The following is a 70210-nucleotide window of genomic DNA, read 5'->3' as shown; positions in this document are numbered from 1 at the left end:
ATGGGGAAACTGAGGCAGAGGGCAGCCATGGTTTATGGTTTTAACCAGTTTAGGGTTTTAACCGCTTTATGGTTTTAACCAGTTTAGGGTTTTAACCAGTTTAGGGTTTTAACCGCTTTATGGTTTTAACCAGTTTAGGGTTTTAACTAGTTTAGGATTTTAACCAGTTTACAGTTTTAACCAGTTTAGGGTTTTAACCAGTTTAGGAGGGTTTTAACCAGTTTCTGGTTTTAACCAGTTTAGGATTTTAACCAGTTTACGGTTTTAACTAGTTTAGGGTTTTAACCAGTTTAGGAGGGTTTTAACCAGTTTAGGTTTTTAACCTCTTTATGGTTTTAACCAGTTTAGGGTTTTACCCAGTTTAGGGTTTTAACCAGTTTAGGAGGGTTTTACCCAGTTTATGGTTTTAACCAGTTTAGGTTTGTAACCTCTTTATGGTTTTAACCAGTTTAGGGTTTTAACTAGTTTAGGGGTTTAACCAGTTTCTGGTTTTAACCAGTTTAGGGTTTTAACCGCTTTATGCTTTTAATCGGTTTGTGGTTTTAACCAATTTATGGTTCCAGGAGGAGCCCCTGGTGCCCCAGCTCCTTGGCAGAGGGCTCAGACCCTGTCCCAGCTCTCCCTTGCCCCCCTCCCCAGCCCAGCCTGGCAGGGTGGCAGCTGTCACCCCCCCTGTCACTTCCATCCCGTGCCCCCCTCCCTGCTGCATCCGGCCCACGGTGCCTCTGCATGATTGACTGCGAGAGGAGCAGGCAAAACAACCAAAGGGCACCTGAGGAACGGCAGTGCCAGCTCCTGACAGCTGCCACAGCCTCCCCCCAGCTCCCAGCACGCACAGCTCCCCCCGTGTGACACTTGTCTGTCTCTGGCAGCTGGCAGCAGTCACCCTGCAGGTCCCCACGGGAGGGGACGGATGCAGCCAGGCTGGGGCACCCCAGGAGTGTGGGAGAGACGGGGGTAGGACAGTGGGGATGGGTGGAGAGATCTCTCAGGCCCACCTGTATCATAACTGTCTATAAAAAGTGTGTGGTTTTTAATAAAATTGCATTTGCCTTCTGAAGCCCTTGGAGTCTGTGTGTCCTTTGTTCACCCATGCTCAGCACAATAGTGACAGAGACGGGCCAGGGGTGGGGGGAAACTTCTGCAGGGACAGGGAAGATCCTGAGCTAGTGAGGGACAGCCCTGCCCATGGCAGGGGCTGGAATTAGATGATCTTTGAGGTCACTGCTCTGTGATTCCATGACCTGCACCTGCTTTCTGCAGAGACAAGGCCTGGCTTTGCCTGCAGGTTCTTCTGGGTGATCATCCCTGGCCAGGATGGGGCTCCATGGGTGTCTTGTTTGGAAAGCCAGGAGTCTGTTGAGGAAGGCAGGAGCCTCCCCTGAAATGGAGAATGTAAACCCTCCCCACCCCTCTGAATTGCTGTAAATTTTAAATTAAGCGGGTCTCAGGCAAAAATATGGGAGCAGGAAATAACAGTTCTTTAATAGGGAAGGAAAAAAAATAAAAGGATAAAATGAACAATGCAGTGAACTAAAGCAACAGTGCCAGAGTCAGAACCCAGCCTGACACCCTGTGGGTCAGGCTGGTGGCAGCAGAACCATTGGAATTGTGGCTCAGCCCTCCTGCAGTGCCAGGGCTGGTTCTGCTGGAGCAGGGATCCTGGAGAAAGGTGCAGTCTCTGCCTCTGCAGATCCAGGGCAAGAGGCAGCTGCTGTTCCTCTGGGCAATCCAGTGCAGAAGCCGTGCTGGTGTTCCAGAATCTCCAGATTCTATCCGGGTAGGAATGCTTGGCTCCTCCCTCTGGGCTCCCATCTGCCAATGGCATGCTGTAGTTCTTATCAGCCATGCAGGGACATTCCATAGCTGTTATCAGCAGGTGTCCCCCCCCCGAGGGAGGAGTGATTGTGGTCACTCAGAGAGAGAGATAAGGCAAACTGCCCACTTGACAAAAGATAATCTGCCATGGAGATGGTAATAGAAAACATCTTGCATTGCAATCTTCAACAGTGGGCAGAGGTTTGCTCTTGTCTCAAGGCCTTGCAGGACAAACTGTAGAAATAATGGTAGAGAATTACAGTGAGGAGGCACCTGCCAAGACCTGCCAGGACCTGAGTGCTCTGTTTGCAGCCTCAAAGAGAAACAGGCCAAGGAAAGCACAGCTGCACTCAGTGGTTTCAAAGGAGTCTGGATGTGTTGGAGCAAGGTCAACAGCTTCTGTCAGTGATTTTTGAGGTCCCTTCCAACCCAAACTTCTTCTGTGCATTGTCAAGGACCGAGAGACTGCCTGGATCAGGAATGGTGTGGCCAGCAGGAGCAGGGAGGTCATTCTGCCCATGCACTGTGGAGGGCAAACCCTGAGTGCTGTGTCCAGTTCTGGCCCCTCTGTTTGGGAAGGATCTTCAGACACTTGAGAGCATCCAGAGGGGCAACGAGGCTGGGAACACAAACCCTGTGAGTGCAAACCCCTGAGGGAGCTGGGGGTGCTCAGCCTGGAGTAAAGGAGACTCAGGGCTGCCCCCATCGCTCTCTGCAGCTCCTGAAAGGTGCCTGTGCTCAGCTGGGGCTGGGCTCTTTCTCCAGAACTGACAGAACCAGAGCACACAGCCTCGAGCTGCCCCAAGGGAAATACAGGGTGGATAGCAGGAAAAGGATTTTACAGAAAGGTGATAAAGTTCTGGAATGTTCTGCCCAGGGAGGTGGTGGAGTCCCCATCCCTGGGGGTGTTTAACAAAGCCTGGATGTGGCACTGGGTGCCAGGGTTGAGTTGAGGGGTTGGGGCTGGGTTGGACTCGATGAGCTTGAAGGTCTCTTCCAACCCAGTGATTCTGTGGACTCTCTGAAGTCTGTGAGACACTTGGGACCCACCATCTTTGGCTCCCTCTGGAAAAGCAGCACAAGAACAAACCCATGGAGAACCAGGAGCCACCTGGCAAGAGGGGACAGGCCTTGCTGGGGTGCCCAAAAATCTCCTCCATCAGATTTCTGTGTGGGAAACTCTTGGCAGATCAGCTGGAGTCTCCAGGAGGTTGGGGAGGTTTTAGTGATGGGGAACTGCAGGAGCACAAACCAGAGCCACACCTGCTCAGGATGGGCTCCTCATCCATGGAAAAGGAGCATGGAAGCAGCCTCTGGATCCCTGCTCCACACATCCGTGTCCTGGTCCTGCTTCTCCTCCCTCTGTGAATGCCTGAGCTTGGAGCAAGAGCCAGAGGAACACCTGGAGGAGGGGGAACAGCCAGGGCTGTGGGAGGAGGCATTTCTGAGCTGCTCTGGCACAGGTGAGGCTGGGAACACCCTCAGGGGCTGGGTGGCTTCATCTCCAGGGAGGTTAGTGCTCTGTGTGTGAGCATGAAGCAAATGTCACTGCAAGCAGGCATTCCAAGATAAAATTGGTGTTAATAATAATGATTATGATAATGCTGCCACCAAGAATAACTGCAGGGCGAGGGCAGGGATGGCCTGGATTCTGACAAATGTCTGTGCTTGGAGAGCTGCAGCCAGATTGGGCTTGGGAGCTGGGCAGGGGCTCAGCCTGGAGCAAAGGAGGCTCAGGTGGCCCTTGTGGCTCTGCACAGCTCCTGCCAGGAGGGCACAGCCGGGAACAGGGACAGGAGCAGAGGAAACGGCCTCAGGCTGGATATTAAGCAGAATTTCTTGACTGAAAGGGTGGTCAGGCTTTGGAAGGGGCCTCAATCACCATCCCTGGAGAAGAAATTACTTGACATGGCACTCAGTGCCGGTGACAAGGTGAGCAATGGTCACAGGTTGGACTCAATGGTCTCTGAGGCTGTTCCAGCCTCAGGGACTCTGTGATTCTGTGATTCTCTTTGGGCTGGGCAGGTCTGCCTGGGCTCTGGCTCTGCTGCCCAGCAGCTGCAGCCCTGGGGCTTACTGAGGCACTTTTCACAGCACTTATGCAGCTCTGGAAACAGCCAGAAAATGCTCTGGCACCTCTGGAAACCTCGGGGATTGATTTCAGGGAATTGTCACAAAGGCAGGAGCTGTGCTCGGTCACATAAGGGGCTGATTTTGGGGTCTTTGTAGGAACCCATGATGGAAAAAGGGGCTGGGGCTGTTTCTTCTTCCAGACCCCTCTGCCTCATCCTCCCCACCACAGGTGATCACCCTGCAGTTTGCTCAGAGAATCCTGGAATCCCAGAAAGGTTTAGATTGGAGGGTTAAAGTTCAGCTCAAAGGATCCTGGAATCCCAGAATGGTTTAGATTGGAGGGTTAAAGCTCAGCTCAGAGAATGCTAGATTCCAGAAAGGTTTAGGTTGGAAGTTAAATCTCATCTCAGAGAATCCTGGAATCCCAGAAGGGTTTGGGTTGGAGGGTTAAATCTCATCTCAGAGAATCCTGGATCCCAGAGTGGTTTGAGCTGGAGGGTTAAAGCTCATCCTAGAGAATCCTGGAATCCCAGACAGGTTTGGGCTGGAGGGTTAAAGCTCAGCTCAGAGAATCCTGGATCCCAGACAGGTTTGGGTTGGACAATTAAAGCTCAGCTCAGAGAATCCTGGATCCCAGAGTGGTTTGAGCTGAAGGGTTAAAGCTCATCCTAGAGAATCCTGGAATCCCAGACAGGTTTGGGCTGGAGGGTTAAAGCTCAGCTCAGAGAATCCTGGATCCCAGACAGGTTTGGGTTGGACAATTAAAGCTCAGCTCAGAGAATCCTGGGTCCCAGACAGGTTTGGGTTGGAGGGTTGAAGCTCATCCCACCCCCCTTCCACAGGCAGGGACACCTTCCACCATCCCAGGCTGCTTTCACCCAGCCTGCCCTTGAACACTTCCAGGGCTGGGGGGCTGCAATTCCCTCTCATTACTACGCAGTGCAGGAGCAGGAGGATTTTTGCCATTGCCTCGGAGCAACTGTGCTCTTAAGTTTCTTCCAAGACTCACACCAGGGCCGCTTCTCTGCATGTGTGGTCTCTTGGACTGCGTAGAGCTCATAAATAAATAAGGAGAAAAGTTCTTAATCTTCATTCGAAAGCTCCTGGTATCACAATGCTGCTGCACAAAAGCCATCTTATTAGCCCCAAGTGCAAAATGCTGCCTTTTCTTGCAGAAGCTCATTAATTGCAGGTCACCATTCAACAAGAAAGATGAGGCACTTGAGTTCTTCAGGCTCTCATTAGCCACCGAGCTGAACAGTATGTGTGAAATTAACAGTCACCTGAGTACCTCTATAATTTCATAATTATTAGGCCTAATGGGTTAGTCTCTGCCAAATGGTTTTAACTCCTTCCTAGCCAGAGCAGGGAATCACATGAGATGCCAAGGTTGGCGCATTTCACGAGTTTTAGAACCATTTAACAGCTTTTCTTGTGGAAATAATAATAAGGAGAGGAAGTTTCCAGGATCATGTACTGTTTGCATTTTTTAACATATGTTTAGCTTTTAATTATTCATATCCAGCGCGCCAAGGAAGCAGATAGCCTGTATCCCAGAGAGTGGGTGAAAGAGCTTTCTCTGCAAAGGGATTTTAATTGGTTTTAAAATGTGTTCTGCGTGTGTGTTTATATTTGCGTGTGCGTGTGAGAGCCGAGCCTTTGGTTTCTCTTCTCCTTGATGATTACATTACATTATTTCCCGTCTCTTACATTTTTATTTATCTTAGGCTTAAAAAGCAGAATCAGAGCTGAGATTTCTGTCTCTGCTTTTGAACTCGAGAAGCTTGGAAATGGCACTGCCTTTTAATGGGGATTTTCTCCTACTTGAATCCAGCCTGGAGGGGAAGGCTGCCTCTCACCTCCATCACTAATTGTTTTTCTTGTGGTTTGTCTCACAGTCCGCAGCGTGGGCGTCTCATTCCAGGTGGGAATAAACACAGCAAAACCCCCCCAAATTTGGGGTGAGCTGGTGGGGGGCTCTGACCCCGTGGCCATCTCATTGCACCCACTGGGCCCCCACTCTATGGAAAACCAGCCCCTTCCCTCCCTGCATCCATTAGAGCTGGACACAGGCACAAGGCACAGCTAAATCTCCCCAAATTTGGGGTGAGCTGGTGGGGGGCTGTGACCCCGTGGCCATCTCATTGCACCCCTGGCCCCCACCCCATAGAAAACCAGCCCCTTCCCTCCCTGCATCCATTCAATCTGGACACAGGGCAGGTATTCCAGCCTGTCCCAAACACTCAGATTTGATAGCTGGGACTTAAATTCGCTTTTAAAATCATATTGCACCTTAAATCACCATACCCACTGCAGAATGGGTTATACTGGGAATGCCGAGCTCTCCTCCAGGATATAAATCCCTTTCCCACTGCAGAATGGGTTATACTGGGAATGCCGAGCTCTCCTCTGGGATTTAAATCCCTTTCCCACTGCAGAATGGGTTATACTGGGAATGCCGAGCTCTCCTCTGGGATTTAAATCCCTTTCCCACTGCAGAATGGGTTATACTGGGAATGCCGAGCTCTCCTCTGGGATATAAATCCCTTTCCCACTGCAGAATGGGTTATACTGGGAATGCTGAGCTCTCCTCCGGGATTTAAATCCCTTTCCCACTGCAGAATGGGTTATACTGGGAATGCTGAGCTCTCCTCTGGGATATAAATCCCTTTCCCACTGCTTTCAGCCTTGATGAGGCCCTCAGCAGCGATGAGAGGACACAGACGTGACAGCAGCAGGCCCAGGAAAGAACTTAATGCTTGGACTGATGATCTTGGAGGGCTTTTCCATCCCTGATGACTCTGTGAGCTGCCTGAAGTCCCCTCAGAGCCCTGTTTGCAGGAGGGGATGGTCCCTGGAGGCATTTCCCATCCTGTGCTGGGGCTGGGGGCAGGAACAGGCAGCAAGGAGCACTTTGGCTGCCCTGGACTGCCCGGCTGAGCTCAGGTGGGACCTGCTCTCACCTGGAGCAGCACAGCACAGCCCTGAGAGTGACAAACACAGCCTTGCTTGGTGACAAAAGGTGGCCTTGTGATGGTGCAGCTGCTGCTGCAGCCCTCAGCTGTGCCAGCCTCAGCCCACAGCCCCTCTGCTCTTCAGCATCTGCAGGTTTGGGGTGGCTGTGGCTGCCCACCCAGCCCATCCCAGTGCCCTCCCAGTGCCCTCCCCTGTGCCAGCCTCAGCCCACAGCCCCTCTGCTCTTCAATTCAGCATCTGCAGGTTTGGGGTGGCTGTGGCTGCCCACCCAGCCCATCCCAGTGCCCTCCCCTGTGCCAGCCTCAGCCCACAGCCCCTCTGCTCTTCAATTCAGCATCTGCAGGTTTGGGGTGGCTGCCCACCCAGCCCATCCCACTGCCCTCCCCTGTGCCAGCCTCAGCCCACAGCCCCTCTGCTCTTCCATTCAGCATCTGCGGGTTTGGGGCATTGGATTTTTGGCTGATGCTGTCCTGGGATTTGTTCTCATTGAGCACGAGCTTAGGAAGGGGGGCTTGGGGTCTGAGTGAGGGGAGCAGGGACCTCCCAAGGGCTGTGGCACAGCAAGGCCATGCCCTGATGGCCAGGACAGGAGCTTCTGTGGCAGCAGCAGGAACCCAAGGTTCCTCTGCAGTGACACCAGGGATGGGCTCCTCAGGAGAGCAGGGATGGGCTCCCCAGGAACAGCAGGGATGGGCACAAGAGAGCAGGGATGGGCTCCCCAGGAACAGCAGGGATGGGCACAAGAGAGCAGGGATGGGCTCCTCAGGAGAGCAGGGATGGGCACAGGACAGCAGGGATGGGCTCCTCAGGAGAGCAGGGATGGGCACAGGACAGCAGGGATGGGCTCCTCAGGAGGGCAGGGATGGGCTCCCCAGGAGGGCAGGGATGGGCTCCCCAGGAACAGCAGGGATGGGCTCCCCAGGAACAGCAGGGATGGGCTCCCCAGGAACAGCAGGGATGGGCACAAGAGAGCAGGGATGGGCTCCTCAGGAGAGCAGGGATGGGCTCCCCAGGAACAGCAGGGATGGGCTCCCCAGGAACAGCAGGGATGGGCTCCCCAGGAACAGCAGGGATGGGCTCCCCAGGAACAGCAGCCAGCTGGGAGATCTGGAGGCCACCAGAAAAGACCAAGGCCAGGTCAGCAGCTTGGCTGGAGCCCAGAGTCAGCCCCATGAGCGAATCCCACTGCCAGCTCTGCCTGTGCTGGCAGATCAAGGCTGCGAGGAGGGAGGGTCTTCCTTCACTTGAGGTGCTGGAGAAACGTCTCCTTCGATGATATTTCACCTTACCTCTCCTTGCCACATCTGTCAACTTCTGCTAATTACCGAGTTTGCTATCACCCTCTGCACTGATGTGAAGGGTAGGGAAAACAGAAAAAGGAGGTTAAGGGATTCTACAATTATAAATGATGTCTGGCAGGCTAAGGTACCATATAATGCATTATAAGCACTTAAAAAGCTAACCCATTCTGTCTTCTTTCTTTGGCATAAATAATGGCTTTTTTATGAATAAATCATGCAGCCAAGGTCTCTGAAAATAGCAGGAACCTGGAGCAGAATGTCTCCATCCTCATTTTTGCTAGGACAGCAGAGAAGTCAGCAATCCACTCCATCACCACTGATAAACTGGGGCGAGTGCAACTCCCAGTAATGAAATAGGGAGATAAAGTTTGGGGAGGGTGAGCAGGGCACTGGGATATTTCTGCCAAAGCACCGACTGCACCCGGGTTCCAAATGAAACATAATGGACTCAAGGAGATAAGCATTTTTTTCCTGCCCCATGAATAAAGCAAGACCTCATAACTCACAGACAGGCAAAGCTGCCAGCAACTTAAAAGTGCTTCCTTCTGCTTCTGGTTTGTGTTTCCTTTTAATGAAGCTGCTCCAAAGCCGAGGGGGAGCTCAGAAGTGGGGCTGGAAGCAAAGCCTGCCTTTGCTTGTGTGGAGCCCGGCCGGCTGCCGAGGGCTGGGTGGGCTGGGAGGGAGGTGTGGTGGGCTGGGTGGGTGGTGGGGTGGGCTGGGGAGGGATGGGAGGGATGGCTGGGTGGTGGGGAAGGCTAGGAGGGCGCTGGGAGGGCACTGGGATGGGCTGGGAGGGAGCTGGGGAAGACTGGGTGGGTGGTGGGGAAGGCTGGGAGGGCACTGGGATGAGCTGGGAGGGCGCTGGGATGGGCTGGGAGGGCACTGGGATGGGCTGGGAGGGCACTGGGATGGGCTGGGAGGGCACTGGGATGGGCTGGGAGGGCACTGGGATGGGCTGGGAGGGCAGCCACAGCCACCCAGCCCTTGCACCAAGATCTCACTTGCAGCTGCCTGGGCAGGGAGAGAGGTCCTGGAGGTCCTGAAGGTCCTCCTGCCCTGCCAGGATAGGAGATCCTGGAGGTCCTGGAGGTTTTGCTGCCCTGGCAGGGTAGGAGGTCCTGGAGGTCCTGCCAGGATAGGAGGTCCTGGAGGTCCTGGAGGTCCTGGGGTTCTGGAGGTCCTGGAGGTCCTGGAGGTTGTGCTGCCCTGGCAGAGTAGGAGGTCCTGGAGGTTCTCCCAGGGTATGAGGTCCTGCAGGTCTTGAAGGTCCTGCTGCCCCACCAGGGTGGAAGGTCCTGGAGGTCCTTCCAAGGTAGGTGGTCCATGCAGGTCCTCCTGCCCTGGCAGGGTTGGAAGTCCTGGAGCTCCTGCCAGGATGGGATGTCCTGGACATCCTGGAGGTCCTGCAGCCCTGCCCAGGGAGGGAGATCCTGGAGTCCTGCCAGGACCTGGGTGGAAGGTCCTGGAGGTTGTGCTGCCCTGCCAGGGTAAGGAGGTCCTGGCCTGTCAGGGTGGGCACCCTGCCTGTGCTCTGTGCTGAGGAGTTCCTGGGGACACAGGGGCTCTGCTCAGCCCTGGCTGTGTCTGCTCTTGGCTGTTTCCCCCTCCAAAGGGTCTCTTCTCTTCAGGCAGGTGGGCACCCACCCATTCCTCTTCCCACCTCCCTGCTGCGGCTGGGACCAGCCAGAGGGACCCACATCAAGGCAGGGCTGCAGTTTGGAGCTGCCTTGCTCGGGATCAGGGTCAGGCTCCCTGTGCTCCCCACAGCACAGCACAGCCCAGCCCAGCCCAGCCCAGCCCAGCCCCCTTCCCCCGGGCACTGCCCACCCTCCTCTTCCTGGAAGATCAGTGAGGAAAAGCTCATCCCCTAAAAAACACATCCCGTGTGGGTGTGGGGCAGGGGAACCTCCCTCCTCCTCCTGCAGCACGTGGGGATGGGACTCACACCCACCCTGGCACCTGGTGCATCTCCTGCAGGTGCAGAGCAGGGCTGGGGGCCCCAGCACACTCCTGTGCATGAGCCAAGCCTGTCAGAACCTTGGAGGGACCTCGGGGCTGGGCAGAGTTCCCACAGCACCCCCTGAGCTGCAGCAGCAGCTGCCAGAGCCTGCACTGACCATGAGGACAGAGGGACTCCAGCCCTGCTCCTGGCCCTGGCTGGAGAAACCCACACAGGGGGAGTGGGGACAGCCCTGAGAACACTGGGTGGGATGGGGACACTGGTGTCACCCCCTCAGCTCTGAGCAGCCCTTGTTCCTGCTGGGACACACAACTTCCCTGCAGCCTTCACCTTGCAGGACCTGCAGCCTTCACCTTGCAGGACCAAGGGCTGTGTTTGGCATTGAGTCCTTTGTGCACAGGGCAGGGAGAGCCAGGAACACCCAGGAGAGCCAAGAACATCCAGGAGAGGAGCTCCTCAGCAGGGAGGGGGCTCTGGGTTCCCAGCAGGGGCTGAGCACCTGCCAGGTGTGTCTGCAGCAGGGCCCAGCCTGGCACATCACCTGGCACCAAGGTGTCTGCTGGCACAGGCCTCTGCCTTGCCCACCTGGCTGTGGCCCCACAGGTCCTGCCAGGGAAGGATTTTTGAGGGTCCACCTTGGTGCTGATGGCTTGGGGAGGAGGACTCAGAGAGCATCACCTGGAGTGCTCAGCACAGGCCCAGCCTGGCAGAGCTTCCTGCAGCATCCCAGAAAAGCTGAAACCCACAGAATCCCCCAGAATCCCCCAGAATCCCACAGAATCCCACAGAATCCCACAGAATCATGGACTTAATCAGCAGCCAGAGTCCCTGCCCTGGGGCTGGGATTAAATCCTGGATTCCCCAGGAGCTGCTGCTGGGGCTGGGGCTGGGCAAGGGGAGGGAAGGACAAAGCTCCAGCCTGTCCTTGGAAGGGGATGAAGGGCAGATGGAGGGGGAATGAGCAGGGAAAAAGGCACTTGGAAGGGACTTCAGACAAGGAGCTGAGTGACAGCACATCCCAGTGCCACAGGGCAGGGTTAGGTGGGATATTCAGCTGTGGCTGCCCCTGGAGCCCTGGCAGTGCCCCAGGCCAGGCTGGGCATTGGGGCTGGCAGCACCTGGCACAGTGGGAGGGGTCCCTGCCATGGCAGGGGTGGGATGGGATGATCTGGAAGGTCCCTCCCAACCCAGACCATTCCCCTGTTCAGTGATTGGGGCTGTCCTGAGCAAGGCCAAACACAGGGACACCTTTGCCCAGGTGTCCCCAGTGCCTTGGAGGGAGGCAGCACCTGGCCCTCCACCCCTGGGCACACCTGGCACTCTGCTCTGTCAGGACCTGTTCTCTGGGGACATCCTGCCAACCTCCCCGAGGAGGGAATGACCCCCCCAGGGACCCTCTGCCCGATTACTGGGGGGGACAAGCTCAGAGAGAGCTCAGCAGAGATGGGCACAGCCCAGAGCCCCCTGTGCCCACCCCTGCAGCTGTGGCACCGCTCAGTCTCCAGCACCTGCTGCCAGGGGCTCCAGCTGGAGCTGCACTCCCTGTGAGCTCCTCCTGAGCTGGCAGCTCACCAAGGCCTCGGGGCTGGGAGGAGCAGCCGAGAGATCTGAAATCACCCGCGGGGTGTGCGGGGCAGGATCTGCCACACCTGGGCAGAGCACACACACACACAGAGGCACCTCCCTCTGGGGACAGCGGGCTGGGCACAGCCCTGGCACAGCCCTGGCACAGCCATGGCACACCCAGGTGCTCACAGGCTGGGGAGGGAGGGTCTTTGCACTTCCCCAAGGTCTCCACACTTCTCCAGCACACCCTTTTCTCTCTTTTTGCTGGGGACAGGAAACCTTGTGTGTGCAGAACACTGGGCTGGGCACAGCCCTGGCACAGCCCTGGCACAGCCCTGGCACACCCAGGGCTGCAGTGCTGCTCTCACAGGCTGGGCATGGAGAATCTCTGCACTTCCCCAAGCTCTCCAGGCTTCCCCAGCAGACCCTTCCCTCTCTTTTTCCTGCAGGGAAGTGAAGGTTTCCTGGGTACAGGAAACCTTGTGTGTGCAGAACACACACACACACAGAGCCACCTCCAGGGACACTGGGCTGGGCACAGCCCTGGCACACCCCTGGCACACCCTTGGCACACCCAGGTGCTCACAGGCTGGGGATGGAGGATCTCTGCACTTCCCCAAGGTCTCCATGCTTGCCCTGCACACCCTTTTCTCCCTTTTCCTGCAGGGCAGTGAAGGTTTCCTGGGCACAGCCCCTCCTGCCCAGCCTGCTCTCGCTGTGTCAGCCCTGCAGCCCATGCCCAGGGGTGCCAGGGAGGATGAGGAGCATCCTCCAGCAGCTCTGCCTGCCCTGGTTCTGCCTCCTCCTGGCAGCCCCAGGCCAGGTGGCTGGGTTGCTTCCTTGGGCTTCGTTCAGCACGAGCAGCTTGTGCTGTTTCTCCTCCTCCCTGGGGTGGGCTGCTCATTTTTGCCCCATAAGACAATGCCCTTTTTCAAAAACAAAGAAATTATAAAGTACATATGAACATATGGTAACATATATTGCAGGCTGCCTATGTGGCCAATTCTCTGTATGTTACCATATGGTGCCAAGTATTTAGCAAAAATATAACTTGACTGTTTCTCTTTCCATATGGGGATTCTTTTGCCTTAATTAATAACATTGAGCAAAAACTCTTTCTAAGGTTTCCAAGATTTCTGCAAGGGACTATCTTACGACAGACACGTGCTCCTGAAGGCTTTCCTCCTGATTTGTCTGCACCCTTCTGTGCCTGTCCCCTTCCTCATGCTCCAGGGGCAGCTGTGGGGACATCTGCCCATGGGGTTATTGGGAGGGGGATGCTGCACCCTGCCTTGGCTCCTGCCCCTGATGCCTCAGGTTTTAGTTTTTATATTTTTCAGATTCTGCTTTAGTGTGTGGGTCTGGGCTCAGATCACCCATCTGGGATGGTGAGCACAGCTCCAGCCCTTCCCTGTGTCCTGCTCCCACAGTGAAGCTCCAAACTCCAGTTCAACATTCCATGAACAGCACAGCCCCAGCTCTGCCCTGTGTCCTGCCACCCTCAGGATTTAGGGACCTGAGTGGGGTCACGCCCATCCCCAGGGTCAAACCAACCCCCCCAGACCCCAGAGGTCTTGGCTGGCACTGATGCCTCAGGTTTGGCTTTTCTGTTTTCCAGGTTCTGTGCTGCTTTAGTGTGTGGGTCTGGGTTCACATTATGGGATGCTGAGCTCTGTGCACAGAGCAGGGACACAAAACAATTCCTGCTCCAGCTGGGCACCAAGGACAAATGATCCAAATCTCAGCCCAGGAGCACAAACCCCATGGGCTGGAGAGAGAAAAACAAGCAGGGTGGGACTGCAGGGGCTGAAGCTGGAATGGGACAATGAACTGCAAGATGCAAATGGAGCAGAACTGATCCAATGCACGTGCCCGGCCGTGCATTTTGGGGCCATTTTGGTTCATCTTGGGTGCAGCCCTGGCTGGGCTCTGGTGCTGCCCAAGGTGCATCCATGGAGGAGATCCTTTGAATAAATCCCAGCTTTATTCTTTAGCTCAGTCTGGTCTCTGCTCTAGGGCAGCCTTCCCAAGGCATCATCCCCTCTGGGCCCGGCTGCAGCTGGGGGATAACTCAGTGCCTGTGGGCTGCATCCCTCTGGCTCATCCCAGAGCCAATGGAACCAAGGGGATGTGCAGAGTGAGCTGGTGCAGCACAGAGGGCATTGGTGGCCACACAGGGGCTGCTGTCTCCAAAGGGGCAGAAATCTGCACACTCTGCAGTTAAACCTCTCAAGTGTTATCTCCCAGAACAGAGAAATGTGTCAGGCAGCACTGGCAGAACCAGAGCACACAGCCTCGAGCTGCACCAAAGAAAATACAGGTTGGATATCAGGAAAAGAGTGATAAAGTTCTGGAATGTTCTGCCCGGGGAGGTGGTGGAGTCCCCATCCCTGGGGGTGTTTAACAAAGCCTGGATGTGGCACTGGGTGCCAGGGTTGAGTTGAGGGGTTGGGGCTGGGTTGGACTCGATGAGCTTGAAGGTCTCTTCGAACCCAGTGATTCTGGGAATTCTGGGAATTCTGTGTGATGCTCTCAGGACAAGCCCACAGCCCCTGGGATGAGCCAGCTGTGTCCCTGTGAGATGGGGTGTGAAGGGTCAGTGGCACAGCCCCAGCTGGCAATGAAGACAAATCTCCAGATGTGTCCCCTGTCCCTCAGGGATGTTCCTGCTGTGCAGGCAGAGTGGAGCTGGCACGGGGCAGGAGAGATACAAATCCTACAGCATTTCCATACAGCCTATAAGAATCATTCCATTACCACACTGGGTTACATTTTAAACCCTACAAACTCCTCTTTGGGCCCCTTCTGCCAAGCTGGCAGGGTCTGCTCTGAGCCTTGGGCCTGTCTGCAAGCAGAGGGGATTGTTTGATCAAAAGGGGATCACCTTCAGCTGGCCATGCCATTGTTTTCCAGTTGTTCAGGAACTGAGGGATCTCAGAGCTTGCTTTCATTTCAATCTCACTTAGAGTTTCCATATTCTCAGAATCTTTTGCCAGGCAATCATATTTATAAGGCTTTCCTGTTTCATCTTCCCCAACAGCTCAGCCCAGCCCAGCCTCTGACCTCTCCTGCCCAACCTCTGGCACAAATCAGATCCCACCCTCACAGCAGGCTGCCAGCTGGGTTCCCATGGGGGCTGTGGGCTGCTGGTGACGTGGTGGCATTCAGAGATGGCTCTGGGAGAAGGTCAGAGCGTGCAGAGCAGGCACAGGCTGTCAGCACTGCTGAGCCTCTGCATGGGGACAGCCATGGATGCAGGAATGGGGCTGTGCTGGGGATGCCTGGGGGTGCCCAGCACAGGGGGGCTGCAGTGCAGGGAGGAGAGCCAGGAGAGCCAGGAGATCATCCTGGAGTGCTGTGTCCAGCTCTGGCCCCTCAGTTTGGGAAGGACCTTGAGATGCTCAAGGGCATCCAGAGGAGGCAACGAGGCTGGAGAGGAGCTGGGAACACAAACCCTGTGAGTGAGGAACCCCTGAGGGAGCTGGGGGTGCTCAGCCTGGAGAAAAGGAGACTCAGGGCTGCCCCCATCGCTCTCTGCAGCTCCTGAAAGGTGCCTGTGCTCAGCTGGGGCTGGGCTCTTTCTCCAGAACTGACACAACCAGAGCACACAGCCTCGAGCTGCCCCACGGGAAATACAGGGTGGATATTGGGAAGAAGTTTTTTACAGAAAGGTGATAAAGTTCTGGAATGGCTGCCCAGAATTCACAGAATTACCAGTTTGGAAAAGACCTTCAAGCTCATTGAGTCCAACCCAGCCCCAACCCCTCAACTCAACCCTGGCACCCAGTGCCACATCCAGGCTTTGTTAAACACCCCCAGGGATGGGGACTCCACCACCTCCCCGGGCAGAACATTCCAGAACTTTATCACCTTTCTGTAAAATCCTTTTCCTGATGTCCAACCTGTATTTCCCTTGGGGCAGCTTGAGGCTGTGTGCTCTGGTTCTGTCAGTTCCTGGAGAAAGAGCCCAGCCCCAGCTGAGCACAGGCACCTTTCAGGAGCTGCAGAGAGCGATGAGGGCAGCCCTGAGTCTCCTTTTCTCTGATGATTCTGTGGTTCTATGACCTCCACAGCCCAACCACCCCCATGCTCTGTTTCATGCAAGCTCAGTTTCACCAAAATCCCATCTCCTCCTTGGTCACTCTCCCATGTTCCCCAGCTTCCCTGGAGGCACCATTCCCCCTCTCATCCCAGACCCACAAGCACTGACAGCAGCAGCAGCCCCACCTTGTAATATTTAAAACAATTTTATTCATGAAAATATGCTGTACAATGCACTATACACAGTTCTTTACATTGCCACATACACAAACTCTAATAGCACAACCAAGAAAGTTACCATTGCCTACAATAAATGTGTGTGAGAGATGAGACCCTCCCCCCAGTCTGTACAGTTATAAATACGAGGGAAACGGACCCAAAACCGCCAGGGGAAGCAAACTGGGGGGTCCTGGGTGTCCCCCCACACTGGCTCCAGGCAGGGCAGGGTGGGAGCAGGGAGGGAGCTCCTGGTCCCAGAGGGGGAATGGCAGATGGAGAGGGGAGGATGGAGCTCACTGAGGTGGGATGTGGGGTGGCCTCGCTGATTGCAGAGAGGGAACCCAGAGCCTCAGGCAGTGCCACAAAGCCCTGCTGGGTGTCCCCTTCCCCACAGTGACAGTCACAGGGGGGGCACAGCCACACCAGCCACCCCCAACTCCCCCAGTCCCTCAGCACCACCCACCTGGACACCACAGCCCACCTGCCCTGGTGCTCCGGTCCCCTGGCAGGGCCAGCAGTGCCACCCAGCCCTGCAGCCACCCTGTCCCCAGCCCTGCAGCCTCCCTGTCCCCCCGTGGCCGCCCCCGTGGCCGCCCCTCGCCCCGCAGGGCACTGAACACACGACTGACTGACGTTACCAACACCACTGCACCGCACACACGACAACCCCACGGTCACGAACCACGACACAGCTTGGCCAGGGGCCGTGCCCACGCAGCGGGGCAGGGGCACGGGGCGGCACGGCGGGCACGGGGACACCTCCCTCTAGTGCTGGGGACAGGGGGACTCTGCCCTCCTGCTGTTGGGGACACGGGGACACCTCCCTCCTGTGCTGGGGACACAGGGACACTGCCCTCCTGTGCTGGGGACACTGCCCTCCTGTGCTGGGGACACGGGGACACCTCCCTTCTGTGCTGGGGACACAGGGACACTGCTCTCCTGTGCTGGGGACACTTCTTTCCTGTGCTGGGGACACTCCCCTCCTGCTGCTGGGGACGTGGGGACACTTTCCTCCTGTGCTGGGATATGGGGACACCTCCCTCCTGCTGCTGGGGACAAGGGGATGTTGTATTGCACTAAGGGGACATTTCCCTCCTGTGCTGGGGACACAGGGACTCCTCCCTCCTGTGCTGGGGACACGGGGACACCTCCCTCCTGCTGTTGGGGACACAGGGACACTTCTCTCCTGTGCTGGGGACACTCCCCTCCTGCTGTTGGGGACAAGGGGATGTTGTATTGCACTAAGGGGACACCTCCCTCCTGTGCTGGGGACAGGGGACACTTTCCTCCACGGCTGGGGACACTCCCCTCCTGCTGTTGGGGACAAGGGGACACTTCCCTCCTGCTCTGGAGTAGTTCCCCCATCACATTGATGGCCAGCCAGTGTCTGTGACACTGAAGGGGGCTCGGGGACCCCAGCGTGGGAGAATCCCACCTCCAACTGCCCCACTGCTGCCCGGCATGCTGGTGTGCTGCTGGATCTGTGCCTGGAGGGCAGATGCCTGGAGGAGCCAGGAATCCTTCCCTTTCTCCCATTCCTGGAGGTGAAATGCCTGGAGGAACCAGGAATCCTTCCCTGTCTCCCATTCCTGGAGGTGAGATGCCTGGAGGAACCAGGACTCTTCCCTTTCTCCCATTCCTGAGGCCCCCATTTGCTCCAGGGCAGCCAGAGCTGCCCTCTCCTCCTCTCTGGGTCCCTCACACCACGTGCTGAACTGGGGGTTCAGGGGTTAAAGAGCCATTTGCAATCGGTTTCCAAGGATTTGAAAGATGCCTGCAAGGAGAGGTGGTGTACAAAAGGAATGCGGTAATGATCCTGACCAAAGAATAATCCTTTTTAAAAAAGCATTCAAGAAAGATTATATATAATAGAATATATTAAATTCTGTACATGATCAAATAATGTAAACATAATTAATTAACTTGTAAGGATGTCTTTAGAGACCGTGCCTGCCGTGTGCCCCGGGTGAAGGTGAGCAGTGGCACACAGGGCTCCTCTGTCACAGCCTTGTGGGTCAGGAGAGGAGCAGGAGGTGCCACCCATGGGTCCCCCTGCCCTGACCTGTGGCTGGGACCCAGCTCCATGGCAGAGGAGCTGGGGCAGGAAGAGCTGGGCTGGGAAAATGTGCTGGTTCTGTGCACTGACCCCACTGCAAGCCAGGGGCTGGGGGTCACACAGAGCCTGTGGTGCCCAGGAGGAAGAAAGGCTGAGCAGAGACCCCCCAGGACACAGCAGCAGCTCCCAGCTCCTCCTCCCAGCCCCTCCATCCTCTGCAGACCAGCTGCTCCTGCTGGCCACCAGCCTGACCCCCTCCAAACCCTGCTGCTCCTGGCAGCTGTGTGGAATGGCTGGGACATCCCTGGCCCTCTCCTGCCCCACAGAGTGGGGTCACTTCGGGGTCCTGACACACAGCAGGACCACGTGTGAATCGTGGTCCCCACCCCCACGGAGCCCCAGCCCCTGGCAGGTGGGTGCACCCCTCTTGCTGACAGCTCCTGGCACCCCAGGAGTGGGCAGTGAGACACTGGGACAGCCATGGTGGCACTGACCCCCCAGGAACCCCACAGCCCTGGCTGGGGCCCCCGTGGCACCTCCCTGAGCAATGTGGGTCACCCAAGCTTGGAGCAGGATGGACCCCACGCTGCGTCCAGAGGCCTGGGCCACCACATCCCTCCCTCCTCACACACACAGAGCCCCTCCTGGAGGGTGGCCCACATCACAGCCCCCAGCTTTCACCCCAACTTCCAACACCCCATGGCCAAGCCAAGATGAGCCATGTGATGGGACACATCACCCATGGCCTCTCTCTCTCCTCTCCCTAAGCTCGACCCTTTCTTCCTTCCAATGCAAAAACTCAATGGCAAAAGAGTGCATGAAATCAAATAAATACTTCCCCCTCCCCGCCCCTGCGAGCTGCCCCTGAGCCTCCAGCCCAGGGGTCCCTCACTGCCAGCAGGACCCCCCAGGAGCGTGCCCAGCCTGCTCCAGGCAGGGGCTGCAGCTTCTCCTGCACCCCAGGGCTGCCAGATGCTGCTCCAGGGCCGCTGGCTGCACACCATCACCACCCCCTGCCCACTGCTCAGCAAGGAACCCTGCCTGGAGCCACCAGGACACCCAGCAGAGCTGGCCTGGGGGTGTGGGCTCAGCAGAGCCCCCATCTCCACCAGGACTGAGGGGCCACAAGCCCCCCCTTGCCCTGGGGCAGGGTCCCCACTCCTGACACTTCTGCCCAGAGGATTCATTTCCCAAGGTGGCTCAGAGAAGAGTTGTTCCCCAGGGGGGATGCCCATGCTGGGGGTGTCCCACAGCACCAGCCATCACCACTCTGTCCCCCAGCCCAAGGGCAAATCCAACTGGCACCATTACCACGGGGCACTGGGCCTGTCTAGAAAGGCTTTCCCTTCCTGCTACGCCCTGGATCTGCCTGGCTCCGGCTGCCTCTCCCACCCACCTGCCCTGTGTCCTCCAGAGGATGCTGGCAGGACCTGCAGACTGGGCACACCTGGGGCTGGGCGTCCTCCCCCATCTCAACATTTGACCCTCTGGTTTGTGTTTCGTGTTCGACCTTAAGCTCAGACCGATGGCTCTCGCCTATCTTAACAAACAAAGGCAGAAGAGAAAGGAAAAAAAAACAGTTAGTCTCAATGTTCCCCTGGTGGCTCCCCGGTGGCAAGCCCAAGCAGGGGCAGGGGTCACCCGGGCACCCAGCTCTGGTTCGTGGGCTGTGGCCCCCCGGGCAGCGCGGGCACGTTGAGCCCGTTCTGCGGCGGGAGCGCCGAGTCGAAGTTGAAATCCATCTCATCACTGTCCATAAAGTCATTGAGGATGATGGACTCCACGTCGCACTCCAGGCTCCCGTTGAACATGTCCAGGTCCAGGTCTGCTGGGAACCTGTCTTGGCCCAACACAGGGGGGTGGACGGCCCCCGGGTAGGGGCCCTGCAGCGAATCCAGCAGGCTCATGTGTGCCCCTTGGCTATTGGCGTAGGGATGCAGGTGCCCGTGGTGGTGCGGCACGGCCGTCATGCTGCACGACTCACTGGGCAGGCTCATAAGGCTGACAGGATTGGCTAAGGCACTGGTGCTGACCGCAGGGTGGTGGCCGGCTGGTGACGGGTGGTACAGGGCGTTGCTCTTCATCAGAGAGCCCGGGTGGGGCGGGTAGGAGGACAAGGCCTGCTCTCCAGCCCCACACAGCAGCGGGTTGTGTCTGTGGCCACGGGCCGGCACCATGGGGCTGGCCTGCGGCAGGGGGGGCAGCTCCCCCGGGACCATGCTCTCCTTGTGCGCGTAGGAGATGGAGGAGAGCAGGTCCTGCAGCGAGGCGTTCCTGTAGGAGCTGGCGGGCGAGAAGGTGGCCTGCTTGTTCTCCTGGATGGTCTGCATGGGCAGGCGGCGCATGAGGCCCATGGCCGGCTGGCTGTAGATGGTCCCGCAGTAGGTGTTGGAGGCGGCCCCCATGCTGGAGCACTTGGAGTTGAAGGTGAAGCTGGAGCTCCTCTGCCGCAGGGCGGCCGGGGGGAGCTGCTGCGAGGGGCTCATGCTGTAGCCATCCTGCAGGTCCTCCAGCATGCTCTCCCCCAGGCTCTCGTTCAGGCTGATGGTGCCGGTCAGGTCGGTCAGCCGGGGCAGCTCCACGGAGCAGCGGGCGCTGAGGGAAGGAGACATGGTGCTGGAAGGGCTGGGGTACATCAGCGGCGACGAGGGGGTGCCATCATCCTCCTCCAGCTCGTCCGGCTCGTGGTTGGCCATGATGGGCGAGAGGCGCCCGCTCAGCGTGCTGGCCGTGGAGCTGGCCCGCGTCCTGAAGTCCGCCCAGGCGTCGTACTCATCGCTGGCGTGGGACGCGGGGCTCTCCGACCACTTGGGCTGCTGGGAGGACGGGCTGTCCTCGCCGCGCTCCTGCGTCACCTGCAGCTGCTTCTTCTTGCTGGCCTTGCCCTTGATGCGCAGGAACTTGCTGTTGTTGTCCATGGACACGGCGCGCCGCCGCGGCGTCTTGCCCGTCTTGCCGCCCTCGGGGTTCAGCATCCACCAGGAGCTCTTGCCCGTGCCCTCGTTCTGCACGCGGATGAAGCGCGTGTGCAGGGACAGGTTGTGCCGGATGGAGTTCTGCGGGGACAGCAAGGACAGGGCAGGGTCAGCAGCAGGGAGGGCACCCCCGAAGGAAAGGGAGGCCCACGGGGCTGGGGGGAACATGGGGCACTGCAAGGCACCGTGGGATACCTGGGCTGAGGGTTTGGGGCTGGGAGGGCTGGGCTGGCAGGTCCCTCCCACATCCCACGGGTCACAGCCCCTTGCTGCGCCTCCCAGCTCTGGCTGGGGCACAATTCCTGCCATGACAGGTCCCAGGGACCCGCAGCAGCCAGGGGAGCACCCTGGGGACCTTCCTTCCCTGACAGGAGCCTGCAGAGGGACAAATGCAGTGACAGGGTCAGGACCATGCACAGGCCCAGGGCTTCTCCATCCATCCCTCCCTCCCAGCTCTGTCTGGGGCACAATTCCTGTCATGGCAGGTCCCAGGGACCCATCCTGTGCTCCATCCCCCAGAGCTGAGGGTTTGGGGCTGGGAGAACTGGGCTGGCAGGTCCCTCCCACATCCCACGGGTCACAGCCCCTTGCTGCGCCTCCCAGCTCTGTCTGGGGCACAATTCCTGCCATGGCAGGTCCCAGGGACCCACAGCAACCAGGGCAGCTCCCAGGGGACCTTCCTTCCCTGACAGGAGCCTGCAGAGGGGTGAAAAGGCAGCAAATGCAGTGATGGGGTCAGGACCATGCACAGGCCCAGGTGTCCATCCCTCCCTCCCAGCCCAAGGCCAGCACGTAGCCAACTCATCCCACAGGATGCTGCCAGCACAGCCAGCACCTCTGTGGAGATCCCAGCCTGCTCCCCACCAGCCCCACAGGAGAGGGGATCCCTTTGGAGGGGACTCCAAGCCCCTTCCCCTGCCTGGCACCACTCGGGATGTGCTCCTCTCCACCCTTAGCACCAACACATGCCCTGTGCAGGGCACATCAGCACCACCACAGCCCTAAACAACGTGTTGGCACCATGTGGGACCTTGTCCCCAAACGCTTGTCAGGCCAGCAGGGCAAGGAGGGGATTCCTCCCCTTGGCTCTAGTGAGACCCCATCTGCAGAGCTGCCTCCAGCCCTGCAATCCCCAGCAGAGCAAGAACATGGAGCTGTTAAAGCTGCTCCAGAGGAGAGGAGAAGGCTCCAGGGAGAGCTCAGAGCCCTTGCAGGGCCTGAAGGGGCTCCAGGAGAGCTGCAGAGGGACTGGGGCCAAGGATGGAGGGACAGGAGGCAGGGAATGGCTGCCAGTGGCAGAGGGCAGGGCTGGATGGGATCTTGGCAATTGGGAATTGTTCCCTGGCAGGGTGGGCAGGGGCTGGGCTGGAATTGCCAGAGCAGCTGTGGCTGCCCCTGGAGCCCTGGCAGTGCCCAAGGCCAGGCTGGACATTGGGGCTGGCAGCACCTGGCACAGTGGGAGGGGGCCCTGGGCTGCAATGAGCTGGCATTGAAGATCCCTTCCCACCCAAACCACTCTGGCATTCCCATTCCTCAATCCAGGATGGAAACCAGCACCAAAAACCATTGCAGCAAATGGAGAAAGGAAAGGAAAGAATGATTTCCTGGATGGTTCCAGGTGCCCCCAGTGCCATTTGCCACAGGGGGTTTGTAGCCTGGCAAGGCCTGGTTCGAGAGGTTTGGGCTCTGCCAGGGTGCCCAGAGCAGCTGTGGCTGCCCCTGGAGCCCTGGCAGTGCCCAAGGCCAGGCTGGAGCCACCTGGGACAGTGGGAGGTGTCCCTGCCATGGCAGGGGTGGGATGGGATGGGATGGGATGGGATGGGATGGGATGGGATGGGATGGGATGGGATGGGATGGGATGGGATGGGATGGATGGGATGGGAGGGGATGGGATGGGAGGGGATGGGATGAGCTTTGAGGTCCCTCCCAACCCAAAGCATCCTGGGGTTCTCTGTCACCTGCCTCTCCCTGCTGACATGCAGCTCAAGGGATGCCAGCCCAGCTCCCTGTGCCTCAGTTTCCCCAGAGGACAAAGGCAAGATGCAGAGCCCAGGGAAGAGTCTGCAGCACAGAGACCCTTCCCCACGTCTGCCCAAAGGCTCAGGGCTGGCCAGGGGCTCCTGGAGAGGGGAGGCCCCTCCCCAGCCCCTTCCCAGCTGCAGGAGGGGCAGAAGGACGAGGAGGGGGAGGAACCCACGGCAGAGGGGAGAAAGTTTGGTGCTGTTGTGGTGTACAGTGGAATACTAATGAAGAGGCAAGTGAGCTCCAGCCTCATCTATCATATTATGTAATGGCTTACTTCTCTGCACTTCATTTATTTGGAGATTGCTCCCAGGCTGGCTCCTCGCCAGCAGCCACCAAATCCAAGTCTACAGAAATCAATCTCGCACTGACTGATTAAGCCGTGTTTAGAACTAATTGCTCCTTCGTGTGTGGGGAGAATAAATTACGGGCTTTAATTTCACATCTTTAAAATGCAACTGCAGGTATGGGCCAGCCATTAACCCCTTCCTGCACGGCTGGGGAGGGGGCTCAGGGGGTGGTTGGGACACAGCTGCCCAAACAGGGCTCACCACCTGCCAGCAGAGCAGGTCAAGCCCTGGCCTTGACACCCCCTGACCCTTCCAGCAGCTCTCCTTAAGCCACAGGATGATCCAAGCTCCCATCCCATCCAGGACCAAACTGCCATCCCGTCCATCATTGGACAGGATCATCCAAGCTCCCATCCAGGACCCAGCCACTGTCCAAGCAGCCGGGACAGAAGCACAGCAGTGGTTGTCACTGCCTGGCAGGGCCAGGGCCACCAGCCAGCTCAGCCCCATGGCGCTGCCCTGCACCCACAGACCATGGGGAGCTGGGGATGCCAAACTGGGCTTGCAGGAGCGATGCTCAGTCACTGCTGGGCCCTGGCAGGAGCGGGGACCCTGCCACAGCCACAGTCCCTCCCTGCCAGCACTGCCAGCCTGCCCAGAACAGGAGGCAGGAGATGCTGCAGCAGGGCTGGAGCTGCCATGCAGAGCACGGGGACAGGGGATGGGCTCTGGGCATGTCACAGCTGCACGGGGGTGACATTCAGCATCCTCTGCTACAGCCCCCTCCCACCCCAGAGGGAGCACAGGGCACCCCAGAGCCCCGAGGCAGGGCACAGGGCTGGCAGGGTCAGCCTGCCCGAGGCAGAGGAGACGAGGAGAGGCTGCTGCTTCTCCCGCAGCCGAGCTTCATTAAGAGCCAGAAGCCAGCAGCAATTAAGTGCAAGGTGCAGCACACCCGGCTCTCTCCTCATTAGCACCCCGGCACGCTCGCTGCCCGCGGCTCAGGGCGCAGGGAGCAGGGCTGGGGTGGGCAGGAGCTGATTATCAGCAGGACCTGCCTCACCCGGGCAGCCCCAGGCACCCAGCGTCCCACAGCACCCTGGCAGTGTCCTCCTGACACACAGGGGACAGCAGCTGCCTTGGCAGGGGGTGGTCTGGGGTCAGGAGAGGATGGTGCCAGCCCCAGGGCACCCACGGCGCCTTTGGCACCACTCCCTGCCCTGCACCGTTTCTTGCAGGGCTGGCCGTGCTCTGTGCCCATGCTGTGCCCCCATGCCCCCTGTCCCCCTGTCACCCCTGCCTGTCCCCATGGCTCAGCCCCTCACTGCTAACCCAGCCCCACAGCCCCGCTGCCCAAACCCCAAACAGCACCGGGCAAGGGCATTGGTCAGGGCTCAGAGCCAGCCCTGCTGGGGGTGACACACAGCCTGTGACACCAGTGACACACAGCCCCTGACACCAGTGACACACAGCCCGTGCTAGGCATGGCACACAGCCCCTGACACCAGTGACACCCAGCCCGTGCTAGGCATGACACACAGCCTGTGACAGGGGTGACACACAGCCTGTGCTAGAGGTGACACACAGCCGGTGACAGGGGTGACACTCAGCCTGTGACACTCAGCCCATGCTGGGGGTGACACACAGCCCGTGCTGGGGGTGACACACAGCCCATGACAGAGGTGACAGCCAGCCTGTGCTAGGGGTGACACCCAGCCCATGTCAAGGTGACACCCAGCCCTGCCAGGGGTGACACCCAGCCTGTGCTAGGGGTGACACACAGCCCATGACAGGGATGACACCCAGCCTGTGACACCAGTGACACCCAGCCTGTGCCGGGGGTGACACCCAGCCCATGCCAGGGTGACACCCAGCCCATGACAGCAGTGACACCCAGCCTGTGCTAGGGGTGACACACAGCCCATGACAGCAGTGACACCCAGCCCATGACAGCAGTGACACCCAGCCTGTGCTGGGAGTGACATACAACCCCTGCCAGAGGTGACACCTGCACCATGGACCCCGCCCGCCCCCGCAGCTCAGCCGAGGGGACCGGGATGCTCTGGGGAGCACAAGGGCGGGCTGGAGGTGGCACCAGGGCTGCAGGTGCCCCGGACCCCCTGCCCAGCCTGGCTGGCACCAGGGCAGGACGAGGCTGAGCCCGTGCCAGCCCATGCCAGCTGCCGGAGGCTTTGCCAGGCTGGAACACCGCGGTGCCAGGGCAGTGCCCGTCTGCGGGGGCCGGTCCTGCTGCGGGGCCGGAGGGGGGGCTGCGGGCACCCACAGAGCCCCTCACCCCCCCAGGAGCCCTCCTCCGGCGAGCCTCATTGTCAGGGGAGCCGGCAGTGTGAAATCGGTCTGATTAGCAATTAGTGCCATTGTAACGGGATTAGCCGGACCCATTGTTCGGGAGAGTGCCTCGACTGTCAATGGGCAGCTGGCAGCGACGGTGAGGATGACAACGATGCTGCGGGAGAGCCTCACCCCCCGAGGGAGGACGCCTGAAATGAGCATCGAGCCCCGAGATGAACCTCGGACCCCAAAATGAGCATCGAGCCCTGAGATGAACGCCAGGCCCTGAAATGAGCATCGAGCCCTGAGATGAACCCCAGGCCCTGAAATGAGCATCGAGCCCTGAGATAAAACTCAGACCCCAAAATGAGCATTGACCCCCAAGATGAACCTCAGACCCTGAAATGAGCATTGAGCCCTGAGATGAACCCCAGGCCCCAAAATGAGCATCGAGCCCTGAGATGAACCTCAGACCCCAAAAGGAGCATTGAGCCCTGAGATGAACCCCGGGCTCCAAAATGAGCATCAAGCCCTGAGATGAACCTCAGACCCCAAAATGAGCCACCCACATGGGTACTGAGCCCAGGACTCAGACCCATGCCCAGAGCAGCAGGTGCCAGGGTGCCACCCCAGCCTGGGAGTGGGGCTGAGCTCTCCCCTGTGTGCCCTGAGGGGAGCAGGGGGGCAAAAGGAGTGGCAAGAGCAGGAGCAGGCCCTGGGCAGAGCGGGGAGAGCAAACCAGGCTGGGCTCTGGGGCCCTCCCCGTCCCTGGCACATCCCTGCACCCTCTGCTGTGCCCCCCGAGCTGCCACCCCTCCCCTCTGCCCAGCACCAAGTGTTTTCAAGCAAAACCCAACCCCAGCTGCTCCCCACACCTGCTGTCAGAGGTCAGTCTGTCTGTCTGTCTGTCTGTCTGTCTGTCTGTCCAGGCTGCTGGGCCACCCAGCCAGGAGCCCATTGGTTGTTACCTGGTGTGGGCTCAGCACCGATGGCAGGAGGAAGCAGGGACAGGGACAGGGACAAGGAAAGGGACAGGGACACAGGGACAGGGGCAAGGAAAGGGACAGGGACACAGGGACACAGGGACACAGGGACAGGGACACAGGAACAGGGGCAAGGAAAGGGACAGGGACACAGGGACACAGGGACACAGGGACACAGGGACAGGGACACAGGAACAGGGGCAAGGAAAGGGACAGGGGCAGAGGCAGGGATGGGGTCAGGGACAGAGAAAGGGGCAGGGGTAGGGACAGGGATGGGGATGGGGACAGGGAAAGGGACAGGGGCAGGGGATGGGGACAGGGGGACAGGAACAGGGATAGGGACAGAGGCAGGGACAGGGACAGGGACAGGGACAGGGATAGGGACAGAGGCAGGGACAGGGACAAGGAAGGGGACAGGGACACAGGGACAGGGACAGGGAAAGGGACAGGGACAAGGAAAGGGACAGGGAAAGGGGGATAGGGATAGGGACAGGGAGAGGGATGGGGACAGGGACATTAACAAGAGCTCTGCCAGCAGCACAAGGACGGCTCCAGGGGTTAATTGATCCTTATTCACTCCTTGCACAACAAAATTGCCACTGCTGGAGGAAATATTGCAGAGGGCAGAGGCTGCCAACCCCCTCAGTGGGGCTTCATCCCTGGGGGTGATGTACAGGGAGGGTGGTGGCATGGGACACTCAACGGTGACACCGCCAAAAACATCATATTCACCCCAAAAATGGCTCAGGCACCTGCTGGCACCATGCCCTGGGCACGGACAGCCCTGCTCCCTGCATTGGTGTCACCAGTGGCTGAGCTCAGCCCCCAGCCCTGGCACGGCCACCCCGAGCAGTGCCCAGGCCTGTCAGGTAAGCAGGTGGCAGCTGGCACACGTGGCAGGGCTGCCCACAGCGGGCATGGCAGGCACCCCGTGCCAGGGATGGATGGCCCATGAGGGCAGGAGGGGACCCTGTGCTGGGCCACAGGCAGGCAGCTGCAGAGAGCCACCAGCCCCTGTGCCTGCAGGGGCACCCCATATCAGGGCACCCCACATCAGGGCACGCCATATCAGCAGACCCCATATCAGCTCAATCCACACCCTCCTGACCCACATTAGTCCACCCACATCAGCACACTCCAAATCAGCCCACCCCACATCAGAAGACCCCACATCAGCCCACCCCACATCAGTACACTCCAAATCAGCCCACCCCACATCAGCACAACCCATATCAGGGCACCCCATATCAGCATCCCCATACCAGCCCAATCTACACCTTCCTGACCCCATCAGCCCACCCCACATCAGCCTAATCCACAGCATCCTGACCTACATGAACCCCACACTGTTCCCACCCACACCAGCCCCACACCAGCCCCACGCCATCCTGGACCACACCAGCTCTCCCTGGGTGGGTGAACCCAGCAAGGGGAAGCCCGTGGAGCCAGGCAGGGGGAGGCAGGAACAGGGACAGGAACAGGGACAGGGACAGGAATAGGGACAGGAATAGGGACAGGGCAGGGACAGGGGCAGGGGCAGGGACAGGGACAGGGATAGGGACAGAAGGGAGAGGCAAATGGAGGCAGGGGCAGGGATAGGGGCAGGGGAAGGGGAACGGGAAGGGGCAGGGGCAGGGGAAGGCAGAGCAGGGGGAAGCAGGGGCAGGGCAGGGGGAGGAGAAGGGGCAGGGGGAGCAGGGCAGGGGGAGCAGGGGCAGGGGGAGGAGAAGGGACAGAGGGAAGCAGGGCAGGGGGAGCAGGGGCAGAGGGAGCAGGGGCAGAGGGAGCAGGGGCAGAGGGAAGCAGGGCAGGGGGAGCAGGGGCAGGGCAGGGGGAGCAGGGGCAGGGGGAGGAGAAGGGACAGAGGGAAGCAGGGCAGGGGGAGCAGCCGCCCCCCGGCGCGGGGCTCTGGCCGGCGGCGGCGCGTTCGGGTCAGCGCTCCGGCTGAGCAGAGCGGGGCTGACGCGCTGCTAATTGAAGCAAATGCCCATTAGAGCTGCGAGGGGCAGGTGGCCGACACGCGAGGAGCCCGGGGCGGCACGGCCGGAGCATCCCCGCCTCTCCCCCGCGCTCCCAGCGCCGCCGACAGCTCATTAGGGACCGCTAATGACCCCCGAGGTGTGCGCACAGCCCGGGACAGCTGGGCATGGCGTGCTGCGGCCTGAACCCGCCCTGAACATCCCCCAGGCCCCTGTGTGCCACCCCTGAACACCCCCGGCCCCTGTGTGCCACCCCTGAACAACGCCAGCCCCTGTGTGCCCCCCCTGTGCCACCCCCGGCCCCTGTGTGCTACCCCTGTGTCATCCCTGTGCTACTCCTGTGCCATCCCTGTGCCACCTCTGAACACCCTCGGTCCCTGTATGCCACCCCTGTGTCATCCCTGTGCCCCCCCGTGCCACTCCTGTGCCACCCCTGAACACCCCCTGACCCCTGTGTGCCACCCCTGTGTGTGCCACCCCTGTGCCACAGATGGATGGATGGATGGATGGATGGATGGATGGATGGATGGATGGATGGATGGATGGATGGATACAGAACTAGGGCTGGTACTGAGTGATTTCAGTGCTGGGGAACACCGGCCTGGTCAATCCAGCTACCACAGCCTGCACAAACATCCCCCCCCCCAGTGCCCTGGGCTTCTCCTGGTGGGGCCAGAGCAGCCCCAAAGCCGCCCTGAGTGACGCCTTCTCCAGCCACAGCAGTTCCCAGGCTGGGTCAGGACAGGAGGGGCCACCAGAGCTGGTCCAGCAGAGCTGGGACAGGTCCCATCACCCCACAGTGCCTGTCCTGCCCCACCAGCCCAAGGTCTGTGCTGCCCACCCTCCAAGGGCTGACCTGAGGGGCAGAAGAGGAGCCCGGGGGTGATGATGAGGATGGCAGTGATGCCTGTGCAGCCTGTGTGCAGAACCACACCCCTGCCAATGCCCCAGCACCCCCTGGGGCCCCACACCCTCCCCAGAGGGCTCATTAGATCAGGGCAGGGCTGAGCATAACGAGCAGGCACAGGGATCGCTCTGGGGCAGGGCTGGGGAGCTGGGGACCCCCCTATGGGACTGGGGGATGATTGGGGAGCTGGGGACGCCCCTACGGGACTGGGAGATGATTGGGGAGAGCCCAGCCTTTCCCCAGTTCCTGCAGGAGCCCCACAGAGCTGTGGGCACCCAGCACCCAGCTGCAGCTGCCCTGGCACCAGGAACCTGCCAGGGGCACAGCCCCACGGTGCTGGACCCTCCCTGGCTGTGGGGTCACTGCAGGTGCCACTGCAGGGCTGGCAGGGGACAGCCAGTGTTGGGGAAGATGAACCAGGAAAGCCTTATCAATATGATTGCCTGGCAAAAGATTTTGAGAATATGGAAACTCTAAGTGAGATTGAAATGAAAGCAAGCTTTGAGATCCCTCAGTTCCTGAACAACTGGAAAACAATGGCATGGCCAGCTGAAGGTGATCCCCTTTTGATCAAACAATCCCCTCTGCTTGCAGACAGGCCCAAGGCTCAGAGCAGACCCTGCCAGCTTGGCAGAAGGGGCCCAAAGAGGAGTTTGTAGGGTTTAAAATGTAACCCAGTGTGGTAATGGAATGATTCTTATAGGCTGTATGGAAATGCTGTAGGATTTGTATCTTGGACTAGATTGGTGAGTGAGAATTAGAATATTCAACACAGAAGAAGATTTATGGTGTTGTAATGGGAACCTCGTGCTCTTAAGTCTTTGCTCTTACCTTTTGTCTCTTAGCTCTTGCCTTTTACTCTCTTACCCTTTTACTCTCTTCCCCTCTCATCCTCTCTCCCCCTCTCTTCTCTCAGGCCTGCTCTGAGCTGTGGCTGGCAGCTCCCAGCAGGGCCCTGCACCCAGGCCCTTTGCAATAAACCCCAAGTTCCAGCCCTGGCTGCAGAGATCTCTGCTCTCCATCCATCCCCACCGTGCTACTCCCATCAATCCCACAGCCAGGACCCCTGCCCACCTCCATCTCTGCCCAGAACGTTCCAGAGGGCAGGGGCTGGGGCCAGCTGAGCTGGGTGCTGCCCATCTCAGCTCTGTGCCCCTGGCATGGGCACCTGCTCACCCCCAGTGCCCACCCAGCTCTCAGCCAGCCCCAGGGGATGCTGTGGGCGCTGAGTGAGGGGCTGGCACAGGGTGGGACTGCCCAGGGCTGGGCTCCAGGTGCCAGCACAGCTCTGCAGAGTGCCCACATCCAGCTAAGGGACATCACCCCCTCCTTTGGGGACAAACCCCGCCCTGAGCACTCCCTGCCCGCCCAGACCCCCCCTGCAGCAGCTGAGGCCAGCTCAGACCCTTGGGGGACCCTCTGTTACCCCGTAATGCTCTAATGACAGCCCAGAGCTGCCCACCAAAATAGCTGCAGTAAATCACCCCGAGCTGAGCTGCCGGGCAATTTTGCATGGAATTACAGGAGTTTTTCCCCTGGGTTCAATTTCCTCCACACCAAGTTCTCACCGCAGCCAAATCATTAAAGCAGCAGCGCTCCCTTTTCCTCGGGCACCGCTTGATGTCCCTGCTGGGGCCGGGGCTGCCTGGGGACAGCGGTGTCCCAGTGCCCCCAGGCGCTCCTGGCTGTGCTCAGAGAGCCCCGAGCTGCTCCCAGCCCGAGGCGAGGCACATCAAACCCTGCTGGGAGCCCGGGGACGCCCAGCAGGGATGCAGGAGGTGGCCCGAGCAGGATGCAGAGCCCCAGCAGCAGAGGAGCTGGCTGTTCCCTGCAGGAAAACCGCCCACTCCTCCTCCTCCTCCTCCTCCTCACCGCCTGCGGGAGGAAGGGGGAGCAGCAGCGCTCAGCCCGCACCACCCCATGACCCACAGCGAGGTGTGGTGCCATGAAACGCCACCCCTGGCTCACCTGGAGGGACACAGCCACATGTCACCCCTGGCTCACCTGGAGGGACACAGCCACATGGCACCCCTGGGTCACCTGGAGGGACACAGCCACATGTCACCCCTGGCTCACCTGGAGGGACACAGCCACATGGCATCCCCGTGCCACCGCCCTGCCCGGCTCACTGAGCAACTGGGCAGCAGCAGGAGCACCAGAGCTGGGATGGGGAGCCCAGCCCCTCCTCATCCTCATCCTCATCCTCATCCTCATCCTCATCCTCATCCTCATCCTCATCCTCCCCTGTCTATACCACCAGGGCTGGCCGGATTTCCAGCCTGGAGCTGCCTCTGAGCTGGGCTGTTCCTAGCGAGCCAGGGAGGGCTGGGCAGGGAGACAGCACCGGGGCACACGTGTCCCCTGGTGTCCCCCGTGTCCGTCCATGTCCCCCCCGTGTTCCCACATGTGCCCCCGTGTCCCTCCATGTCCCTCCGTGTTCCCCACCTATTCCCTTATATCCCCCCCATGTCGCACAGTGTCCCCCCGTGTCCCCTCGTGTTCCCCCTGTCCCCCCATTGTTCCCCTGTGTTCCCCCTGCATCTCCCCATGTCCCCCTGTGTCCCCCACGTTCCCCCTTGTTGTCCCCATGTTCCCTCCCTGTTCTCCCTGTGTTCCCCCCATACTCCCCCACATCCCTCCCATGTTCCCACCGTGACCCCCATGTTCCCCCTTGTTGTCCCCATGTCCCCCTGTGTTCCCCCCTGTTCCCCCATGTTCCTCCCATGTCTCCCCACATCCCCTCTGTGTTCCCCCTGTGGTCCCCACCTATTCCCCCACATCCCCCCCAATGTTCTCCCATATCCCCCCCTGTCCCCCCGTGTTCCTCCATGTTCCCCCCCTGTCCCCCCACTCTGCTCCGGGGGTTCCCCTCCTGCCCCCATCCCCTCCCCAGGGGAGCAGCCCCCCAGGGGTGCCCCAAGTCCCCCTGTGCTGTGCCCTGCAGCCACGGGGCTTTCAAGGGGCCACAGAGCAAAGCCAGGCCCTCTCCAACAGCCACGTCCCACCAGGACCCCACGGGGCTGTGCTGGAGCAGGGACAGACACCCTGAGCAGGGACAGACACCCCGAGCAGGGACAGACTGCTCCAGAGGGACAGACTCCCCAAGAGGGACAGACTGCCCCAGCATGGACAGATCCCCCAACAGGGACAGACACCCTGAACAGGGACAGACTCCCCCAGCCCAGACAGACTGCCCCAGACAAACAGGCTCCCCCAGAGGGACAGACTCCCCCAGACAGGACAGACGCCACGAGCCCCAGGGCAGCTCCTGGAGATGAGGAGCTGCTCTGGCCCTGCATGGAAAGGGGCTTTTTGCTTCTCAAATAAGTCAGAGAATCCCAGACTGGTTTGGAAGGGATCTTAAATCCCATCCCATTCCACCCCTGCCATGGCAGGGACACCTCCCACTGTCCCAGGTCTCTCCCAGCCTGGCCTTGGGCACTGCCAGGGATCCAGGGGCAGCCACAGCTGCTCTGTGCCAGGGCCTCATCATCCACCCAGGCAGGAATTTCCTCCTGCAAGAGCTTTCACCCCACCAGCAGCAAGCACAGATGGCAAAGGCTCTCAGCCCTGAGGGGATGGGGACCAGAGGGGTGGCCAGGACAGCAGGGACATCCCCGCCACCAACTGCCCTTGGCTGGGAGATCCTTCATGGAACTGTTTTATTCTAAAAATTAAAACTAAACTAAACTAAACTAAACTAAACTAAACTAAACTAAAATAAAATAAAATAAAATAAAATAAAATAAAATACCAGCTTCTCAAGCAAACAAATGTTTGTAGCAGTTTGCAGAATTCAGGCCCAGAGGGTGGAGCAGGGGAGGGTTCAGTGATGCCTCTAAGGGAGAAAATCCTCCCCACAGGGACTTGCTGTGCAGAAACGTGGCAAGAAGGACTATTTAAAAAACAGCTCTGAAAATAAGGAGCAGTTTCCAGCCAGTGGTGGGGTTGAGTCCATCTAGCTGAGCCATGGCACCCTGGCAGGCTCTGAGCTGTCCCTGCTGTCCCCAAGCCAGTGCCAGGCAGCCCTCAAGGCAGAGCACCCCCCCCTGCCAGCACACACTGAAAGCCTCCAAAATCCTCCAAACCATCCCTGGCAGTGCCCAAGGCCAGCCTGGACAGGGCTGGAGCACCTGGCACAGTGGGAGGTGTCCCTGCCATGGCAGGGGTGGCACTGGGTGGGCTTTGAGGTCGCTTCAAACCCAAACCAGGATTCTGTGAACACCCCACAGAACCCTGGGGGTCTCCCCAAGGGGGATGCTCTTAGGGGTGAGGGGCTCACAGCTGGGGTGGCTCCTGTGTAGGGTCCAGGGGGTGAAGGGGATGGGGAGCCCATCCCTGCTGTGCCCCGGGGTGGCAGCCACAGCCCCTGTTGGGTGATGGGCAGGAGCCAAAGGCAAAGGTGTGGTAGGGGACAGGTAAAAACCACCCCAGGGGGCTGAAGGAACAGCCCCCAGCCCTGCAGCAGCCTGGCTGGGTCACAGCCCTGCCCGGGATGTCCCCAGCCTGCCAAGGGGTGTCACACACGGCTCCAGTGACACCCCCATGGCACAATGAGCACCACCCTGGCACAGGGCACCTGCAGTCACAGCCCCATCCTGTGCCCCCCATCCCCAGACCCCCTCCCATGTCCCCTGCCACCCCTGCTGGCTCAGCTGTCCCTTTTTTCCACTCCTCTGCACCTGCCAATGACAGCTCCACGTGGGTCCCACAGCCTGTGCTCACTCCCAGCACAGCCAGCCAGGAGGAGGAGGATGATGAGGAGGAGGGGAGCCTTCCTCCATGCTCAGCAGCTGCCCAAGGGTGGGCTCAAAGCCCCAGAATGTCTTCGTGCCAGGGACAAAGCCCTCCCACACACCCAATGCCCCCCAGGCACTGCCAGGACCCAGCAGCTCCGGGCACCCACTGGGCACAGCTCTGCCCAGCACTGCTGTGCCTGAGCCCTGCTGTCACCTCAGGGATCTCTGGTGTCACCCCACAGAGCCCTGATACCACCAGCAAACTCACTGCTGCTTGTGGGCACTGCCCCACTGATGGGGGGAAAAGGGCACAGGGTGGGAAAAGGGGACAGCCCCACTGATGGGTGAGAAAAGCCACAGCCCCACTGATGGATGGGAAAAGGGGAATTTTTAGGACGCTCCCCTGGCCCAGGGGCTCAGCAGGATGGGGTGTCTGGATCCCCTGGATGCTGCTCCCAAGGGATCCTGTGAAGGAGAGGGGCTGGCTGCCAGCAGGGCTCCCCAAAACCAGCCCAGAGCATTTCCCAGCCCAGCCCATGGGGCACAGCAGAGGATCCAGGGGGAAGCGCTGGCCGGGGCCGCTGCAGGCTCGGGTTTCATCCAAACACATTCCCCGGGCAGGGCTGAGCACACGGGAATGTCCTGGCTCTGCAGCCACGGCTGGAGACAGCCCTTGGAACTGCCCCTCCTGGGAGGCTCCAGCCTGCCCTGCCCGGGGGCTGAACCCTGATGCTGTGGGGTTTAGGGGGTGTCTGGTCCCCCCAGGATGTGTACAGGGAGTGGGGGTGCAGGGGAGATGGGGGTAGGATGGTGGGGATGGACGGAGAGCAGAGATCTCTGCAGCCAGGGCTGGAACTTGGGGTTCATTGCAAAGGGCCTGGGTGCAGGGCCCTGCTGGGAGCTGCCAGCCACAGCTCAGAGCAGGCCTGAGAGAGGAGAGGGGGAGAGAGGATGAGAGGGGAAGAGAGTAAAAGGTAAGAGAGTAAAAGGGGTAATAGAGTAAAAGGGTAAGAGGAGTAAAAAGGGTAAGAGCACAAAGTTCCCATTACAACACCATAAATCATCTTCTGTGCTGAATATTCTGATTCTCACTAACCAATCTAGTCCAAGATACAAATCCTACAGCATTTCCATACAGCCTATAAGAATCACTACATTACCACACTGTGGTACATTTTAAACCCTAAAAACTCCTCTTTGGGCCCCTTCTGCCAAGCTGGCAGGGTCTGCTCTGAGCCCTGGGCCTGTCTGCAAGCAGAGGGGATTGTTTGATCAAAAGGGGATCACCTTCAGCTGGCCATGCCATTGTTTTCCAGTTGTTCAGTGACTGAGGGATCTCAGAGCTTGCTTTCATTTCAATCTCCCTTAGAGTTTCCATATTCTCAGAATCTTTTGCCAGGCAATCACATTTACAAGGCTTTCCTGTTTCACCTTCCCCAACAGGGGCACATGCCACCTGGGCTGGGACAGGGCAAAGCTGCTCACAGGGCATGGGGAGCTGCCCACTGGGGAGCTGCAGAGCCTGTCCTGGAGTTCTTTACCCACCTCCCCAGTGCCCTCCTGCCCAAACCAGTCACCCCAGGGTGACCAGCAGAGCCCAGTGCCCAGCTGCCCTGGAGCCTTGCCAGCATCCCCTGGCTGCTGTTCCCTTGGGAACACCGAGTGCCCACAAGCCCAGGCACGGTGCCCAGCCCTGTGTGCAGGCACAGGGTGCCCAGGCCTTGCTTCTCCTCCATCCCTGAGCTGCCCATGGCTCCCCACACTGAGCAGACCCACGAGGCACCTGCAGTGAGCACAGTGGGGGCTGAGTTCTGTCACAGCCCTGAAGGAGGATGGCCAGGACAGCAGACCATGGCCAAAGGGAGATCCCATCCTGTAGGAAGATGTTCCCAATATTTAAACTGGGGGATTGAGGCACCAATTTCAGGGCAGCAGCTGGAGGGAGACCTTGTGTTTATTGTTTTAATTGGAGTTTATTTATTTACCTCTCTCCCCTCTCTCTCATTCCATTATTTCATTTGTTAAACTGTTCTTATCTCAACCATGGGGTTTTTTTACCTGCTTACAGCTCTCTCCCCATCCTACCAGGGTGGGGTATTGGTACACAATATTTAAATTGGGGGATTGAGGCACCAATTTTAGGGCAGCAGCTGGAGGGAGACCTTGTGTTTATTGTTTTAATTGGAGTTTATTTATTTACCTCTCTCCCCTCTCTCTCATTTCATTATTCCATTTGTTAAACTGTTCTTATCTCAACCATGGTTTTTTTTACCTGCTTACAGCTCTCTCCCCATCCTACTGGGGTGGGGTATTTGGTGCCACAGGGCTTAAGCCATGACAAATGGGGACACTTCCTGCCAGGCTGGTGCCTCATCCTTCCATCCCTGCCTTGGAAAGAGCAGCTCTGGGACTTGCCAGCCTGTGCCCAGCAGCCAAGGCCACCCCAGCAGGGCTGTGTGAGAGGCTGGGCACAGCAGGAGGCAGCTGGGGACCCCCAGCACCTGCCTGGAGGAGCTCCCGGTGCTGGGTTACCCGGGAAACAGCAGCGATGACATCGCAGGGGAGGCAGGGAAACTCTGCCCGAGGTGTGCGGGATGGCAGCGCCGCCGTTGCCAGGGAAACAGCAGGAGACATCCTGCAGGTGAGGGGGTGCTGGGCTGGGGGCCTGGCACTGCAGCCCAGAGGGGCTGGTGGCCTGTGGCACACGCCCTGGGGGCACCGAGGTTGGCTCTGCCATTGCCAGCCCCCTGGGGATACGACGAGGAGGGGACATTGCCCTTGGGGACATTGCCCTTGGGGACATTGCCCTTGGGCACAGTGCCACCCCACTAGGCTGCCCTGGCCCTCCCATTGCCAACTCTGCCTGGGTCAAGGACAAGGAGGGGACATTCCCCTTGGGGACATTGCCCTTGGGGACATTGCCCTTGGGGACAGTGCCACCCCACGTAGGCTGCCCTGAGGTTGCTCTCCCATTGCCATCTCCCCGGGACACTGGTGAGGTGACAAAGAGGGGACATTCTCCTTGAGACATTCCCCTGAAGTTGGCCCTCCCATTGCCAGCCCCCTGGGACAACGACAAGGAGGGGACATTCCCCTTGGGGACATTACCACCCCACCTGGGCTGCCCTGAGGTTGGCTCTGCCATTGCCATCCCCCCGGGACACTGGTGAGGTGGCAAAGAGGGGACATTCCCCTTGGGGACATTCCCCTTGGGGACAGTGCCACCCCACCTGGGCTGCTGCAGCAGGGACAGAGAAGCCACCACGCCCCAGCTCTGGCTGGGCACTCTCTCGCTGCCCCCCACTCCTGGCTCCCCAAAAACCAACACCCAGGACACGTTCCCCTGCTCCCAGCCCGAGGCCAGGCACATCAAACCCTGCTCAGACACCCTGGGGACACCCAGCAGGGATGCAGGAGGTGCCCCAAGCAGGAGCTGCAGCTCCTCCCTTCAGGGGCTGCCAGCGAGCCCACAGCACCGAGGGGGAGCTCTGGCCCCTCTGCCACCTCCAGCTCCATCACAGGGAGCTGCTGCTCCCTCCCAGGGATTTCTGCACCCCTGTGCCACCTCCAGCTCCATTACAGCCTCTGCTGCTCCCTCCCAGGGATTTCTGCACCCCTGTGCCAGCTCCAGCTCCATCACAGGGAGCTGCTGTTCTCTCCCAGGGATTTCTGCACCCCTGTGCCACCTCCAGCTCCATTACAGCCTCTGCTGCTCCCTCCCAGGGCTGAAAGCACCAGGGACCACTCAAGATTTTTCCCGTTTTCCCAAACTCTGCCACCAGGGATGCTCCATCCCCCGGGCAGGGTGTTCCCCTGCTCTGAGGCTGTTTGATCACACGGGGTGGCAGGAAAGCCACAGGCACAGCCACTGCAGGGCTCCCTGCAGGATCCAGGGATGCTCCCCAGGTGCAGGCAGTGCGATGGGGGAATTGTGCCACAAAGCAGCAGCACCAGGGCTAACAACGAGCCACGGGGCAATTGTGGTGCAGCCTCTGCCCCCCAAGCACGGCTCTGGGAAGGGCTCAGCCAGCACAGGCAGCCCGAGCTCCACAGGAGGAGGAGGAGAAGCAGGCAGCCACCCTGGGGAGGCAGCGGGATCCCTGTAGGCTGCTGCAAAGCAACAGGAACACAACAACCCCCTCCTGCCTGCCTTGGGGGAGTCTGCCACCCGAGGCAGAGCAGTTCTATCTGTAATGGCAAAAATTACATCAGCCAGAGCTGCCGAGGCAGCGGCCCCGGTGCATCGGGATCCACCCCGCACTGCCACCACTGCCCCTCGGGCCATGGGGCACCGGCCCTCCTGCAGCCAGGAGGAACAGGAGGTGCTCTGGGCCAGGCCTGCAGCACCCTCAGGGCTGGTTTTTATTGCTGATGGGTCTCCCTGGAGCAAGAGCCCACAGTAAGGTGTCCCCTACAAACTGGCAGTGATGCCTCGGGCTGTGGGATCAGCCCCAGGACCTTCCCCAGGCCCACAGTGCCCGTGGGGTTTGTGTGGCAGCCAGAGGAATCAGACACTTGGAAATAAAACTACCAAAAAAAGGTGTCTGAGCAGGAGGGTGTCACCAAATGCCCAAAAACGAGCAGAAGGAGCCAGTGCTCAAAGCACCAGCACAAAGCAGCTCTGCACTGCACTGACAGCACCCTGAACCTGGACCAGGGGCTTGAACCCATCCACAGCCCCCTGGGTGTTAATTTTAGGGTGTTCCTGGGAGGTGGGGGTTGCAGCAGGGCTGGGGTGGATGCCAGGATGAGCAGGCACAGGGAGGAGGTGTGGAAGGAAAGGGAAATCACACTTCCCTGCAGGAAAACAGCTCCTCACGACTCTTCTTCCCTCTGGAAGCCAACTGAGGGGTCTGAGCACCCAGGGCCACACCTCAGCACCCCCAGGCTGTGGGCACCTGCCTGTGGTGCCAGGCTGGGTACAACATCCTGCCTGTAGTGCCAGTCTGGGTACAATGCCCTGCCTATGGTGCCAGGCTGGGTACAATGCCCTGCCTGTGTGGTGCCAGTCTGGGTACAACATCCTGCCTATGGTGCCAGTCTGGGTACAATGCCCTGCCTATGGTGCCAGGCTGGGTACAACACCCTGCCTGTGGTGCCAGGCTTGGTACAACACCGTGCCTATGGTGCGAGTCTGGGTACAATGCCCTGCCTGTGGTGCCAGTCTGGGTATAACATCCTGCCTATGGTGCGAGTCTGGGTACAATGCCCTGCCTGTGGTGCCAGGCTGGGTATAACATCCTGCCTATGGTGCCAGGCTGGGTATAACACCGTGCCTATGGTGCGAGTCTGGGTACAATGCCCTGCCTGTGTGGTGCCAGTCTGGGTACAATGCCCTGCCTGTGTGGTGCCAGTCTGGGTATAACACCCTGCCTATGGTGCCAGGCTGGGTATAACACCCTGCCTGTGTGGTGCCAGTCTGGGTACAATGCCCTGCCTCTGTGGTGCCAGGCTGAGGGTTGGAAGGCACCTTAAAGCTCATCCTGCCATGGCAGGGACACCTTCCACTGCCCCAGGCTGCTCCAAGCCCTGTCCAGCCTGGCCTTGGGCACTGCCAGGGATCCAGGGGCAGCCCCAGCTTCTCTGGGCACCCTGTGCCAGGGCCTGCCCACCCTCACAGGGAGGAATTTCTTCCCAATACCATCCATCCCTGCCCTCTGGCAGTTTAGTGGGAAATTTCCATTTTCCAGTGGGAAAATGGGAATTTTCCTGCCTGAGGATCTCCCAGCAGAGCTGGGGGTGACAGGACACCCTCACCCCGATGTCCGGGGGACCTGGCAGCCCTTCAGAGGCCACCCCTGCCCGCGGGGCCCCCAGCCGCCGGGCCCGGCTCCGTGACACGGAGCTGTAATTGAATTAGCCTGAATTAGCCGCTGCTGCCCGGGCAGCGCCGCCTGCAAACCATCCTCGAATTCCTGGGCACGGCGCCCGCTCCCCGGCTGCGTCCCCGCCCCGCGCCTGCTCCAGCGCCGGGCCCGGGCCGGCAGGGACCCAGTGCCGGTACCGGCTCGGTACTGCGGTACCCAGAGCTGGCAGGGACCCAGTGCCGGTACCGGCTCGGTACTGCTGTACCCAGAGCTGGCAGGGACCCAGTGCCGGTACCGGCTCGGTACTGCTGTACCCAGAGCCGGCAGGGACCCGGTGCCGGTACCGGCTCGGTACTGCTGTACCCAGAGCCGGCAGGGACCCGGTGCCGGTACCGGCTCGGTACTGCTGTACCCAAGGCTGGCAGGGACCCAGTGCCGGTACCGGCTCGGTACTGCTGTACCCAGAGCCGGCAGGGACCCGGTGCCGGTACCGGCTCGGTACTGCTGTACCCAGAGCCGGCAGGGACCCGGTGCCGGTACCGGCTCGGTACTGCGGTACCCAAGGCTGGCAGGGACCCAGTGCCGGTACCGGCTCGGTACTGCTGTACCCAGAGCCGGCAGGGACCCAGTGCCGGTACCGGCTCGGTACTGCTGTACCCAGAGCCGGCAGGGACCCAGTGCCGGTACCGGCTCGGTACCGCGGTACCCAGAGCCGGCAGGCTGCAAGTGCCGGTACCCCGAGCCAGCAGGGTCCGAGAGCCGGTACCGGGTTCGGTACCGCGGTACCCAGAGCTGGCAGGGTCGCGGTGCCAGTACCAGGCTCGGTACCACAGTACCCAGAGCCAGCAAGCTCCGAGTGCCGAGTGCCGGTACCGGGTTCGGTACCACGGTATCCAGAGCCCGCAGGGTCCCGGTGCCGGTAACGAGTGCTCAGAGCCGGCAGGCTCCGAGCGCCGGTACCGGGCTCGGTACCACAGTACCCAGAGCCAGCAGGCTCCGAGTGCCGAGTGCCCGTACCGGGCTCGGTGCCCAGAGCCCGCAGGGTCCGAGTGTACCGGGTTCGGTACCGGGTTCGGTACCGGGTGCCCAGAGCCAGCAGGGTCCGAGTGTACCGGACTCGGTACCGGGCTCGGTCCCGGGCTCGGTCCCGCGGTACCCACAGCCGGCAGGGCCCCCGGTTCGGTACCGGGCTCGGTCCCGCGGTACCATCGGGCCGGGGCAGCGCTGCCGGAGCCCCCGCGCTGTCCCGGGGTCAGCCCGAGCCAGCCGTGCCCGCGCCAGCTCCTCCGCTCCAGAATGTCCCGAGCGAGCGCGGCGGCCGCGGCCAGGGACACGATGTGCTGCTCCCCGCTCCAGGGCTGTTTTTCCTGGCCGGGCTCCTGCTCCGCTGGCGGCCGGGCTCTGTCACTCAATGCAGCTTTTGTTCGCTCCCCGCTCGCCTCCCTTCGCACCTCCACCCCAGCCCTGCAGCCTCCCGGAGCCCTCTGCACCCCGCCGTGACCGTCCCCAGCCCTGGCTGTCCCCGGCCCTGACCGTGCCCTGGCCTCTCCTGCGGCTCCACCAGGGCCTCGATGGGATTTTCCCCTTCCCACGAGCTCGGTCACGGCTGCTGGCAGCGCCCCCCGAGCCCCTCCTGAGCACAGATCCCAGTGCCAAGCCAAGGAGGGAAGAGATCACTGTCCCCTTCATCATGCTCACATGGTCTCTGTCCCCCCCCCCTGCTGCCCACATGGTCACTGTCCACTTCATGCTACCCTCAGGATCACTGTCCCCCCCTCATGCTGCCCCCAGGGTCACTGTCCCCCCCAATCCTGCCCACATTGTCACTGTCCCCCCCTCATGATACCCCCAGGGTCACTGTCCCCCCCTCATGCTACCCTCAGGATCACTGTCCCCTCTTCATGCTGCCCACACAGTCACTGTCCCCCCACGCTGTCCCTAGCCCCACCCTGCTGTGGGCACACACTGTGGTGTGCTCCATCCAGAACTCACCCAGGGGTGTCACGGGGGTGCAGGGGTGTCCCCCCATCCCCAGTGCCAGCCTCATCACTGCTGCTGCCCTGCCAGGACCTGCAGGGTGACACAGGCACAGGGTGACACCCATCCACAGCAGGGTCTGGGGAGGGTGGGAGATGGGGCTGCCCACGCGGCAGAGCTGAGCACAACCTGCACCCCTGACACCCACTGGAAAATGGGAATTTCCCACTAAACTGCCAGGGGGCAGGGTTAGATGGGATATTGGGAAGAAATTCCTCCCTGTGAGGGTGGGCAGGCCCTGGCACAGGGTGCCCAGAGCAGCTGTGGCTGCCCCTGGATCCCTGGCAGTGCCCAAGGCCAGGCTGGACATTGGGGCTGGCAGCACCTGGGACAATGGGAGGTGGCCCTGCCGTGGCAGGGGTGGGACAGGGTGAGCTTTAAAGACCCTTCCAACCCAAACCAGTTTGGGATTCTGGGATTTGAGGTCCAGTACAGAAGCTGATTTCACCTTCCTGATCTTTAAACATTTCCTATGGTAAAAGCAAGAGTCCCTGTGATCCCAGATTGCCAGGATCCCATTTAACCCACTGGATTTGCCTCCTGCCTCCCTTCTCCTGCTTCCCCTTTCAGCCACTTTACCCTCTGAGTCCCACAGCCCAGCAGGTCTGGCTGCTGACTGGGATCTGCCCACTGAACACTGGGGCAGGCAGCCCTGGGGCTGGGACCTCCCAGACCAGCACTCCTGGGGAGACACCAACCATGCAAACCCTGCCCACCACACCACCACCATCCCCCCGAGCCCTGGCATCTTGGGAATCACCTGGCAATGCTCCCTCCATCCCTGGCCACAGCCCAGGAACAGCCAAACCTCCTCCATCCTCCCTCCCTGAATCCCTTTACTCTCCATGCCCCCATCCCTGGCCACAGCCCAGGAACAGCCAAACCTCCTCCATCCTCCATCCCTTCACTCTCCATGCCCCCATCCCTGGCCACAGCCCAGGAACAGCCAAACCTCCTCCATCCTCCCTCCCTGAATCCCTTCACTCTCCATGGCCTCACCCCTCTGTCCTCCATCCCTAACCAGAGCCTGAGAACAGCCAAACCTCCTCCATCCTCCATCCCTTCACTCTCCATGCCCCCATCCCTCCATCCCTCAATCTCTGAATCCTTCACTCTCCATGCCCCATCCCTCTATCTCCCATCCCTCCCCACAGCCCAGGAACAGCCAAACCTCCTCCATCCTCCATCCCTGAATCCCTTCACCCTCCAAGCCCCCATTCCTCTATCCTCCATCCCTGCCCACAGTCTGAGAACAGCCAAACCTCCTCCATCCTCCATCCCTTCACTCTCCATGCCCCTATCCCTCCATCCCTCAATCTCTGAATCCTTCACTCTCCATGCCCCATCCCTCTATCTCCCATCCCTCCCCACAGCCCAGGAACAGCCAAACCTCCTCCATCCTCCATCCCTGAACCCCTTCACCCTCCAAGCCCCCATCCCTCTATCCTGCATCCCTCCCCACACTCTGAAAACAGCCAAACCTCCTCCATCCCTCCATCCCTGAATCCCTTCACTCCCCAAGCCCTCATCCCTCCATCCCTCCCCACAATCCTGAGAACACCCAAACCCTCTCCCACTCCCTCCACCCTGTGAATTAAGCCTGCTGGCATCACTCCTGCATCCCCCAACCCCTCTATTTTTATTTTTGCCCCCCCCTCTCATTTTTTAGCGGCTGCTCTCCCCCCTGGCAGCGCAGGGGGGTCTCCCCTGCATCCGTCTGGCAGCCCAGCCCCTGTCGCCACGGGGGCATTAGCACCAGAGCTGCAGGGAGCTCCCCGGGGAGAAGTAAGTGGATCAAAGGGTTTTAGCAGCAGACGGCTCCCAGACAAATCTGGATCGTCTTCAAGGCAGCCACTTGCGGCTACAAATGCACTTTGTGCCTGCGGCTCCCCAGCCAAAAGTTTCACACCGGCTTTAGAGCGTTTAACCCCTCGTTGCTCCCCACCCCAGAGCAAATCCAGCCCTGCAGGAAGAGCTGCACTCGTGCAGAGACCCCCTAAAACACGGGGTGTCCTGAGCCAGGCAGCACAACCAGCTCAGTCCCCCAGGCCTGGCACAGGGACAACGGGGACACCGAGGCACAGGGAGGGGGAGCAGCTGGGCAGTGGTGCTGGGGGACCTGCCCTCCATCCCTGCCCGTGCCACCCCAACCCTGGCAGCAGATTGCAGGTGACAAAAAACCCCATTCTGTGCCACCCACAGCACCCCCAAAACCGTGCTGGAAGGAACTGGGGGCAGGGGATTGCAGGTGACAAAAAACCCCATTTTGTGCCAACCACAGCACCCCCAAAACCATGCTGGGAGGAACTGGGGGCAGGGGATTGCAGGTGACAAAAAACCCCATTCTGTGCCACCCCAGACTGTGCCCACAGCACCCCCAAAGCCATACTGGGAGGTACTGGGGGCAGGAGATTGCAGGTGACAAAAAACCCCCTCTGTGCCACCCATAGCACCCCCAAAGCCATACTAGGAGGAACTGGGGGCAGCAGATTGCAGGTGACAAACCCCCCTCTGTCCCCCCCAGCCTGTACCCCCACCCACAGCACCCCCAAGGCAACACTGGGGGTGCAGCAGGGAGGGGAGAGGCTCTGCTGCCATGAGTTATTCAGGACACCAGGAGAATCGCTGCAGCCCCTGGTTCTGTTCACTCTCCCCACACAGGAGCTGGATTTGGGCTCTGGGGAGGGCTGGGGACAGGGAGGGGGGTCCCAGGGAGCACTGCTGGCCCTGTCCCCCTGGCTCGTGTCACCATGGGGGTGCCCCAGTGAGGCAGGAGGGGACCCCAGGCATTTGTCCCTGCTGAGGAGCCACCTCAGCACCTTGGCTGGGGGGTCCTGCCCAAACCTCTGCTGCTGGGGACCTTACTGGGACCTTGCTGGTTAAACTGGGAGCTTTGGGGAGCCAGACTGGACCCCTGCAAGCAGCCCCTTCCCAGCCCTGCACAGCCCACACCCCAAATGTGCCAGCCCTGCACCCCACATTGCACAGTCCATACCCCAGATCTGCCAGCCCTGCACCCCACACTACACAGGAACCTTACTGGGACCTTGCTGGTTAAACTGGGAGCTTTGGGGACCCCTGCAAGCAGCCCCTTCCCAGCCCTGCACCCCACACTGCACAGCCCTGCACCCCAAATGTTCCAACCCTGCACCCCAAACTGCACAGGAACCTTACTGGGACCTTCATGGGAGCTTTGGGGAGCCAGACTGGACCCCTGCAAGCAGCCCCTTCCCAGCCCTTCACAGCCCACACCCCAAATGTGCCAGCCCTGCACCCCACATTGCACAGTTCACACCCCAAATCTCCCAGCCCTGCACCTCACACTGCACAGTTCATACCCCAAACCTCCCAGCCCTGCTCCCCACATTGCACAGTTCATACCCCAAATCTCCCAGCCCTGCTCCCCACACTACACAGTTCATACCCCAAATCTCCCAGCCCTGCACCTCACACTGCACAGTTCATACCCCAAACCTCCCAGCCCTGCTCCCCACATTGCACAGCCCACACCCCAAATCTCCCAGCCCTGCACCCCACATTGCACAGTCCATACCCCAAACCTCCCAGCCCTGCTCCCCAGCCTTCCCACAGCCTTGCACCCCACATCTCCCCAGCTCACCCCCCAATCCCCAGCCCTGGGGCTGTCCCCTGAGTCCCACATGGGCACACAGAGGTGTCTCTGACCTCGGGGACAGGCACAGAGGTGCCCAGAGCCCATCCTGGGGGTGACCCCATGTCCCCCCACCCTGGGTCCCCAGCTCAAAGCCCCCAGTCAGGGACAGTCTCAGCACTGGCAGGAGCCTCCTGTTCCTTGGCTGCTGCACTCAGGCTCCAGGATGGAGGGAAAACAGGAGAGGCTCAGCCAAAAAATCTGCACGGGGTGGGGTGAGAGGATCCTGCCGGGATCCCAGAACTGCCTGGCCTGGAATGGGCAGAGGGAAAGCTCAGCCAGGGAGCGCTGGCACGTGGGAGGACACCTGAGAACAGCCTGCTGGGAATCTGGGAATGCAGGAATGCAGGGATGCGGGAATCCTCACCCCAGGGCAGCGAGGAACAGCACTGAACCCCCAGAACCATCTGGGATCCACCCCAGCTACCTCTGCTGGTGTGCCAGGGGTCAGGGCTTCCCCCTGGGCCACTCCAGAGCCCAGAGAGCACAGAGGGGCTGGGGACAGAGCCAAGCACATCAGGACTCGTGGGCACAGAGTCCCAGCAAGAGTGTCCCAGTGTCAGAGCACACTGGGCTGACTGGGAAACCCCCCCAGGAGCAGGCGGCAGGATTAGGGCTGCAGGTTTGGGGTGCAGAGTGTGGGGAGCAAGGCACAGAGCACAGGGTGCAGGATTAGGGCTGCAGGTTTGGGGTACAGAGTGAGGGGAGCAAGGCACAGAGCACAGGGTGCAGGATTAGAGGCTGAAATTTGGGGTGCAGAGTGAGGGGAGCAAGGCTTGGACTGCAGGATTAGGGGCACAGGTCTGGGTGCTGCAGAGTGTGCAGAGCAAGGCACAGAGTGCAGGGTGCAGGATTAGGGCTGCAGGTTTGGGGAGCACAATGAGGGGTGCAGGATGCACACTCTGGGGTGAAGAGTGAGGGGAGCAAGGCACAGAGTGCAGGGTGCAGGATTAGAGGCAGAAATTTGGGGTGCAAAGTGTAGGGAACAAGGCTTGGAGTGCAGGGTTAAGGCTGCAGGTTTGGGGTGCAGAGTGTGGGGTGCAGGATGAACGTTCTGGGGTGCAGAGTGCAGGGTGCAGGATTAGGGGCACAGGTTTGGGGTGCAGAGTGAGGGGAGCAAGGCACAGGATGCAGGGTGCAGGTTTGGGGTGCAGAGTGAGGGGTGCATGGCACAGGATGCAGGGTGCAGGTTTGGGGTGCAGAGTGAGGGGTGCATAGCACGGGGAGCAGGTGCAGGACAGTGGGTGCAGATTTTGGGGAGCAGAGTGGGCGATGCCAGGTGCAGTTTTTGGGGTGCAGGGTGGTGCCTGGCACAGCAGCTCATGCCAACCCTGCAGCCCCTGTGTGCCCGGGGCAGGCATTCCTGCCTCTCCCACTGTGCCCCCCACACCCCACACCCCACACCCCACACCCCACCCTGCTGCTCCCCCACTGCTGCAGGGCCGGGGGTGCCCAGGCCTGCCCTGCCATGCCCAGGCAGGCTGTGGTGCCCTGCCAGCCCTGCTGCTGCGTGCCAAGCCTGGCACAGCTCCCTGCTGCTGCTGCTGCTGCTGCTGCGCCCGCCCCAGGCACGTCTACAGCTGTGGTGCCCTGTCCCCAGCCCCAGCCCCATGCCACCCGCCTGGCACCACAACCCCAGCTCCTGCCACCTGCCTGGCATCGTGTCCCCAGGCCCTGCCCCATCCCTACCCTGTCCCCAGCCCCAGCCCCATGCCTGGCATCATGTCCCCAGCCCCAGCCCTATGCCACCTGCCTGGCACCACAACCCCAGCCCCTGCCACCTGCCTGGCATCGTGTCCCCAGCTGCTGCCCCATCCCCACCCTGTCCCCAGCCTCTGCCCCATACTTGGCATCGTGTCTCTAGCCCCTGCCCCATGCCACCTGCCTGGGACCATGTCCCCAGCCCCTTTCCCATTCCTGGCACGCTGTCCCCAGCCCCTGCCCCATGCCTGGCACTGTGTCCCCAGCCCCTGCCCCATGCCACCTGCCTGTCTCTGCTCCCCGTGGGGCTCTGCCCAGCGCTGCTGCAGGAACCTGAGGCACAATGGGCACAACCACGAGGACCACGGTTGGTCCCAGGGCTTGGGTGGGCACTGGGTGGTCCCCACAGGTGGGCAGAGGGTTTGGCATCCCCGGGGAAGGGCAGCACAGGGAGGAGCTCAGCATCCTCTGCCTGGTGGGCACGCTGCACACATCGGCTGGGAGCTGCCGTCCTGCTTGTCCTATTTTCCTTAAAAACATGAAACCCGGTGGGAAGAGGAGCTACCCCCAGTCCCACAGTCAGCTCCTGTGAACTCCAGTGCCACACACACCCTCACCACCCAGCACCAGCCCAGCAGGGCCCGAAATGAATCCCTGAGACAGAACAGAGCTGATTTAACAACCAGCGCCATCACTGCCTTACACCTCAGCAAGGGTGTGAGCAGAAACCCTGAAAAGAGACTCCTTCTCTTGGCTTTTTTGTTTTCCCTCCAGCTCACAGGTAATAGCCAGGAATGGGCAAACCCTCTTTTAATGGACTCTTAATAATGCTGTAATTTCCTTTTGCACGGAAAGTTTTCCAAACAGTCAAAGATTCAAAACAAAGCAATGATTGTTCCTATTAGCATTAAATTCTACTCTGGGAGAGAGAATAAATCAAGCAAGGGGATTCAATTCAAAACAGAACTATAAAAAATCCAATAATGATTTTTTAATATTAATAAGAAAAATATATTGTTATGCACCCTTAGCATTTAAACTTCTAATCCAATCAGCGCAAAGTGCAGAGATAAATCACAGCCACCGAGGAGAAGGGAACAACCATCAAGCAGGCAGCAATAAAATGCTGTCTTACATCCCTGGGACAGGCATAGGTTTGACAGTCTGGGAAAAAAAAAACCAAAATTTATAAGTCTGTCTCACCACGAGCTTCTGAATCCCTCCCCTGCATCCTGCACTCACATTGCACCTGGGCCAGGGAGGCCAGGCTGGCTCTGCAGGCAGGGAGGAGATGATGGCTGCCCAAACCTGGCAGTGGGGCTGGGCACAGACGGGCATTGCCCATCCTCACCCTGCTGGAACCCCCTCCAGCAGGCAGCAGAGCCCCAAGTGGCTGTGCCATGGGATGGGAGCGCTCCCAGGGCCCTGCGAGCACTGCAGGAGGAGCCTCTGCCAAAGGAGGGCACGGCTGGGTGCTGGGCAGGGCCCTGAGCAGGGCCCTAAGCAGGGTCTAAGCACGGTCCTAAGCAGGGTCCTAAACAGGGTCCTAGGCATGGTCCTAAGCAGGATCCTAGGCAGGGCCCTAAGCAGGGTCTAAGCACGGTCCTAAGCAGGGTCCTAAACAGGGTCCTAGGCATGGTCCTAAGCAGGGTCCTAGGCAGGGCTGTAGGCAGGGCTCTAGGCAGGGTTCCTAAGCAGGGTCCTAGCCAAGGTTCCTAAGCAGGGTCCCTAAGCACGGTCCTAGGCAGGGTTCCTAGGCAGGGCCCTAGGCACAGCCCTAGGCAGGGCTCTAGGCAGGGCTCTAGGCAGGGCCCTAGGCATGGTCCTAAGCAGGGCTCTAAGCAGGGTTCCTAGGCAGGGCTCTAGGCAGGGCTCTAGGCAGGGCTCTAGGCACAGTCCTAGGCAGGGTCCTAGGCAGGGCCCTAGGCAGGCTCACAGTCCCACTGTCCCTGCTCTCCCACCTCACTGATGTTTCCAGCCCTGCACTGCCAAACACATCCAGCAGCCCCAGCAGGCTCCGGTGATGCCCCAAACCTCACGGGTGCCATGGAGTGGTGCCCACTCCCCCAACATCCAGAGATGCCAGTGTGGAGCCAGGGGTGTCCCCACACCCCCAGTGCCCATCCCTGTGCCAGGCAGCCCTTCCCACCTGCTGGCACTGCCCAAAACCGCAGCCGTGTGCGCTCACAAATCCCCTCTGGGCCGGGAGATGCCCGGGGCTTTGCCAGGCTCACAGCCTGGGAATGCCCCGGCCAGGCTCCCTCTGTGCCAGGCTGTGCCACCCTCAGGGAGCCCCTCGGGGATCATGGCAGCACCATCCACACCCTGCACAGCCGGGCTCCAGCCCTGATTTATCAGCTCTGCAAGGCCAGCAGTGAGTGGGGGCAGGCAGCAAAATGCCATGGAGCATTCAGAGAGGTCCAGCTGCCCCTGGATCCCCCAAAGCCTCAGCTCTCCCTGGATTCCCCCAAAGCTCTCCCTGGATCCTCCAAAGCTGCCCCTGCATCCCCCCAAAGCTGCCCCTGGATCCCCCAAAGCTGCCCCTGGATCCCCCAAAGCTGCCCCTGGATTCCCCCAAAGCTACCCCTGGATCCCCCAAAGCTGCCCCTGGATCCCCCAAAGCTGCCCCTGGATCCCCCAAAGCTGCCCCTGGATCTTCCCAAAGCTGCCCCTGGATCTTCCCAAAGCTGCCCCTGGACCCCCCAAAGCTGCCCCTGGATCTCCCACAGCTGCCCCTGGATCCCCCCAAAGCTGCCCCTGGATTCACCCAAAGCTGCCCCTGGATTCACCCAAAGCTGCCCCTGGATCCCCCAAAGCTGCCCCTGGATCCCCCCAAAGCTGCCCCTGCATCCCCCATAGCCTGAGCTCTCCCTGGATCCCCCAAACCCCCGATCTCGGTGCTCCTGTGCCGTGCGAGGGGAGGGCGATGCCGAGCCGGCAGCACCTGCAGCTGGCAGCCCCAGCCATGTGACAGCCGGGGACAAAAGCCATCCCAAGCACGCAGGGAGTTCCCGGGGACAAGTCTGGCACAGCGCTGGCGCCACCAGGCAGGGCGAGAGGGCGTTTGGGGACAGGGGCTGGACCCGCCGGGAGCACCCCAGAGCCGCATCCCCGCCGGCTGCCAGCTCCTGGGAGAGGCTGGGCAGGGGGAAAGGATTAATCACAGCCAGGACAAGTCCAAACCTGACACATTTTGGGGCGTTTCTGCTCTGTTTTGCCTTTTATTTTGGGCAGAGGGTTGGGGAGCAGGTGCCAAGCTCATCTGCAGGCTCTCCAGCCTGGCACTGCGTGGCACCCTGTCCTAGGGTGGGAAAGCTGCCCCAAATGCCCTCCTGGCACTGTGCAATGTGTTTTAAGGCCCCAAATGCCCTCCTGGCACTGTGCAATGTGTTTTAAGGAAAAAACCAGGGCTGAGGTGGCCACAGCAATGAATGGCACTGAGAGCATCAGGCTCACGGGCTGCTCCAGCCAGAGGGTGCCCTGCAGGCTCAGCCCTCCTGTGGGGGACCCAGCGAGGCTGAGGAGGGGGGAACCCACATCCTATCACGCCCCATTGCCCTGTCACTCCTGCCAGTCTGGCTGCTGGAGGAGATGCCAGCAGTGCCTGGGGCAGCACAGTTACCAGTGCACGTGGCAGGACTGGAATGTACTTGGGGACCTGGAACGTGGGCAGTGCCACCACTGAGAGCAGGGCAAGGCTTTCCCTTCAGGCCCCCAGCAGGACCTGGCACCCTGGCACACAGCACCCATCCCCTGCACATTCCCTTTGTGTCCCTGGCATGCAGCACCCACCCCCTGCACATTCCATGGGAGCCCCAGGAGGACCTGGCACCCAGCACCCATCCCCTGCACGTTCCCTTTGTGCCCCAAGCCAGGACCTGGCACCCTGGCAGGCAGCACCCATCCCCTGCACATTCCCAGCAGGACCTGGCACCCTGGCACCCAGCACCCATCCCCTGTACAATCCCAGCAGGACCTGGCACCCTGGCACCCAGCACCCATCCCCTGCACATTCCCAGCCAGGACCTGGCACCCTGGCGCACAGCATCCATCCCCTGTACAATCCCAGCAGGACCTGGCACCCTGGCACGCAGCACCCATCCCCTGCACATTCCCAGCAGGACCTGGCACCCTGGCACACAGCACCCATCCCCTGCACATTCCCAGCAGGACCTGGCACCCTGGCAGGCAGCACCCATCCCCTGCACATTCCCAGCAGGACCTGGCACACATTCCCAGCCAGGACCTGGCACCCTGGCATGCAGCACCCATCCCCTGCACATTCCCAGCAGGACCTGGCACCCTGGCACGCAGCACCCATCCCCTGCACATTCCCAGCAGGACCTGGCACCCTGGCATGCAGCACCCATCCCCTGCTTTGGGCCCCCAGCAGCGCCAGGGCTGGGCACAGAGCTGGCACAGCCCCAGGAATGCCCGTCTCCTCCACACCCCAGGGCTGGCCTGGCTGCAGCCTCCTCCCAGTCCCACAGGAGATGAGCCAGACTCCCTGGGAGACACCGAGCAGGGCGAGGCTGTGGGCAGTGCCCGGGTGGGCACCAGGATGCGCTTCCCAGGGGTCACTCACAGCCTGGCCAGAGCTACCCCAGCGGGGCAGGCAAGCAAAGGGGGTTTTGGGCAGAGGGGGGGTGAACTTTTGAACCCACAGGCAGGAGATCAGTGCATTACCTTAACGTGAGTTAAAAATAACCGTCTCGTCTCTCGAAATGAGCCTGTCTGCAATTACAGCCTGGCATGTCTGCTCCGGAGCGTCCCCGCGCTGGCACCGCGCCAGCCGCCTGCCAACAGCCCTTCCTTGCCTTTCTTCTCCTCCCCGACACTGCCTCGCTTCTTTTGGGGGGTGTTTCGAGTGGTTTTGAATTAGTGGGGGTTTTTTACCCATCCCAAGTAAATCAGAGGTGGTTGGGTCACCCTCATGCACCCACACGCAGCCTTCAAAGCCCCCAGTGCCTGCACCCCAAAGCACAGTCAGGGTGTGTCCCCGAGGACACGGTGTCCCCAAGGTCCCCAAGGACAGGGGGCACTGCCACCAGCCCACACTGCCAGGAGGGAGGTGCAGCAGTCACCAGGTGTTTGAGGGTCCCTCCCGTGCTGCCCTGGCACACCTGACACTGACACATCCTGCTGTAGGGCGTGGGCTGAGGGAGTGTGGGGAGCCTGGCACAGCCCGGGCACAGGGACGGGGACACAAGAGGGGACATGAGAGGCAACACACGAGGGAACACAGTGAACATGAGAGGGAACACATGAGGGAATACAGTGAACATGAGAGGGAACATGCGAGGGGACACAGGGAACGCACATAGGAACACATGAGGGAACACATGAGGGAATACACAAGGGAAGACAGGGAACACACGAGGAACACATGAGGGAATACACGAGGGAATACATGAGGGAAGACAGGGAACACACATAAGAATGCATGAGGGAACATACGAGGAACACATGAGGGAAGACAGGGAACACACATGGGAACACAAGAGGAACACATGAGGGAATACACATGGGAACACACGAGGGAACACAGGAGGAACACAGGAGGGAACACAGGAGGAACACATAAGGGAACATGCAAGGAACACACAAGGAAACACATGGGACACACATGGGAACACACATGGGAACACGCAAGCAAAAATGTGTGGGAACACAGTGAACACGCAAAGGGACACAGGGAACACAGGAGGAACACACATAGGAACATGTGAGGGAGCACACGAGGAACACACGAGGGAAGACAGGGAACACACATAAGAACACAAGAGGAACACACGAGGAACACATGAGGGAACACAGACAGGAACAGGCGAGGGGACCACGTGCCTGGGGAGGCTGCAGGTGCCCGGCAGCATCTGCCCAGCCCCACAGGAGGTGTGTGCCAGCACCAGGGGATCCGGGTGGAGCCACCCCACTGCCATCATCCTGGGAAACCTGCTCGGCCCTACAGGCCCCAGGGAGCAGGGGCTGCAGCATGGCTGCAGCGATGGCTCAGTGTGGACAAAGTGGAAAAGCCCAAGGGCCACCCCACTCCAGCCCTGCTGGGCATGGAGGGATGCATGGAGTGGCACGGGGGTCCTGGGGAGGGGAGGAATGACAAAGTGGACAGCAGCACCAGCCCCGTTCTGCTGCTGACACCCACCCCACAGGACAGCAGCAGTCCCAGGGGGGGACATCTCCTGGTGGGAGTCATCCCTGCTCATGGTAAGGCGTTGGAACAAGATGATCCTCGAGCCCAAACCAGTCTGATGATGATTCTATGACACCTCCCAGCAGGCAGCAGCCTGGGATGCCCCAGGATGCCGGAGCATCCCTGCTGGGAGGGAAGGAGCCAGCCTGCCTTGGGGGTCCCTGGGCTCCCCGCCCAGCGCCGGGTGCCTCCTCCTCCTCCTCCTCCTCCTCCTCCTCCCCGCAGCGGGTGAAAGCGAGCTTTGTGCCGGGGCTTTCAGTTCCCCTGGCTGGCACCCGGCCAAGGCACCACATAATAATGAACAGATGCTGTCCAAAATGAGCCTCAGCGGCAGACAGGCGAGCCTCCGCGTGTCCTTCCGTAACCCAAAGTGCCTTTCACCTCGGCACTAATCAGGCACCTTCCCTGGGAGCCAGCAGTGCCAGGATAATTAAAAGTAACCTGAGCTGGGAGCAGGGAGCCCACCGTGGTGGGTGCAGGGGCAGGGGGCAGCTGCCTCCCCACAGGGAGGGGAGACCCCGAGCCAGCTCCAGAGCATCCCCATGGACAAGGACACGGCGGCTGTGAGGCCTGTCCTGGGATGAAGCCCAGGCATGGAGGTCCAACCATGCCCAGACCCTGTTGGTGCACGGGGAGGGACATTCATCCCTTTCCTGCCAATTCCCTGCAAGGACCCAGGGTGACAGATGTCCAACCCCACCCCTTAAGGGCCTCCCACTGCCAGCAGCATTGCAGTGAGGGTCCCACTGGGATGGGAAGCCTGGCCAAGGAGCGCCAGCTCTCCCCCAAAACACACCTGACCCTACCCAGAGCCTCCCAAAAAAATATTTACAATATTTACAAGGTGACAGGTGTCCAACCCCACTCCTTAAGAGCCTCCCACTGCCAGTAGCATTCCAGTGAGGGTCCCACTAGAATGGGAAGCCTGGCCAAGGAGTCCCCAAAACACACCTGGCCCAACCCACAGCCTCCATAAAAAATATTTACCAGGTTTTTTAATTATAAAATATATTTTCTAGCCCAGGCTGCTGGTCCTCCTCCCACCCCAGCAGCAGGAAACAGAGGGAGGGATGCACACAGGGATCCAGGGGGAAGGATGGTGAGAATGCCAGGCTGCAAGCGCTCTTCTAGTCCACAGGATCTTAACTGTAGTTTATATTCCAGTGGTTATTAAAAATAAAGGGGGAAGTGCGGGGGGGAAGCTAAGAGCAGAGCAAGCTGTTCATTTGGAGCCTTTCCCTGGGGTTTAATAAAGCCCCACTCGCTTCTGTAGTATCATTTTTATGCCATCATAAAGCCGGACCATTTAGCAGGTTTGTGTTACTTCAGCAGTTAGCGCTGCATGAGAAGCGATTCCAGAAGAAGGGAGAGAGGGAAAAGATGAAAAAAAAAAAATTAGAAGATGAAAACCTCCAAAAGGAGAGAGCAAAACGAGGTGGGAAGGAGGAAAGGGGATTCCTCACAGCCACACCAGCACTGCAGCACATCAGGGGGATGTGAGTGGGGGGGAGATCCCACTCCAGCCCCGTGGTGCTGAAGGGTCAGAGACCCCAGCCCAGCATCCAGAGGGACCCTGCCTGTGATGGGAAAGGGTGGGGGGCTCCCCTCACAGCAGGGGATGCCGGGGGTGTTGCACCTGTGGGGACAGGAGAGCCAGGGTGGCTCATCCAGGAGCGCTGTGGGGCTGGAGCAGAGGGGTTCCCCGAGGTGAAGGAGCCGGCAGCTCCTGACCGGGCTCTCCCAGCCCAGGGCAGCCCACGGGGAGCATCAGGCTCTCTGTGCTGCTGGAAAAATCTCCTTATAAGGCCAGGATGGGATCCATGGCCAAGCTGAGCCCAGCCAAAGTGCCCAAGGGGAGCCCTGAGCTGCCAGCCCGCACTCAGCCCCGGGCCGTGCCCACCCCGAGCCGGGCACTGCCCGCACCACAAGCCAGCACAAACAGGAGCCAGCCTGAGTGCACCAGAGCCAGATCACCCCACAACCAGGTCACCCCACCCTCCCAGTGACTGCCCCCTCACTGCTGTGCCACCCCCAGGGGCAGCACCCACGCCATCCTGAGGGCAGAGCCATCCCCATCGCTCCCAGGCGCTGGGTTGGAGCCTCTCCAGCCACACTGGGCAGGGCTCCAGAGGCACTGTCCCCATCCAAGAGGGGAAGGGCAGGGGGTGGCACCACTGAGAGAGCCACAGAGCCAGGAGCTGCTCCCTGGAAGGATCCTCGGGGTGCCCAGCAGGACCTTCCCCTTGCCCATAGCTCAGGGGCTCAGAGCAGCAGGGAGAGGACACAGCCTGGTACCCCAAACCCCCAAACCCCCGAGCAGGAATGAGAACCCTGACCACGCCACCACTCACACACCATTCCCACACCGTTTTCTGCCTAATTAATTCCTGTCCTGCCCTGCAGGAGGACGGTGGCACTTGGCAGGGGGGTGTTTCTGCATGGCAGCCCCGGCCCCCATGCCAGGCACGGCCGCCACGCCACCGACCCCGCAATATAAACGAGGAGGAGGAGGAGGAGGAGGGAAGGAAGGCTGGGAAATTAAGGTTTTCAGCACTGTCAGAGCCGCATCAAACAGGCATCCACCAGCTGATGGCTTGATTGTTATATTTTGGATGTCAAAGCGGAGCAAGCAGAACCCTTTAAAATGCATCAGCGCCGCTGCCTTTCTGACGGAGGGTGTTGGTTTCCCATTAACAAGAGGAAAGCGTGAGCTGGAGCAGAAAACTTCAAGCGCTTTGGAATTGATAAAATAACAACTCCCTAATTAAGCAGAACTGTCAGTCAGCGGGCGCCCGCTGCCCTGCATTGAGAAGCAGCAGCAGCAGCAGCTCCTGGTGCACAAGCCCAACAAGCCAGCTCAGCCCTGGGGCATGAACTTCCCCAGGATCAGCAGCCAGAGCGTCCCCACTGTGCTCTCCAGCAGACCCAGACAGGTCCTGGTGCTGGTGCTGGTCCCGAGGCCGGGCATGGCCACGGTGTTTGGGTTCTGTCCCTCTGTTTGCCTCACCATGAGCGATGTGGCTGCCCCATCCCTGCCCCCTGCTCCATCCCTTGGAGCACCCTGGGATAGTGGAAGGTGTCCCTGGTGATGGCAGGGGTGGAAGGAGATGAGCTTTAGGGTCCCTTCCAACCCAAACCATTCCAAGATTCTGTGATTTTATGAAACCATGTGATGCAATGCGCAGCCTGGTGGGGAAGGAGAGGCCTGACCCCAAAAATGCAACTCCTGCCAACAGCCTTCCCTTTCTAGAGACAACCACCAGCCTGGGGCACACATTCCTGATGGACACAGCAGACACCACAGCCAGCTGCACCTCCAGCATCCCCACTGCCAGCTGCATGCAGGGAGGGGTCTCTGTGAAGGTCCCCCCGCTGCTGGCACAAGGCAGAGAGGGTTTGAAGAGGTCAAGAGTGGGATTTGAAGTGTTCAAGGCCGGGTTGAACACAGCTCTGGGCAACCTGGTCTAGTGGAAGGTGTCCCTGCCCATGGCAGGGGTGGGGGGAGGTGCTCTTTGAGGTCCCTTCTGACCCAAAGCACTCCATGATCCTACAGAGCCCTGCCAGAGCAGCAGCACAGCCAATGCCCGTGGGCATGCTGGGCCCCCAGACCCCACCATCCTGCTCTGTCCAGCACCGCGAGGCTCTGAAGGAACCAACCAAAGAAGCAGCCAAGATCTCCCTCCGACTCTGGCAATGAAAAGCTGAAGCCCTGCCATGCTTCTCCCAGGGCTGGGGCCACAGGGAAAACTGCCCAGTGGGGGCACCCAGGGGAGGGGACAGGGCAGGGGACAGCCAGGAGGGACCACGGGCTGTGGGGAAGGTGTTTAACCCCTGACGTGCTGGTGCCTGATGAAACCATCACGCAAAGAGGGTCTCCTCTTCTCACTCTGGCTGCTGCCAGCCCTGGCAGTGCCAGCCCCAGCTGGGCACTGGGCACTTGCAGCGTCAGGAGAGGCTCCAGGGCACCCCTGGGTGGGCAGGACACTTCAGGGGCCACTCCTCAGCCCAGCTGGGGGGTTCCAATCCCAGTGCAAAGCTGGGGGCAAGGCAGGCTCCAGGAGGGAAGCAGCACCTGCCCACAGCTCAGGCAGAGCCACGGCACAGGAGCTCCAAGCCCAAGATGGGCCAAGAAAGGGGAGAGCACCCCACGATGGGGTGCACAGAGGGGAGCCCAGCTGAGCAAGCAACCCCTGAAAACGACCCTGGTGCTCAACAGCAGCTGGACTCTGAGCCTCTCCTCCATCCTTCACAACGTGAAGCCCCCAGTGACACGTGTGACAGCCTGGGAATCCCTTCACTCCTCATCCCAGCCCTCCCAGCCCCCTGACACATCTCCAGACCCCACCAGTGCATGTCCCCTGCTGTCCCCACGGTGTGCAAGCACTGGCAGACCCTTTTCCCCCAGGGCTGTGCAGGTCTCACCCCAGGTGGAGGTTGGAGAGGCCCCACACAGGCACCACCTCCTGCCACCTCCACATCCCTGACGCCCTTCCTGCACCGGGGGGGACACCAGCTGCCTCCAGCCCACACAACAGCAGCCACATAGTCCAGCCTTCCTGCCCCAAAAGAGCCCAGTTTGCACCCAAGAACGACCCCCCGAGGTGGGCTGGATCTGGCTGTCCCCAGCAGAGCCAGGACACGCGTGCCAGTGCCACAGGCTGGTGTGGGAGCCCCCGGAGCCCGGTAAGACACTAATCACCCTGGAGGTGACAGGGCTTAGGGGAGGACTTAAGAGAAACTGGCTCCTTTTTACTGACACCATCTGGACACAGCCGATCTCTTCCCCCTTTCAGTGCAGAGCCCAGCAGAGGGGCAGGGGTGACCCCAGACCCAGCACCCTCACCGGTGCCATGGATCCCCACTCGCAGCGACAGAGCAGGGAATGCTGCCTGCGCCAGGGAATCCTAACGAGCCCACAGTGCCAGGCGAGCGCAGAGCCGGGGAATGCCAGCCTGGAATGCCAGCCTGGAATGCCAGCCTGGAATGCCAGCCTGGAATGCCAGCCTGGAATGCCGCGGGGACCGTGTGCTGCCTGCCCGGCCCCCGGGGAGGGGGACGCGGCCGCGGAGAAGGCGGGGGCTGAGCCAGCGGGGACGCCCCGGGTGAAAGCCAGGCTGGGGACAGCTGTTTGGGGACAGCTGTTTGGGGACAGCTGTTTGGGGACAGCCCGCCCTCCGGCTGCCCTGCCGGCCACGCCACCGGCATGCCGCGACCCGGAGAGCTGCAGCCGTGGGGTTATCACCCACTGTACCCCGGTTATCACCCACCGTACCTCGGTTATCACCCACCGTACCCCCGTAATCGGGGTTATCACCCACTGTACCCCGGTTATCACCCACTGTACCCCCGTGCTCGGGGTTATCACCCACTGTACCCCCGCGCTCGGGGTTATCACCCGCTGTAATACTTGGGGTTATCACCCACTGTACCCCGGTTATCACCCACCGTATACCCCCGTACTCGGGGTTATCACCCACTGTACCCCGGTTATCACGCACCGTACCCCGGTTATCACCCGCCGTACCCCCGTGCTCGGGGTTATCACCCACTGTACCCCCGTACTTGGGGCTGGCACTCGCTGTACCCCCGTACTCGGGGTTATCACCCGCTGTAATACTTGGGGTTATCACCCACTGTACCCCGGTTATCACCCACCGTATACCCCCGTACTCGGGGTTATCACCCACTGTATCCCGGTTATCACCCACTGTACCCCCGTACTTGGGGCTATCACCCACTGTATCCCCATACTTAGGGCTGGCACTCGCTGTCCCCAGGGCTGGCTCACCCGCGACCCCGCCGGCTGTCACCGTCCCCCTCCCTGACCCGCCGGGGGGGACAGCATCACCGCTCCGACCCTCAGCCCGGGTGAGACCGGCGGGTGACACAGGGACAAGCTCACCCCGGCTCCACAACACGACACACCACGAAGCGCCAGCTCTCCCCTAAACTTGACCGAGCCCTTATCTCGCCAACTGCGAGGACGGCGGGGATCCCCCCAAACCTCCCCGCCAGGACGGAGCTCCGGCTGCCCCGGGAGAAACCTCCAAGCTCCGGCACAGCTCCGGGAGAGAAGGCAAACTTGCGCTGGGGTTGGGGTCAGGGGGTCAGGTACCTTCCAGCCGGCGGAGCTGTTGCTGTCTCCTTTATCCTTAAAGTAGGGGACGTATCGCACCATCCAGTCGTAGATCTGCGAGAGGGTGAGGCGCTTCTCCGGCGAGCTCTCGATGGCTTTGGTGATGAGGTCGGCGTAGGAGAGGTTGCCCCAGGCGTTGCGCCGGGAGGTCTTGGCCTTGCGGAGCTGCCCCACATCCGCCCCGTGGGGCGGCGGGGGAGCGGCGGCCACTCTGCGCTCCACCGGGGCCGCCGCGTTCTCGGCTCCGTCCCCGCCGGCCGCCAGCGCCGGGGTTCCCCCCGCGCCCCCATCTTCCTCCTCCAAGTCGGGGTGCGGGAGAGGCCAAGTGCAGGAGCGGGGACGGCTCTGCGGCTCGAAATCCGGGTCGATCTCCACCTGATGCGCCTGGAGCTTTTCTTCCATGGTCGCCTCCCCGCTGCCACCCCACAGCTCCCCCCGGAGTTACGGGCGGTTTCCACCCAAAAAAAAAAAAAAAAACCCAAACACACAACAAAAAACCCAAAATCTCGAGAGGGAGAGGAGTGCGAAGGCGGGCTCCCTGCCCGGCTGGAGGGGAGAAGGGAAGGAGGAGGCGCTGGGTGCGCGGGTCCTGGCGGGGAGAGCCCCGAGTCCGGGGGAGCCCCGGCTCCGGCCGCTCTAGGAGGCGGCTGTGCCCGGCGCCGCGCCGGGAGCGCCGAGCCGGGGGACACGCTGCATGGTCCTCGGCCGCCTCTCCAGAAGCTGGGGGGTGTTTTTTGGTTCGGATTTGGTTTTGGTTTGGTTTTTACCAGCCGCGGAGCTCCGGAGCGGTTCCCGGCTCAGTAGCCAGCGGGGCGGCTGCGGGCGGGCAGGGCGCGGGGGCGGCCGCATCCATCGGGCTGGCGGCGCGGTCAGGCAGCAACAGATGAACCGGAGCGAGCGGCGGCGGGCGGCATCCTCGGCCGGGGACCGGCGGGCTCCGGGGCCGGGCGGCGGGGCAGCAAAGCGGGGAGAAGCGGGACGGAGATAGTGGGGAGCCCTCGGCGCGGCGGGCGCAGTCTCCCGCGGGCGGCCCGGCGCTAGGTCCGGCGGCGCGGCGGAGCCATGCTGGCGGGCGGCACGCACCTGACAGCGCCGGCGAGGGCGGCGGCGGGCGGCTCCCGCCCCTACGCCCCCCCGCTCCGCTTCAGCGGCCGCGCACCTGCCCGCCGCCGCCGCCGCCGCCGCGCTGCCGCCACGGCGCGGGCGGGCCACATGCTGGGGCGGCCGCGGCTCGCTCGTTCTCTCCTTCGCTCGCTCGCTCGCTCGCTCCCTCCTTCCCTCCCTCCGCCGTGCCCGTTCCCGAATGCGGGCGCCGCCGTGACACAGGGGGAGGGCCCGGAGGGGCGGGGGAAGGGCGGGGGAGGGGAGTGCCCCCGCGGCTGGCGGGGCAGCGGCGGGGCGGGACGGAGCGGAGCGGAGAGCCCCGGCGGAGAGCCCCGGCACCGCGCTGCCCCCGCCCGGCCCGGGCCGCGGCCCCCGCCCGGCCCCGCCGCGGCCCCACGTGCGCCCCGGGCGCCCCCCATTGTTGCCCCGGGCCGCCGCCGCCGCCTCATTGGCTGGAGGGGCTCGGCGGCCACGCCCCCCCGCCCGCTGATTGGATGGGCGCCTGCGGGACGCTCCGCGCGCGGGGGGGATGAATGGGGGGAGCGGCCCCGCCCCGCCGGTGACGTCACGGGTGCCGGCTGCATCCGCGCGTCACCCCGGGCAACGCGGCCGCGCGGCGGGACACGCCCCTTTACTACGGACCACGCCCCCACCTGCCTCGGCCACGCCCCCGCAGCGCGGTCGGGGAGACCCCGAGTGGGCCCCGCCCACCACCGCGCAGCCCCGCCCCTCGAGGGGGACACGCCCCCGCCTACGTTGGGGGTGATCCCGATTCCGATCCCGACCCTGATCGCGATCCCGACCCCGACCCCGATCCCGACCACGACCCCGATCCCGATCCCGACCCTGATCCCGATCCCGACCCCGGTCTCCTCGGGCCTGTCCTGCCCGCAGCCCGAGGCCCATCAGCCGGTGCCTTCCCGGTGCTGTCCCCACCGGCATGCGGTGACCGGGGGGTCGGACGCCCCTGGCCCGGCACGGCATCACAGCGCTATTTCCTCCAGCCGCACACAGCCCGGCACCCACCAGGGTGCAGAGCCCTCGTCGCGAACCCACTGGGGATATCCGCCTGACTCCTGCCCCTGCATCCACCCCACTGCCTGCACCCCGACATCCCCCTCCTCACCATCCGCTGGGGACACGCTGCACGCACTGGGGACAGAGCTGTCTGCACTGTGTCCCCACCTTTGTGCCTTCCCCACCACCTCCAGGACCCTCCACGCTGCCCGCTCTGCCCTGTCCCTGCCCAGCAGCCATACCTGGGGAACGCTGTCACTGCATTCCCTGCATCCTCCTGCTCTTTGTCACCCTCGGTGCCACCAGTTGTTCCTGTGACAGCTCTTTCACGCCACAATCAGAGTGCAATCCTGATCCTGCAGCCCCATTCCTGGCCCAAAGGGACGGCCTGAGGTTACCCAAGCAACTAAAGGAGCTGATGGTTCCAGCCTGGAAGTGCTGGGCCTGACAGCTCTAATAATATAATAAAGTATAATATAATCTAATAGATACAATATAATGTAATAAATATAATACAATATACAGGCGGGACCTGACAAGTGCTCTGTTTCACAACCCACAGTGACAGTGACGGCTGCACGGGCTCCAGCTGGCCCTGGGGGCACATCCCAGCCGTGGGGGGCTTGGGGAGGGGGCTGTGTCCCTGACCCCTGCCGGGCAGCTGGGGACCTGCTGGCCAAGCCCCACAGCTCCTGGTGTCCCTGCTCCGGGGAGGCTCAGCCAGGCTGGCACCAGAGCAGCCCTCAGGACAGACCTGAGCCCAAAATCCCCTGATCCTGAGTGCTGCCCTGCGCCTCCCTCCTCCCCAGAGCGTTTCTCCAGGGATCTATCCCAAATTTCCCTCGCTGTGGTTTACACACCCATGACCTCCTTCCTGTGCCCCAGGGCGCCGTTCCCTCCTCTCTCCGCAGCCTTTTGCCCACTTGGAGCCGGGGATGTTTTTTCCCTCAGTCTTGCCTTTCTTAGCCAAAACCCTCCCACATTTCTCACTCTCTCCCAGCCTTGTTTTCCCAGCCCAGCGCCTCAGGGCAGAGCCGAGCAGAGGGTCCCAGCCTGCAGAGCCTTTCCCGTGGGTGCCTCTCTCGCTCCTGCTGCTGCTCCATTCCTCCCACTGCACTTTTCCTGCAGCAGGTGCCTCTCCCTGCCCTCACCCTCAGCCACCTCAGCCCTTGGTGAGCTCCCTGCCCACGCTGCCAGCACACCCTGGAGCTTTAGCAGCTCCCAAAGCTGCTCTTGCTCACCTGCTGCCTCAGTTTCCCCACCTATGCAGCAGGGCCAGCCCCTACAGGCAGGCATGGAGAGACGGAAAAGAGAAAAAAAAAAATTAGAAGATGAAAACCTCCAAAAGGAGAGAGCAAAATGAGGTGGGAAGGAGGAAAGGGGATTCCTCACAGCCACACCAGCACTGCAGCACATCAGGGGGATGTGAGTGGGCTCCACCATCCCTGGTGGGGAGATCCCACTCCAGCCCCGTGGTACTGAAGGGTCAGAGACCCCAGCCCAGCATCCAGAGGGACCCTGCCTGTGATGGGAAAGGGTGAGGGGCTCCCCTCACAGCAGGGGATGCCGGGGGTGTTGCACCTGTGGGGACAGGAGAGCCAGGGTGGCTCATCCAGGAGCACTGTGGGGCTGGAGCAGAGGGGTTCCCTGAGGTGAAAGAAGGTGACAGCTTGGACAGCTTTGTGGCTCCTCTCAACCAAAGCTGCTCCCATCCCATCCCATCCCATCCCATCCCATCCCATCCCATCCCATCCCATCCCATCCCATCCCATCCCATCCCATCCCATCCCATCCCATCCCATGCCTGCCTTGCCCAAGGCTCATCCCTGACCTGCTCACCCATCCCCGTGGATGCAGAGCAGCACATTCCTGGGTGCAGGTGGCCCCATTCCTGCGTGCAGGGCACACCCAGCTCTGGGATGCCCACGGGGGGGTGGTGAATCCTCTGCCCCCGGCAGAAACGCGGGGCTGGCTCAGCCCCCCCCTTCCTGAGCACCTGGATAATTGTCACTCTCCCTCCTGGCAGCAGGCAGAGCGCCTCCATCAGCCATCCCCCCTTGGAGCTGCAGCCCTGCTGCTCAGCCACCCCTCTTGGGCACGCACAGGCCAGGGGGCAGAGCTGGGGGGCACCAGGCTGCCACCTGTGTCCCCCACACCCCAGCGTCCCCCTGGTCCCAGATGCCAGGTCCCTGCTGGGGAAGCAGGGGCTCTGTGGGGTGACACCTGGAATTTCAGGGATCTTTCCCTCCTACACCTCTCTCCTGGTGCTCCTGCTTTTGCTCTCTGCTTTTGCAGAGGCTGGGATGGGCACAGAGTGCCAGGGCAAAGAGCAGAGCAGAGCAGTCCAGCCCCAGCACCCACTGCAGCAGCAGGGCAGGAGGTGATGGGCAGCTGATGATGCAGGATCTGGCTGCACAAATCCTTGGGAATGGTCACAGCCCCAGGCCTGACAGAGTTCACACTGAGCCTCCCTCCCCCAGCACCTCTGGGCAGAGCCAAGGCTTGGTGTCCTCACCTGGTGCTGGTGTCAGCTCCCATCCCACCCACCAGGCCAGCAGGATCTCCATCTCATTCCCACAACATCCCATGCATCCCTCACTCTGTCCCAGCCCCACACTGGCACCTGGGGGCTGTCCTGAAGCCCCCATCCCCTTCACCATCCCAGCAGCTCCGGGGTGCAGGGCAGAACCCCAAGAAGCAGCAGAGCAGTTTTTGGGTGCCTGTTGGGTGGGAGGAGGCACCCAGACAGCCCCAGCAGTGTGTGAGGCGCCTGCTCTGCTTTGGAAGGCAGAGCCACACGTGTAGCACGTCCTGTGAAATGAAAATTCCCCCAAATGCTGACTTTGTTGCTGTAGGACATGAAATAAAACAATGTGGACATGCAGCTCTCCAAGGTAAAAAAGAGAACTTTTAATTTCTGAGTCCAACATTTATAGATTTCCCAAAAGTGGCAGTGGATTGGAGGGTGACAGTGCCACCTCTCCAATGACACTGGACAAACCAACAGTCCATCAAATTTCTCCTCTTCCATAAAAGAATGCAAAACAATGAGTTATTTACATAAAGTGTGTGAGAAAGTTCGTTACAAAAATGTGAACATCAGAAGGCTTAGAAAATCTTAAAAAAAAACAAGGTGACACTAATTTGGGCCTTGGAAATGCCACGTGTGACACTCCCTCCCCAGGATGTGGTGGCACAAGGAGATCTCAGGCAGCACCTATTAAAAAGGACTTTCATGGAACACAAAGTGGAAGTTAAGTGAAGGAAATGATAAAGTCAAAATGAAATATTTTTACTTTCCTGAAATGAACTTCGTGTTTTGACATGAGCAGAATAAACATTTTGACACTGCTGAAACAAGAAAGTCAAAGTGATTCTGTGAGGCTTCTTCCTGGGAAAATGGCAGCGAGATCGACAAGTTCCCAGGGAAAGATCTGATTCCAACAAACCCCTGATTTCTGATGGAAAACCACTCCAGGGAGTCCTTCAGCCCTGTGCAGAGATCAGGATTCCAGGTGAGAACACCACCTGCTTCCCTCCCCAGAACAGTACCAGGGAATGCAATCTGCCTTTATTTTTATTATTATTAAATTATTATTTTATTTTTGTATTATTATATTATTAAAGGGAGGGATGGGCTGGGATGGAGGCATCTCAGGGCTGGATTCTCCACCATCACACGAGGACTGATGCTGAACCCTCAGTCCATGCACGAGGCACAGGTGTCCAACAGCAGCAGGGTTTGCCCCCTCTTTGTGTCCCCCTCTTCAAGGTCACATCGTGTCAAACCGAGGGCATCTCAGTGGGATTAAACTTTCATACTTTTATTTGGGGAAATTTCAAGAGGTTTTTTGGTTTTTTTTTCAGTTGAAAACCCAAATAGTTGCATTTCGAAGGGCTGGAATTTTGCTGAAAACAGACAGATACTTTAGGAATAGTCTCATGTTTCTGATGGCTTCCTTTTTCATGTGATGCCATTTGGGTGGGAAATTGCTGATCATTTTTTAATAGAAAATTTCTGATCAACCTCTGGTGCTCACTCCAGGTATTGGATTTTCCTCCAGAGCAGCATTTAGGGGGAAATCTGTTCTTTCATAATAGCAATGCCTAATAATAGTTTTCAATGCTAATTCTTGGCAGCAGTTCCATGTGATTAAACACACCTTTGCTGCATAGAAAATGGTGCATGTCGTGCAACAAGTTCACTCATCCTCTAATCTCCCCTTCTGGCACAGCCACCATGGCCAGGCATGAGGACAGGGAAATCTGCAGCCCAGCTCACCATTCCCTGCCTGCTCTTCAAGAGGCTGCAGCAGCTCCTCTGGGCTCAGTGATCCAGACTGAGAAGGCAGGATGTGTTCTATCACCATCTGCATGGCAGTTGGCTTTTGTCAAGTGGGCAGTTTGCCTTATCTCTCTCTCTGAGTGACCACAATCACTCCTCCCTCCAGGCAGACACCTGCTGATAACAGCTATGGAAGGTCCCTGCATGGCTGATAAGAACTACAGCATCCCATTGGCAGATGGGAGCCCAGAGGGAGGAGCCAAGCATTCCTACCTGGATAGAATCTGGAGATTCTGGAACACCAGCACGGCTTCTGCACTGGATTGCCCAGAGGAACAGCAGCTGCCTCTTGCCCTGGATCTGCAGAGGCAGAGACTGCACCTTTCTCCAGGATCCCTGCTCCAGCAGAACCAGCCCTGGCACTGCAGGAGGGCTGAGCCACAATTCCAATGGTTCTGCTGCCACCAGCCTGACCCACAGGGTGTCAGGCTGGGTTCTGACTCTGGCACTGTTGCTTTAGTTCACTGCATTCTTTATTTTAGCCTTTCATTTTTTTCCTTTCCCTATTAAAGGAACATTTCCCTGTTATTTCCTGCTCCCATATTTTTTGCCTGAGAGCCCCTTAATTTAAAATTTACAGCAATTCAGAGGGGTGGGGAGGGTTTGCATTCTCCATTTCAGGGGAGGCTCCTGCCTTCCTTAGCAGACTCCTGGCTTTCCAAACCGAGACACTCAGCATCACCCTGGCAGCTCACAGGCATTTGTCACAGTCCTGTCCCCCCAGACAGAGCCCCCCAGTAGCCAAGGGAGGACCCCTGGGCAAGAGACCTCAGGGAATATGGTTGATTCCTCTCACTGGTGTCCCACAGGTGAGGGCATGAGGCTCAGGTCACCAGCAGGGCCATGCCAATCCCTTTGGGAAGCATTTATCAGCAGCTGAGCTCCTTCAGGACCCCCTCTCCACTTCCCTGGTCTGTATGGAAGTGTTGTCCCATGTTCCTGGTGCTGATGATCTGGAGGCAAAGCCACCAGCATCCTCCACCTCCCCCAGTGCCTGCCACTGACCAAGGACAGGCGAGGGAGGTGACTGGAGAGACAGCAGGAGTGCCGGGGGGAGGTGGTGCTGGGGAGGCTGGTGACAAAGGGCTCTCAGCCCCAGCACCTCTCCAGGCACTGCACCAGGGTCCCCAGCATCCCTGCAGGATGGCATTCAGGTCAGCCCTGAGTTTGGGGGATGGATCCCCCCAGGGTCCCCAGCATCCCTGCAGGATGGCATTGAGGTCAGCCCTGAGTTTGGGGGATGGATCCCCCCAGGGTCCCCAGCATCCCTGCAGGATGGCATTCAGGTCAGCCCTGAGTTTGGGGGATGGATCCCCCAGGATTCCCCAGCATCCCTGCAGGATGGCATTCAGGTCAGCCCTGAGTTTGGGGGATGGATCCCCCAGGGTCCCCAGCATCCCTGCAGGATGGCATTCAGGTCAGCCCTGAGTTTGGGGGATGGATCCCTCAGGCACAGCTGCTGTAGTAGCTGCAGCCTCCCTTTGCATGTGGAGGCAGAGCCTCCTCTCCAGCCTGCATGCTAATGAAGCATCCTGGAATCCCTGCGTGGTCACTTCCTAGTTAGGCTCATCTGCCTGAGTGAGCTGAAAACTGTTAAACACATTGAGTGTGTCAGACCAGATATTAGCAGAAATAAGACTACCTTTCTCTGGCACCCACAGCTCCCAGACACACAGCAAAGAGATATTTAAATCTTTTCCAGCTGTCTCCTGTGTTTCCAGTGAGGCTCAGCTCTGACAGGTCTTTTAACCCCTTCCCTTCCCTTCCCTTCCCTTCCCTTCCCTTCCCTTCCCTTCCCTTCCCTTCCCTTCCCTTCCCTTCCCTTCCCTTCCCTTCCCTCACTCTAGTTTGGTTTTCTCTCTGCTCTCCTGGGCTCCAGGAGTCCCCACTGTCCTGGCCTCATTCCCTGCCATCCCCACCAGCACCAGAGGTTCTTCCAGCACCTTCCACCTCCACACCCATCCCATGGGGCACAGCACTGGCAGCCCCAGGTGCCCACACCCAGCCCTGTCCCCTCCAATTTGGGATTCCCCCCCCCCTGCTTAACTCTGCCCTTCCCAATTCAATTACCCCCCTGTGAAAAACACCAATCACTTGTTTTTAAAATTTTAAATGTTTAGTAGTAATAAAATGGTTATAAAAGTAGAGTTATAATAATTTGGACAATTTGGATTAGGACAATTTAAGACAATAGAAACAAAAAGTTATGGACGTGCGGGTACCTTTTCTGGGCAAAATAAGCCCAGAAAAGGACCCACGTTAACAGAGGACTAACCCTTAAAAACAATAACCTGTTGCATATTCATACATCTCATACATGAGGCATAAATTCCATTCAAACACAGGATTCTGTCTGGTCAGTGTCAACTTCTTCCTCTTAATCCTAACCAGCGTCTTCAGGGCTGAGCAAGGTGGGAAAAAGTTCATTTCTTCTGATAAGGGAGCAATAAATTCTTTTTCTCTGAAAGATTTAGGTGTCCTGTAGCTGCTATCTGGTGTGAGTCCTTTGTTTAAAAAAAGTATCTTACATAGCATAGTTTCTAATTTAACATTATAATATAACATAACATAACATAATATAATATAATATAATATAATATAATATAATATAATATAATATAATATAATATAATATAATAAACATAATATCATATCATATCATATCATATATATAACATAATATAATATAACATAATGTAACATAATATAACATAACATAATGTAACATAATATAATATAATATAATATAATATCATATCATATCATATCATATCATATAACATAATATCATATCATATAATATAACATAATATAATATAATATAACATCATATCATATATCATATCATATAACATAACATAATATAATGTTAAAATTATATACAAATGTATAATTAATATAATTATTCTATTAAATATAAAACTACATTTAACACACCACTTAAGAAAATCAATACAGCATCACTTTCTAACATCACACATATAACATTCATTTGAATATTTGCAAGAAGCCAATGCTGAACCAGGCATTTTTCACCCCCGGAGCCTGCGGGCTGCCGGCTCTGCCCCTCCCAGCCTGGCCGAGCCCTGGTGGCTCCTCCCCGGCGTGGCCGCCTGCCCGGAGCTCAGCCCCGGCGCTTCCCAAGGCTGCCTCGGAGCTGCAGCCAGCAGTGAAGCCCCGTTTGCACGGCCAGAGGGTTTGAGAGGGGCCATCTGGCCGGGCTCGGCGTCCAAGCACAATTTGCTGGATGGTTTTGAAGGTCACTGAGCAGGGACTGGAGGCACTTTCATATTTTCTCATATAAATCACAGAATCACAGAATGATGAGGTTAGCAGAGACCTCTAAGATCATTGAGTCCAACCTATGCTCTAAAGCCTCAACTATAGCACCAAGTGCCATGTCCAGTCTGTTTTTAAATACATCCAGACACGTAGGGGGATAGAATATAAGAAAATAAAGGTAGTATAGAAAGTAATCTTACCCGTAAGGAGTTGCAGCTGAGCCAATTATTAGAGATTAGGAACAGGCCTGACTTTAACAGGCCACAGCTGTAGCCAGTGCTATAAAAGAGTGGGCTGGTTGGTTGAGAGGGCATCTGGAGTCAGTTGGCTGCTGTGAGAAGGAGGAGGAGTCAGTGCTCTGAGGAGCTGCCCACGAGAAACATCAAGGAGGTGTGAAACTCTTGCAGTAAGGAGACAACAATATGGAACCCCTGCAATGTAATGACACCACAGAGATGGTGATTCTACCACCTCCCTGGGAAGAGCATTCCAGAACTTTATTATTCTTTTGGTGAAAAATTTCTTCCTAATATCCAACCTATCCCTTCCCTGACATGGCTGGAGACCGTGTCCTCTGGTTCTGTCAGTTGTCAACCTCCCTTCAGGGAGTTGTAGAGAGCAATAGGGTCACCTCTGAGCCTCCTCTTCTCCAGGCTAAACAACCCCAGCTCCTTCAAACGTTCCTCACAGGGTTTGTGTTTCAAAC

At 59.6% G+C, this 70210-nt stretch overlaps 1 protein-coding gene across 1 annotated transcript; it reads right to left on the bottom strand.

Moving 5' to 3' along the window:
- Positions 1-15922: 15922 nt before the first annotated feature.
- Positions 15923-60158, bottom strand: FOXO6 (forkhead box O6). The gene is made up of 2 exons (XM_066564755.1): positions 59736-60158; positions 15923-21066 (listed from the first exon to the last, which is right to left on the bottom strand). The coding sequence occupies exons 1-2, from the start codon at positions 60156-60158 to the stop codon at positions 19648-19650; spliced, it is 1842 nt and encodes a 613-aa protein (XP_066420852.1). The 3' UTR covers positions 15923-19647.
- Positions 60159-70210: the final 10052 nt, after the last annotated feature.

The sequence above is a fragment of the Molothrus aeneus genome, chromosome 23 (assembly GCF_037042795.1).
Source record: "Molothrus aeneus isolate 106 chromosome 23, BPBGC_Maene_1.0, whole genome shotgun sequence".
Classification (NCBI taxonomy): domain Eukaryota; kingdom Metazoa; phylum Chordata; class Aves; order Passeriformes; family Icteridae; genus Molothrus; species Molothrus aeneus.
The sequence above is the reverse complement of the archived record's forward strand: the minus strand, read 5'-3'. Positions and strand labels throughout refer to the sequence as shown.

Excerpts from the sequence above, each read along its gene's own strand:
- FOXO6 (XM_066564755.1), bottom strand. The coding sequence starts at position 60,158 with ATGGAAGAAAAGCTCCAGGCGCATCAGGTGGAGATCGACCCGGATTTC. Across the intron at positions 21,067-59,735 it reads ACAGCTCCGCCGGCTGGAAG|AACTCCATCCGGCACAACCT; the intron begins GTACCTGACCCC and ends CTGTCCCCGCAG.